This window comes from Anomaloglossus baeobatrachus, chromosome 2, assembly GCF_048569485.1.
Source record: "Anomaloglossus baeobatrachus isolate aAnoBae1 chromosome 2, aAnoBae1.hap1, whole genome shotgun sequence".
Lineage (NCBI taxonomy): Eukaryota > Metazoa > Chordata > Amphibia > Anura > Aromobatidae > Anomaloglossus > Anomaloglossus baeobatrachus.
Genome location: NC_134354.1, coordinates 194327109 through 194399197, shown reverse-complemented (window position 1 = coordinate 194399197; position 72089 = coordinate 194327109). Strand labels below are relative to the sequence as shown.

At 45.3% G+C, this 72089-nt stretch overlaps 1 long non-coding RNA gene across 1 annotated transcript; it reads right to left on the bottom strand.

The window, feature by feature from the left end:
• Window positions 1–27654: 27654 nt before the first annotated feature.
• Window positions 27655–46449, bottom strand: LOC142289405 (uncharacterized). Its single transcript, XR_012749896.1, has 3 exons — window positions 46231–46449; window positions 43715–43755; window positions 27655–27711 (listed from the first exon to the last, which is right to left on the bottom strand). It is a non-coding gene; the product is annotated as an uncharacterized LOC142289405 (long non-coding RNA).
• Window positions 46450–72089: the final 25640 nt, after the last annotated feature.

Here is a 72089-nt window from a genome sequence, read left to right as displayed (position 1 = left end):
AACTCAGCGACCTGCTGTCTGAGCTCTAGCTGGCCAAAACAGATACACACCTACCTGGCCTCAGCTACCTGGACACCACTCATGGGGTGAAACCCATAGTCGCCAAGTTACCTTACAACGTGCAGGAAAGGTGGACCACGGTAGGAACAAACTATAAAAAAGAGAACCAAGTGTCCTTCCCTCCATTCTCCTACTTCTGCGAGTTCATCAACGGCATCGCGGAACGTAAGGCAGACCCCAGCTTCACCTGTGGAGAACCCACCGGCTCCACTTCACCAGCTCCCGGATATGAGAACCCTCATCAAAATGACAGAAAACGTAGGGGCCCAGTATCAGTCAAGAAGACCAACGTTCTACCACCTACACCAACATCAGCACCAGACAAGGGCAATGAAGGCGGGAAGGCAGAAAATCCAAACCGTCAGTGTCCTATTCACAAACTGCCACACCCCCTGAAGAAGTGCATTGGCTTCAGGAAGAAACCCCTCCAAGAACGAAAGGAACTCTTGAAAAGGTTTGGGGTATGTTTCAGGTGTTGTGCCTCTACAGAACACCTTGCCAAGGACTGTAAGGTTACAATCAAGTGCATGGAGTGTGACAGCACAGATCACATACAAGCGCTCCACCCATCTCAGCCTGATCCTGCACCTACACCTTCTCCTACCACAAGTCATGGCGGGGAGAGTACAGGCCAAGCTACAAACCAACTCACAGTATCCTCTTCGTGCACCGAAGTCTGCGGAGAAGATCTCTGGGACAAGTCTTGTGCGAAAATATGCATAGTAAGGGTATATCCCAAAGGTCACCCAGAAAGGGCCGTGAAGGTGTACAGCATCCTGGACGACCAGAGTAACAGGTCACTTGCCAGGTCTGAACTCTTTGACTTGTTCGGCTTAAAAGGAAATGCCTACCCTTATACACTAGGCACTTGCAGCGGCATCTCAGAAGCTTGCGGAAGAAAAGCCAGTGGTCTCGTGGTAACATCTCTTGAAAATACCGTAGAGATACCTCTATCGACACTCGTCGAGTGCAATCAGATACCGGCTAACCAGGAAGAGATTTCGACACCTGAGGCAGCTCTTCACCACCCTCACCTGAGAACTATCGCCAGCAAGATCCCACCTCTTGATCATAGTGCAAAAATCCTGATTCTGATTGGAAGGGACATCCTCCGGCTACACAAAGTACGCCAATACATCAACGGGCCACACGATGCGCCATTCGCTCAGCGCTATGACTTAGGCTGGGTGATCATAGGAAACGTCTGCGTAGGCAAAGTGAAGAGTCCCGACGCGATCTCCTCCTACAAGACGCACATCCTCCCAAACGGTTGCGGCATTCACTTTCAATCATGTCCGTATCACTACGAGGTGAAAGAGAGGCTGAGCGACACCAGGTGGCGACAGCAGCCTCCCGACTGCGCGGACACATATCATCTCTGGGATGACGACTTCGGGTCAACAGCGTTCGAGTCTACAAACAAAGACAACAAATTAGCTCCGATGAGTGAAGACAAAGAATTCATAAAGATTATGGATAAAGAGTTCTCTCAAAATGACTCTAACAGTTGGGTAGCCCCATTACCCTTTCGGTCTCCAAGGCCAAGGTTGCCAAACAACTCCCAGCAAGCAACCGCAAGGTCCTCCTCTCTAAAACGCACTTTGGAAAGACAACCAGAGATGGAGAAATGCTTTGTCGAGATTACGCAAAATATCCTCGACAGAGATCATGCTGAACAGTGGCACCACATTCCCACCGAACAAAACCCAACCGACCGAGGAACGAGACTCACTGCTGCGTCCAAACTCGGCGATAACATGTGGCTGACACTTCCAAGTATCTTATACGAGGAGACCTGCGATAACTACGCCGGCAACATGTATGAGCTGGTGGAACCAGAATCCGACAAAGAAATTAGACCGGTCGTCTCCGCTCGCTACACTTCAGTGACATCAAAACAGAAGTTGAGACCTCATCGCTTCGAGCGCTTCTCAGGTTGGTCATCTGAGGTACGAGCCGTAGCTCGTCTTATTCTCATCGCTCACTGTTTCACCGACTACAAGTCTTAAACGTGCCATGGCTGGCACATGTATGTGATTCGTCCAGTCACCGAACTCGTGCTACTTTTACCAAAGGAGGACGTTACATGAACTAACTTTGTCGTTAGAAACTGCCACGGCGGGGAGCGTACATTTCCTTACCCCTGCTGTACGGAGACACAACTGTCCGTGTCCAATTGAACCTTGAACTTTTCCTTTGGACTAAAACTTTACCGTTGGATTATTAGGTTGGAGGAGTTGGCATGTTTGCGGCTTCCCCAATCTGAAGATGGGTTTGTTGAACTTGGATTCATGTTTAACATTTTTCTACTTTTACATTTTTTACGCAAGGACAATGCGTCATCAACCAAGCATGGACTTGAATTCAGTGTATTACCGTTGCATTTTTTTGTGTTTGTCTCTCTTCTCGCTACAGGTTTCATGACATCGAGGGACAGGATCGACTCCTTACGTCGTAGAAGGACTTGTGAAATCATATGATTTCAGACGGGGAGTGTTGTGTCCCATGAATGGGAACAACCTGTTGTATATAATTCTTGCATTGCATATTTTTCCTCCTATCAGGAAATTCCTTTATTGTTACTAGGTAGATTAGACTGTATGACGTTTGTCCCTATGTACCTCCCTTAGTTGGCTTCTGTATAGAATGCTCCTCCCTTCTCCTTCAGTTTAGTCTAGAGGAACCATTACTGAAGAGACATGTCTGCAACCCTGTACAGATTATTCCTTTTCACCTGCCTTTACTTTGAATTTAATACAAGATTGTAGAAGAAAACTACAGCGTTTCTCCTTGTCTTCCTACAAGTCATCGTTGGGCTGAGTTGAACTATCTGTGGAAGCCGGTAGAGTGAGTAAAATCATACAGTTATCTAAGGGACTGATAATTTGAGCAGTTGGATTCATTGCTACCAGGAAGAGACAGAATAGAGACCCCTCGAGCCACCGCGGTTCCGGACCCGAGCGGCTCGGCCACTGACATGGGGGCGGTACACCTCGAAAAACTTGGAGTCATGAATAGGATACGAGCAGGACCCACTTACCTGGGTGACGTGCGCCTTGAAAGCCGAAAGCCGCGAGTCGAGTCCTTTTCCTACCAATTCCGCCATTGTCCGCCATCTTTTCGCCCCAAAACGCTGTCTCCTTCGAGAAAGTGCGCGAAGCCTAAACCCCGCCCTTCGTCTTGCATGTGAGGCCGGAACCGGAAGTTCTCTGAGGGCCACAGCGTGCGAAAAAGTGCTGAGAAAAGACCGAGGGGGCGTGCCAGAATGTAAAGAGAGCGGAAGTGGAGCAGGGACGCCAGGACTCTGCGACAACTTTCCTGGAAGACACAGTGGCAAGATGGCGGAGCGAGACTGGTCCCCAGAACGTGCTGTCCCTGGGACCGTGACATGGATAGAGGAGGAAACGGAGCAGCTGTGCAGGAGAATGTGGACGCAGTTCCTGTTTATACTGAACCACTGGAGGGAAGAGATGAGGAGCCTGGCAGTGGCGCTGCGAGCCTGTGAGATCGAAATCCCACGTGAAGAAAGGGTAAGCGGTTACCCAGTCCCTACTAATTGCCCAAATCCAGCCACAGCGGCTGAGGGATCCGGACCGTCCCCGCTCGCGGTGAGCACTCCATCATCACCTACCCCATCCTCGGTGGACGCCGAGTTGCTCACACCAACACCGACAGCGGAACTTTTCGGTGCATTTACAGAAAGTCCCAGCTGTGGAGATCCCGATCACGTCCCTCTTTCCAGTCACGACAGCGGTCATCCAGACACCGGCCAAACCAGACCAGGCCACATCACCGAGCCCATCCTCAGAGGTGGAGCACCCGGACCCTGCAACCCCGGCTGCGGAGCAGTCGGTTTGTCTACTAACAACCACAGAAGCGGAGCCAAAGAGTCCACCTATCCCACTATCGCGCGGCCTCCCGGCGGCTGTTGGGGCCGCCAGAGTTCAAATCAAGCCAGATCCAGGTCGGGACCTGAAGCCGGACGCTGATACTTCCTACTGTGAATGACAACAGTACCAGCTACAGGCAGAGATCGTAACCCGAGACCAGCGACGACGGGAGCTTGCCGCCCGTGATCGAGCAGAAAAGGAGCAAATAAGGAGCGCTGCTTCTCAAGTTCAAGGGCCACAATGCCGTGGCATTGTGAAGCGGTTTGACCCCGAGCAGGGATGGGGGTTTATCCGCAAAGCAGGCATCACAGCTGGAGTGTATGTGTTCCGACGAGATGTGGCACAGCACCTTCCTTGGGGCCACCCGGAGCGTAATCTTCAACCTGAGGAGATGGTTACCTATACCCGGCATTGCGGGAAGCGGGGCTGGTATACCCTAGAGGTAACCAAGCATGTGATGTTTGAAGAAGGGTTTGTGTCAGCGTCAGTGGCACGTAGTCGCAAAGAAGCATGGCTACGGGACCCGACAATCTATTACTAAGAAAAATGTTATGATACCAGTAGTTTTGCGATGCCATAGAATTGTTAGGTATCGGTGCTTTTGTTTATTGTTTTCCACAGTTTGTTATTTTTCATATAGAAACTGTTAGTAAATAAGTGTCTAATCAACCAGTTTTAATGAAAAGAGTGAAAGTTACCAGATTTGCAAGAAGATTGTTAAAATGTGTACAACCGATACATGGACTCCATTAAAGTTTTATATATAAGAAAATATGGACCATGGTCATAGGACTGGCGTGACCAACATGAACTTGTGTATTGTACATAGTTGCACCTCCTGTGCCAACCAGAGTTGTCTAAAGACAACACCCGGGACCTTAACCTGGTCACAGACCCACCATAGGTTTCCAGGGGGAACAGGTTGTTTGGGTGGCGGGTTACTGGGTCCGGGACATTGGGACTGGACTGTCGCAGGAAGGGGCTGCAACGGAGTAGGTTGAGCCTCCGTTACCATTGAAACTGGTAACGTCCCACTCTTGGACAGTAAAACGTTAGTAACGTTTAAGTAAAGTGCCTCCCCTGTGTGGGATGGAACCCATTAATAAAAGTGTGTAATGTTTAAAATGTTCCTTTTCTTCTACAGTTAAAAACAAAAAAAATAAACCTCAGATGTCCTGTAGCTCGGGGACGAGCTACGTTTAACCAAGGGGGAAGGTGACGCCCTGGCCTATCAGGTCGTCACAGGGCATTGTGCAATCTGCCCTTCTGCACAGTATCCACATCCTCCTTGGTTAAAGATCCTTGTTCTTTGGTGTTGCTAAGATCAGAGCCAGTCAAAAGCCTAGGAACACTTTACACCATACCCACCAGACACATCATTGGGGGGCCTGTAGGGAATAGGGCCACCCACTTGGGGGGTTGGTAGGGGAAAGTGAAAAAGTGAGAGGAGTTGTGAAGTGGAGAGTGAAGGGTTAGGAGCTGGGCTCCTAGTGGAATCCTAGATGGCAGACGTTGGTCCTGGTAGGAGCTGGAACCCCGGTCGCAGGGGATCGTTTCATCAAGGGGCATGGACTTGCCGAGGAGGGCAGTCGGCAGCCTTGAGCCATCTCCGGGCAGGGGCCAGGGTACAACGGGGTACGTGGACCCTAGCTCGGGAAGTAGCTTCAAGCGTCCTGGTAATTTACCTGACGGGGTGAAGTCTTCAAGATTCATCCCTCGCCTGCTCCAAAATCGGGGTACTAGCACAACGAGGGGATAGGACTTTTCCCAAAGTACAGTCCACCAAATCCCAAGCGTGAACCCTGAGAGCAAGCTCACTCCATTAGCCATATGGGTGAGCGGGACCCGATTAGTTCAAGACTATAGGGTCCAACAAGTGAGAAGGTGCCACGGAAAAGGCCACAGGCTAACAAGCAACACCAAGGGCACGGATCCAAGCGTGCTCCCTCCTTGCTACAGTGGTGCTCAGAACTCTGGTTTACAAGCTGTCGGTGTCAGTATTCTTGGATTGAGTGAGTACGCAGAGACCCTTCTTTTTCCCAATGGCACCTCCCTGCACAACCACCGGGCCCCGGGGCACTACCCCTACCCACGGAGGGGTTAAACACCTTGCTGCCATACCACCGCCACCGGGCTCCCCCACCAACAGCAGTGGTGGTACTCCATCTTACCATGCATCGTGGGTGGCGTCACGAACTTCTAACTCCCCTGTATATACCCCCCTTTTCAAACTCGAGTGACCGCGCGAACCCCGGGGTCCGGAGACTCCTCGAGCCACCGCGGTTCTGGATCCGAGCGGCTCGGCCGCTGACACGGGGGGCAGTACAGCTTCACTGCTCTTTATTTCGGCGAAAGTTAATTTTCTGCTTGCCTGTGATAAGCTGCTAGCAGCTCAGGTTGCTGATCACCATTTCCAGCCTTTATAAGGTTCTGGATTCTGGGGCTGTTTGCTGGAAATATCTCTTTGCTTCCTGGTTTCTGTTGCTATCCAGTTGCATGGTGATCTTCAGTTTACGGTTCAGTGTGGTGTGTGAGTCCTCCAGCTGTATAGTTATTTCCTACTAATTTTATTACTCACCAGTTCACATATTGTCCCTGCTCTATGTTTGAGTGCAGTGTACATGAGTTTTTGTTTGTTACTTTAACCCAATTTTTTTCATTTTTATAAGCATAACAGGAGAAAATGGACCACAAAATTTGTTGTGCAATTTCTCCTAAGCAGACAGCTAGGTCATGGTGGAAATCTACTGTTTAAGTGTATGGCAGGGCTTGGAAGGGAAGGAGCACTATTTCAACAAGTGAACACTTTCTAGAAACTACACCTCTCATGGAATTCATCTATGACTATAGTGAGCAATTTTAACACTCAAATGATATTGAGCTGTGAAAATAAAAAAAAAAAATTTACTAAAATGTTGTTGTTGTTTGGCCACAAAGTTTTAATTTTCAAAAAGGGTAATGAGAGAAAATGGAACATAGTTTTTCACAGTTTTACACAGTTTTTCCTTAGTTCACCAAGACCCCATATGTGGTCAAAAACTACAATTGAGGCAATGTGCAAAGCTCAGACAGGAATGAGGGCCATATTGGAGTTCAGATTTAGTTGGAATGCTTTGGAGGTGTCATGTCACATTGGCGGAACCCCTGACATGCTGGAAAAGCAGAAACCACATACAACCCCTGGCAAAAATTATGAAATCACCTGGCTCTGAGGATGTTCATTCAGTTGTTTACATTTGTTTAAAAAAAAAGCAGATTACAGACATGGCACAAAACTGAAGTAATTTCAAATGGCAACTTTCTGGCTTTAAGAAACACTAAAAAAAAGTCATGAAAACATAATGTGCTAGCTAGTAATGGTTACTTTACAAGACCAAACAGGGGAAATAAATATGGAATCACTCAATTATGAGAAAAAAATTATGGAATCATCCTTTAAATTTTCATTCCCAAAACTAACACCTGCATCAAATAAGATCTGCTTGTTAGTCTGCATCTAAAAAGGAGTGATCACACCTTGGAGAGCTGTTGCACCAAGTGGACTGACATGAATCATGGCTCCAACACGAGATGTCAATTGAAACAAAGGAGAGGATTATCAAAGTCTTTAAAGAGAGTAAATCATCATACAATGTTGCAAAAGATGTTGGTGGTTCACATTCAGCTGTGTCTAAAATCTGGACCTAATACAAACAACATGGGAAGGTTGTTAAAGGCAAACATACTGGTAGACCAAGAAAGACATCAAAGCGTAAAAGACAGGAAACTTAAAGCAATATGTTTCCAAAACAGGAAATGCACAACAAAACAAATGAGAAACGAATGGGAGGAAACTGGAGTCAATATGACCGAACTGTAAGAAACCACCTAAAGGAATAGGATTTACATACAGAAAAGCGAAACAATAAAAAGATGACAGCCTGAAGAGAACATGTAAATTTCCACAGTCATTGATGATATGGGGCTGCATGTCAGGTAAGGGCACTGGGGATATGGCTGTCATTACATCTTCAATAATGTCCAAGTTTGCATTGAAATTTTGGACACTTTTCTTATCCCATCAATTGAAAGGATGTTTGGGGATGATGCAATCATTTATCAAGATGATAATGCATCCTGCCATAGAGCACTGTGAAATTATTCCTTGAAAGAAGACACATAAGGTCAATGTCATGGCCTGCAAATAGTCCGGATCTCAATCCAATTGAAAATCTTTGGTGGAAGTTGAAGAAAATGGTCCATGACAAGGCTCCAGCCTGCAAAGCTGATCTGGCAACAGCAATCAGAGAAAGTTGAACCAGATTGATAAATAGTACTGGTTGTCACTCATTAAGTCCATGCCTCAGAGACTGTTAGCTGTTATAAAAGCCAGAGTTGGTGCAACAAAATACTAGTGATGTATTGGAGTGTTCTTTTGTTTGTTTGTTTTTCATGATTCTATAATTTTTTTCCTCATAATTGAGTGATTCCATAATTTTTCCCCCTGTTTGGTCTTGAAAAGTAACCGTTACTGGCTAGCACATTATGTATTCATGATTTTTTTTAGTGTTTTTTTTAAAGCCAGAAAGTTACCATTTGAAATTACTTTAGTTTTGTGCCATGTCTGTGATCTGCTTTTTTTTAAACAAAAGTAAACAACTTAATGAACATCCTCAGAGCGAGGTGATTCTGTAATTTTTGCCAGGGGTTGTATATTTATATACTGTATATTTTATTGTGGGTACCAACCGTATAGGCATAAAGCAAAATTCACTAAATAACATTGACCAACATTAAAAAAACAGATATTATCTCCATATCAAAAGGATTTATAGAAACCAATGGCAATAGCAGCCAATGAGGATATGTTAGTCCTGGACATAACAGTGGGGTTTAGGTAGCATCAGCCCTTATTTTTTGTAAGAATTACAAGGGAAATGTTAAAAAATGTTAACCATTCAGTCATTATGCTGCCCATAATTTAGCTTGTACCACTAATTAGCTATAAAAACAGTTTTATGAAAAAATATAAGTATCCTTGCACCACATCTATCATTTCAAAACTACATCCTGCTAAGTGGTGTGAATACTGTTACAGTCCCATTTCCTACAACCCAGATTTGATTTCAAACTCTTCCGGAAATTACATAAGACTGCAATGAATTACAAGTACAGACTGCATACGCATCACATACCATAATTCTATCTTACTTTTTTCAGCTTTGGATGAATTTTTACTACCTTTATTACTATAAGTGCTATATGATATAGCCCTGTAGGGAGAAATATGATTGTTTCATGCTGTATTGTGAGTGCAGAACATATGAGGTGCAGCTCCATTAAAGTAAGGACAAAAGGTGTAGATGTAATGACATGACGAGATGAGAGGACCCATTGAAGTTCGGGTTCTGTGGGTTCAGCCGGACTTTAGATAAAGTTCTGTTCTGGACCTGAACTTGACCCGAAACTCATTGGAAGCCGCTGATTGGGCAGTTTGGCTCTCCGCCCACATACAGCCAGCCATAAACAGAATACTTCCAGGGGAGGGGTCGCAGGTTTTTTTAAGGTTTTTTTTTTATTTGTACACACTACATCTGATGACATTGATTTTACCCCAAGTGAAAGGCATTCAAACAATGCAAGCGGCTCACAAGCGGTCAAGCTCTGAGCATAACCAAGCACAGCGATGTCTCTTCAGTGGTCAGCACACGTAAAGCACCCGAACTCTGAACTTGAACACTGATGTTTTTGTAAAATCTGTGTTCTATCTGAACACTGAGCTTTAAAGTTGGGATCTACTCATCTCTAGACATGAGGCTAACAGCTTGTGTTTTTATTCTAAAGAAACAAGCATGCTTTTTGTGCGCTTTTTGGCTCTATGTCCTAAATTTAACAGGTCAGTTAGCTCAATCTGAAAAAAACAGTGGTAATGAAGGTGCCAAGTACCTGAAGACAGAAAACACATGGCCACAGCATGTTTATCATCTAATATATAAAGCTGAGTGTATATGTGTGTGTGTGTCCCCGCTAAAGGAATCCGCACTTTTTCATTTACAATTTTGCACAGACACCTCACTTGACTCAGAGAACATTGTAGACAATGTTTTGAGGGGAAAATTTAACCCCGTGCTTTACTGTTTTTCGCCAAAAAACCTGCTTACATTAAGGTCAATGGAACTGGGAGCTACAGATCATTAATAGGAGCTGTGATTGGTTGCTATACGAACGAAGGACATTCTTAGTATAAGAAGCTTATGTGTGAAGTAATATGATTTCTGTGGAGAGGCGGATAGAGAGAGACAGAGAGAGAAACAGAGATAGACAGAGAGACACATAGAGCGACAGAGACGGACAAACAGAGACAGACAGAGACAGACAGACAGGGGCAGACAGAGACAGGGACAGACAGAGACAGACAAACAGAGAGAGACAGACAGAGGCAGATAAAGACAGAGAGAGACAGACAGATACAGAGAGAGACAGACAAACAGAGACAGACACAGATAAACAGAGAGACAGACAGCGACTGAGATAGACAGACAGCAAGTGAGACAGACAGAGTGGGAGACAGAGAGACCCCTATATCCCGGGCAACGCCGGGTACTACAGCTAGTATGTAATAAAAAAAAAAAACATGCAGTCAACTTTACAGGGTTTTTGACTGTGACCCAAAAACTACATCTGTACAGTCATGGCCAAAAGGTTTGAGAATGACACCAAAATTATATTTTCACATGATCTGTTGCCCTCTGGTTTTTAATTGTGTTTGTCTGATGTTTACATTACATACAGAAATATAATTGCAATCATATTATGAGCACCAAAAGGTTATATTGACAGTTAGAATGAGTTAATGCAGCAAGTCAATATTTGCAGTGTTGACCCTTCTTCTTCAGGACCTCTGCAATTCTCCCTGGCATGCTCTCAATCAGCTTCTGGATCAAATCCTGACTGATAGCTGTCCATTCTTGCATAAGCAATGCTTGCATTTTGCCAGAATTTGTTGGTTTTTGTTTGTCCATCCGTCTCTTGATGATTGCCCACAAGTTCTCAATGGGATTAAGATCTGGGGAGTTTCCAGGCCATGGACCCAAAATCTCTATGTTTTGTTCCATGAGCCATTTAGTGATCACCTTTGCTTTATGGCAAGGTGCTCCATCATGCTGGAAAAGGCATTGTTGGGCGCCAAACTGCTCTTGGACAGTTGGGAGAAGTTGCTCTTGGAGGACATTCTGGGACCATTCTTTATTCATGGCTGTGTTTTTAGGCAAGACTGCGAGTGAGCCGATTCCCTTGGCTGAGAAGCAACCCCACACATGAATCGTTTCAGGATGCTTAACAGTTGGCATGAGACAAGACTGGTGGTAGCGCTCACCTCTTCTTCTCCTAATAAGCTGTTTTCCAGATGTCCCAAACAATCGAAAAGGGGATTCATCTGAGAAAATGACTTTACCCCAGTCCTCAGCAGTCCACTCCCTGTACCTTTTGCAGAATATCAGTCGGTCCCTGATGTTTTTTCTGGAGAGAAGTGGCTTCTTTGCTGCTCTCCTTGAAACCAGGCCTTGCTCAAGCAGTCTCCACCTCACAGTGCGTGCAGAAGCACTCACACCAGCCTGCTGCCATTGCTGAGCTAGGTCGGCACTGCTGGAAGTCCGATCCCGCAGCTGAAACATTTTTAAGATACGGTCCTGGCGTTTGCTGGTTCTTCTTGGGCGCCCTGGAGCCATTTTGGCAACAATGAAAGCTCTCCTTGAAGTTCTTGATGATGCGATAGATTGTTGACTGAGGTGCAATCTTTGTAGCTGCGATACTCTTCCCTGTTAGGCCATTTTTGTGCAGAGCAATGATGGCTGCACGTGTTTCTTTAGAGATAACCATGGTTAACTGAAGAGAAACAATGATACCAAGCACCAGCCTCCTTTTAAAGTGTCCAGTGGTGTCATTCTTACTTAATCATGACTGATTGATCGCCAGCCCTGTCCTCATCAACACCCACACCTGTGTTAATGGAACAACCACTAAAACAATGTTAGCTGCTCCTTTTAAGGCAGGAATGCAATGATGTTGAAATGTGTTTTGGGGGGTTAAAGTTCATTTTCTTAGCCAATATTGACTTTGCAAGTAATTGCTGTTAAGCTGATCACTCTTTATGACATTCTGGAGTATATGCAAATTGCCATTAGAAACATTTAAGCAGTAGACTTTGTAAAAATTAATATTTGTAGCATTCTCAAAACTTTTGACCATGACTGTAATACCATGAGGCTGAGGAACCCTATTGCATTTCATGGACATGTAGAATGCTGCATAGAATCTCAACCTAACTTGATGTGAATATTGGAATTATCTGATACTTTATCAATAGTGGCTAAAAACAATTGCTCAGTGCCACTCTTATTACCTTTTTTTTACTCTAAAAAGAATGTACCAGATTTGTAAATGGGAAAAGAAAAACTGTTTAGCATATCTAGTAGGATACACCAAATATATCATACTTTAATAACATTTTTTGCCTGTCTCATCTAGTTATACATAAAATTTTGGATAGTAATAATACATTTCTCCAACTGTATTATACCCTGATTTGTACAGGATAATACTTATCAGCATCATTTATAAAAACTGTCTCATAGTAGTATTCTTAGGTTCCAAGTTATCTCAAGATCTCGAGAATTGAGCCTCTGAAGAGCTAGTTAGGCACAGCACTCGACAATCTAGAGCAGTATCATTAAGAATGATTGGAGCGGACATATGCAAGATCGACCACCATTCCATTCTCGGAAACACTGGGGGCCCCACTAGTTGGACTTCACTATTCAGCAAGGTATCCCCTATTCCACAGACAGGAAATAATTTTTAACTCCATCTCAACATGGCCAATTTTACATTTTTGCATTTTCATTTTTTGCTCCCCTTTTCCCAGGGGTATAACGTTATTACATTTCGTCCACATAGATGTATGAGTACTCGTACTCTTGAAAGACACCATTCATTCTACTACATAATGTACTAGAGCACTGAAAAAAAATCCAAATACATTAAAAAAACACGCATTTCTGACATTGGTTTTTTGAGAGTTGTTTTTATGGCTTACATTGTGTACTAAAATTGACCTGGTATCATGATTTTCCAGGTCAGTATAACAAAGTACCAAAATTGTAAAGTTTTTTGTTATTTTAGAAGTGGAAACAAAAATGGGAATTTGTAAAACAAAAAATTCAGATTGCATTGTCATTTTCTGTGACCCGTGAGGTTTTCACTTTAAGTCAATAGGGCTGTGTGGGGGCTTGGTTTTTTTTTGCAGGACATTGTTTTGATTAATAACATTTTAAGGTAGATATGGGGCTTTGATTGCTTCTTAATTTTCTGCGGTCTTGTGGCAACAAAAACCTCCCACTTTTGGCGCTTTGAATTTTTTATGCTAACGGTGTTTACAGATCAGGCTAATTCATTTTATTTATTTTTTTATATATATATATATATATATATATATATATATATATATATATATATATATATTTTTTAATGGGGAAAAAGGAAGTGATTTGAACCTTACTGTTTTTTGTTTTTTTTTAAAAAAACATTTTATTTTTATTTTAATTATTTTCCTTATGGGACTAGAACCTGTGATCATCCAATCAATAGAGCTATATACAGAAATACCACAGCATATAATAAAGATTTGTTTTGCTTCCTTCAAGCCATTCATATATATATTCTTTTATATAAAATTTGGCACAACAGTGTATTGCAACAAAGTGATTTCATTCAAAGAAATTTGGCTCCTGAAAAACTGATTTGGCAAACCTGCAGTTATCCAAAGTACCAACCCTCCTTCACTGGGACGGACAGACATCATTGAAAACATAAAGTAAAATAAACAAAAAAAAATGGGGAAAGGAGGCGCGTTATACTTACCGAGTTTCCCGAGTGGCTGCACACTGCTTCTGGGCTGCTCATACTACGTCTGGGGCTGCTTATTATCTTTCATGCGAATGCACTGCATCCCATGCCCACCAGCAGTCCTGGAGTCTCTGATTTCTTGCAGTCAGACCCACCCCCATCCTGTGTGACAGCGTGTCTGCCTGCTTTCAATCAGGGAATCATGAATAGATAAGAAAGTCGGGTTTAACACTGCGCTAAAACCATAAAGCCAAACGATGTGATGAATTCTTTGCTATATTTTCTTTATTTAGGACAAGTCAACGCGTTTCAAAGGCATGTCCGCCTTCTTCATCAGGACAGAGGAAAAAACAGCATGATACCAATTGCTACTTGGGGATACATATATATTGAAAAAGAGGCTCCACGTATACACAGGTGACGTCAGCCAGGGAGTGACTGAACGTCACGTGTATGGAAAACAGAAAGAAGTGGAGAAAAAAGTTGGAAAAGTGGAAGAACAGAAAAGAAGAAAAAAAGGGGAATTGGAAGGGGTTAAAACAGAGAGGGTGTACACATATGTCTGTAAAAAAAATTTTTTTTGTAAAAAAATTTTTGCTTTAATAAAACAAATGTAAAAAAATGTGCTTTATTTATAAAACTTGCGCCTAAAAATACATAATAATATAGTGTCAGGTCGCTGACAAAACAATCTGCAATAAGGTGCAAAAAAATATATATGTATGATTCTGGAGATGATCCAGCAGTGGAAAAAAAGGGGGTTTTGTGAGGTACAAAATATGTGAGAGAAAGATGGGACACACGGGCATAGGGAAAAAAACTCCATCGTGCTATGTGAAGTGCTGAAGGGGTGAAATGAGTTCAAAGCGTGGGAAAAAAGTTATCTGCGCATGCGTGCGCTTGAAGGAGCCGTCAGAGCGGGGTGAAAAGAGTTCATGTCGGCTGGGAAGAAGCCGGAACAAAATGCAGTGAGTGAAAAAGGAGTAGATCAAATATGAAAAGAAAAAGAGATAGTTCCTAGAAAATGAATCGAATATAAAGATCAAATTTTGTATTCATCAAACCAAGAGCAAAAAACAGTGTCTGATGGTATAACATTTAAATAAATACATACAATAGATATAATAAAAATATATAAAGAGTAAAAACCTTTAAGAAACACGCTGAAACCAAATTAATTAATTATCACAACCAACAGATGAAAGGATATATATGAAAAATTGTATATAAAAACACCACATACAATCCCACCTTATGATAAAAGCTGGGGAAGGGGGAAGGAATTTTTGGGATATCTTAATAAAATAGAGAGAAAAATATATAAAAATATAAAATGTCATTATTATATTAGGATAAAAGCTGGGTGTATAAAAACTTCATATTATGCAGACCGCATTGGAAAATGTGGAGAAAAAATTTTATATAATATGTATCCAAAAATTATTTGTTGGGAATTTATTTCACATAAAAACATTAAAAAAATCCAAAAATTTAGGATAATAAGTGAGGATCAATAAAACAGATCGGTCAATTCATTGAGCCCATGCGGTTTTAGAGTACTGAGCTTATGGATCCAAAAGGTCTCTTTTTTGCTTAATAATTCTAATCTATTTGGTATATCTGAGGGAATATGTTCAATAGGGGTGATCGTACAGGACATCATCTTATTGTGAAACATAGCACAATGTCTAGATAAACTGTGCAACATATATCCAATCTTGACGTTATGTCGATGAGAATTTAACCTATTGTGCAATGCCTGGCAAGTCCTCCCCACATACTGCTTGCCACAGATACAATCCAATAGGTAAACGACATGGTCTGTCTGGCAGGTCATATAATCCTTAATAGGAAAAATCTCAGCACCCATATGCGAACAAAACGATGTCTTATTATGACCGATGATCTTGCAGCAGAGACAGTTTTTTGCATTACATTTAAATGACCCTGTTACAGGGGTTGTAGTATTAGAACTCCTAGCATCTTTGAGTCTACTGGGGGCTAAAATATTCTTAATAGTAGGAGCTCTCCTAAAAGTAAAACCCGGTTGGGAGGGTAAAATGCCCATTAAAATGGGGTCAGTTAAAAGTATATCCCAGTGTTTTGAAAAAATTTTTTTGATCCTAAAATTGTCACTGCTGTAAGTGGTAATAAAATTGAGGGCAAAATTATTGGCAATCGAGCTCACGCCGTCTGCTTTGTTATTGGGTTGGAAAACTTTCTTAGAAACAAGCAAATCCTTTTGTTCTAAAGATCTTGTGGTGGTGAAGGCTTTTTTGATTAAATTACGGGGATATTTTTTCTCTAAGAACCGCTCTTTTAAAATGGCAACCTGATCAGAGAAATCCTCATCTGTTGTGCAATTTCTCCTTATCCTTTTATATTGATTTACCGGTATATTGAGCAACCATTTATCATAGTGTTCGCTATTGAAATTTATATAGCTATTAGTATCCACCTGTTTAAAATAAGTCTTAGTGAAAATACGGCTGTTTTGATGATAAAGTGTCAGATCAAGAAAATGAATTGTCTTATCATGGACAATTGATGTAAAATTCAAACCCCAAGTATTTTCATTTAACAAAGCAAGAAAGGAATCAATATTATTTTGTTCATTATCCCATATAAAAAACAGATCGTCTATGAATCTTTTGTAGACAACAATACTGTTTACATGACTACCATCTAGTATATGGAGGTTCTCGAATAGTCCCATAAATAAATTTGCATATGAACAAGCTGCTTTTGATCCCATCGCTGTACCCAGATATTGGTGGTAAAGTTTATCTAGGAAAGTGAAGAAATTGTTATGTAGAATGAAGCTCATAGCCTCCAAAAGGAACCTCTTTTGGACTACAGGAAACCTGCTATCTTTGGTGAGAAAAAACCATAGACTGAAAAGACCCAAATCATGGGCAATATTTGAATATAATGCGGAAACATCAACAGTTACAAAGACATACGATTGTTTCCAAGGAATATCCTTGATTATGTTTATGAGATGGGAGGAATCTCTCAGATAACTCCCTAGATCCATCACATACGGTTGCAGTAATTGATCCACATATGCCGCTAAATTTGCTGTGAGTGAATTGATGCCTGAGATGATAGGGTGTCCAGGGGGGTTTAGCGGATTTTTATGCAATTTAGGCAGATGGTAAAAAAATGCTACATTAAAATTATCAATCTGTAAAAATCTCTTTTCAGATGAATTCAAAATATTATTATCAACGGCTTTTTGTATTAAACCTTTATAGGCTGTGACAGCAGAATCATATTTCCCCCATTCTACTGTCTGATAGTATAAGGGATCAGAGAGTATCCTTAAAGCCTCATTTACATAATCGCCCCTGTTCTGGACGACAATGCCCCCCCCTTTATCGGCCGATCTGATGACAATTTCTCGATTATTTTTTAGGTTTTTGAGTGCCGATCTCTCTTTATGGGAGAGATTGTGCTGCAAATTTCTTTTAGTATTCATGAACACCTTGAGGTCTGTCAAAACTAAATCGCTAAAAGTCTTGATATGATGACCTTTGCTCCCTGTGGGGTAGAATTTGGATTTGGGTTTGACCATAGTGTGGACAAAAGGGAGATCTGTTGGAAGAGTATTCGTGTCACTAATAGGGGGAGTATTGCTATTTAATAAAAAATGCCTCTTTAGAGTCAATTTTCTAATATAATTTTGAACATCTAAAAACACATCAAAGTCCTTGGATTGATATGAAGGGCAATAGGAGAGGCCTTTTTGAAGTACTGACATTTCCCATTTATTTAACTCATAACTGGAGAGGTTAAAGATGTTCTTGGTATTATTAGCTGATTTCAAATCTAAATTAATCTGATTTCTTTTTTGTTGGAGCCGACGACCTGCTCGAACTCCTCTAAAGTGTTTTTTCTTTTTTTCGTGGAACCCCTCGGAATGAGGAAATCTGTTATCAGATTCTCTTTGTTGGTACGAACTGGGGGCAAAAAAGGAACCAGTGGAGTGGCTTTAAGAGTATTATCAATTGTTATGACCTTATGGGTCATGGGATTATCATTTGAAGATGTACCAGCAGGCTGTGAAACAGATATCTCCTGCGTCCCTAACGTTGGAGGGGAATCCTCATGAGTAGATAGATTGAGTAAATCAATGAAATCAAAGTCCTGTGTATTCTCAGTATTTAATGCTGAAATTTTTAACCCTTGGGACTCAGAGAGGTCCCTCTCCTTTCTGATTTTCTCAATCTGAAGCCTAATATTTGCTAAATGTTCCCGTATCTCATTTGGATCCCTGGGGTTGGGTTCCAAAGGGGGAACACTGGTGTCTTTAGTGGACAGGGGTTTGCCAGGTGAAATGGAATTTTGTGCAGTGCCCACTCGTGAAAAAACCTCACTCGCTAACTGATCTATAGTGTCAGGAATTTTCCTATAAGTTTTTTTAGGGAGGGATGAAATTGTAGCAGCTGATGGATTTACTGCAGTTTTCGTCAGATCACGGTCCTTGGAATGATCTGATCTCAAAGGTTTATGAAATTTACTATTGACAAAGTTTCTACTGTTAGTAGAACTATGCCTCCTGGATTTGGGTATTCTAATTAGGCTGGAATTCATTGTAGTATTGGTGTGAGCTTTAGAGACGCAGTCTTGCCTGTCCCTCTGGATCTTTTTGGATTTACGAATGATAGTATCATGCTCCAGCTGGGCTAGGCGAGTATTAATGCCAGAATTAAGGTACTTATATTCTGGATGTGAATTGTAACGAATTAAATCTTTATACAAGGCAGAAATTTTATCAATGCATGCCGTGGCTATGCTATCCCTTTTTTTGTATAAACAAAGGAGCATACCTTGCATGCAGTCCATTAGGAGTTTATCCCATTCAGTGGTGAAAGACAAGTCCTGGGGGAAAGGTGAAGTATATTGGATCCTTAAGCCTCTGGGACAGAGTCTCTCCTCCATATAAATGGAGAGGAACCTCGCATCAAGGCTGAAATGAAGTTCCTCCTTTAGGATATCTTCCAAGCAGTGGAATAATTTTCTCATATTTGCTGAGTCCTCCTCAGAAAAAGGAGATGGTGGGTCCACGTCTATATCAAAATCTTCCTGTTGCCCAACAGTGCATTGGATGAGTCTCTCCATGGAGGATAAGCGGTTGTCGAAGTAATCCATACTGATGATGGTTAGAATAGACCCTTGCAGCTGCACTCCACTTGAAAGGATTTTTGGTCTCAGGCCAAAAAACGGTGTAGAAATCAAAAAGCTGTGGAGAGAAAAGCGCACATAGGGTCTTATCTGGCAAACAATGCAGGCTTAAATGATGAAAAACAGATGCTCACCTATGGAAGTTGTGACAGGCACAACTCCTATGTATGCAGAAATTGGTCAAGCAGCAGCCCCGATGATGCAACAGGGAATCATGAATAGATAAGAAAGTCGGGTTTAACACTGCGCTAAAACCATAAAGCCAAACGATGTGATGAATTCTTTGCTATATTTTCTTTATTTAGGACAAGTCAACGCGTTTCAAAGGCATGTCCGCCTTCTTCATCAGGACAGAGGAAAAAACAGCATGATACCAATTGCTACTTGGGGATACATATATATTGAAAAAGAGGCTCCACGTATACACAGGTGACGTCAGCCAGGGAGTGACTGAACGTCACGTGTATGGAAAACAGAAAGAAGTGGAGAAAAAAGTTGGAAAAGTGGAAGAACAGAAAAGAAGAAAAAAAGGGGAATTGGAAGGGGTTAAAACAGAGAGGGTGTACACATATGTGTGTAAAAAAAATTTTTTTTGTAAAAAAATTTTTGCTTTAATAAAACAAATGTAAAAAAATGTGCTTTATTTATATTATTATATTATTATATTATTTATTTATATTATTTATATTCCCAGCCGACATGAGCTCTTTTCACCCCGCTCTGACGGCTCCTTCAAGCGCACGCATGCGCAGATAACTTTTTTCCCACGCTTTGAACTCATTTCACCCCTTCAGCACTTCACATAGCACGATGGAGTTTTTTTCCCTATGCCCGTGTGTCCCATCTTTCTCTCACATATTTTGTACCTCACAAAACCCCCTTTTTTCCACTGCTGGATCATCTCCAGAATCATACATATATATTTTTTTGCACCTTATTGCAGATTGTTTTGTCAGTGACCTGACACTATATTATTATGAATTTTTAGGCGCAAGTTTTATAAATAAAGCACATTTTTTACATTTGTTTTATTAAAGCAAAAATTTTTTTACAAAAAAATTTTTTTTACAGACATATGTGTACACCCTCTCTGTTTTAACCCCTTCCAATTCCCCTTTTTTTCTTCTTTTCTGTTCTTCCACTTTTCCAACTTTTTTCTCCACTTCTTTCTGTTTTCCATACACGTGACGTTCAGTCACTCCCTGGCTGACGTCACCTGTGTATACGTGGAGCCTCTTTTTCAATATATATGTATCCCCAAGTAGCAATTGGTATCATGCTGTTTTTTCCTCTGTCCTGATGAAGAAGGCGGACATGCCTTTGAAACGCGTTGACTTGTCCTAAATAAAGAAAATATAGCAAAGAATTCATCACATCGTTTGGCTTTATGGTTTTAGCGCAGTGTTAAACCCGACTTTCTTATCTATTCATGATTCCCTGTTGCATCATCGGGGCTGCTGCTTGACCAATTTCTGCATACATAGGAGTTGTGCCTGTCACAACTTCCATAGGTGAGCACCTGTTTTTCATCATTTAAGCCTGCATTGTTTGCCAGATAAGACCCTATGTGCGCTTTTCTCTCCACAGCTTTTTGATTTTTGCTTTCAATCAGAGGTGATGTGTGTGTGTCCCTATTAGTGTAAAAATAAATTAAAAAAAATTGGCTTAGGGTCCCCCTATATTATGATACCAAGCAAAGATAAAACATATGGCTACAGACTGCAACCCCCAGCTATGCGCTTATCTTGGTTGTGTACCAAAATAAAAGGGACCACATGCAGTTTTTTTTATAAAAAATATTTAAATTAATATTTTTAAAAAAAAAACGGCATGCTGTCCCCCTAATTTTCATACCCAGCCAAGATAAAGCTGACAGCTGGGGACAGGTATTCCCAGGCTTGTGAGACCCATTGTTATTGGAATGCCCAGTCTAAAAATAGCAGCCTGCAGCCACCCAAGATTGTCGCATCCATTAGATGCAACAATCCTGGAACTCTACCCAGCTCATCCTGATTGCCCTCATGAGGTGGCAATTGGGGTAAAAAACAGTTAATGACAGCTCACAGCTGCCACTAAGGCCTAGATTAGTAATGGGAGGTATCTACGAGACCCCCCACCCATAACTAATCTGTAAGTGAAAAGAAATAAACACAAACTGAAAAAATCCTTTCTTTGAAATAAAGTGCAAAAAACACCCTCTTTCACCCCTTTATTAACCCCCAACACACCAAGGTCAGACATAATCTACACAAGGTCCCCCGACGATTCCACGTCTGTTACATTAAAGAATAGACTGAGCTGTAGTAATGAGCGGTGATGTCACTCAGTTTATTTGTGTTCACAGCTGGAGGTTCCCATGGTCTTTCACCTGTGACCGCAGGTAACCTGACCTCAAGTGACCTCATTAAACTACGGTAAGTGACCTCAGGTGAGGTCACTGAGTTCACAGATCTGCATCTCCTAGCAGAAAACTGCGTTTCTCTTGCCAAGAGATGCAGATTTGGTGCTGAAATTTTTACACCATATTCCTGCACCCAATCTACACATCCTGGCAAAAAAATCACATCAAAACCACATCATAACGCATGTGGTTTTGATGCAATTTTTTGCCAGGAGGTGTAGATTAGGAATATGGTGTAAAAACTTGTTCAGCCCAGTGCAAGCTGCTTGCAGTGTTTTAAGGGCTTGTGCTGGGTGCAACAAAAGCATTATTGGATGTAGTGTGCAGCCAAAAAAATATGGAAAAACACAGCCACCCTACCCCGGAAGTGTTCTGCTTATGACTGGCTACAAGTGGGCAGAGAACTAAAATGCCCAATTAGTGCCTTCCATTGGGGTTTAGGTCAAGTCTGGGACCAGAACCAAACTTTATCTAAAGTCCTACTCAACCAGCTCAACCAAACTTGCATGGGTCCACTCATCTCTAGTCACTGCATCTCCCAGGGTGAGAAACACCTTACAGTAGAGCTACCAATCAGAAACATGATTCCACCTACAATTATGTCAAAATTACACACTTTCTTAAGTCTTGTGTCATACTGTCACCCCTGGATCAGATCTGCTTCACTTCTCATACAACCACTCTGACAGTCTCACAACAGAAGCATTCACACTGACATAAGTGGCAATCAAATCATTTTATCCTTTGAAGCTGACAATTAGTTACGCTTTAGGTACACCTAATTATGACAAACCATTTTCTTTGCACTATACTGAACTAAGAGGACATGCTATTTCAGTCCTTACACAGCAACATGGCCAACATCAAAGACTAAGAGCGTATTACTCTGCCCACCTAGATCCAGTAGCCATAGGTGCCCTATCATGTGTCATAAATAATACTAACCTACCTAGTAATGCTCCTTATACCTCATGATGTGTAGGGCATTTTCACTCAAGTCCTAACAAAACACATATCCATGTCATGCCAATTACATCTCCAATGTGCTCTGCTTATGCCAAGTGATGTTATCCTATGCAGGTGCACTACTCTCCTTCAGTTAGATGCCAAAAGGGAAGAGGAACAAAGCTTATGGGATGAGTATCTAGATATACCAGAACCACATGATTGCATTGCTCTAATAGCCCAAGAAGCAGCAGGATATCAGTCATTCCAGACATTCCATTGAATAATCCACAATCTGAGCATAGGGCGCTGTTCACACATGTATGTGCATGGTGTCTGGCTACCAACCTATTAGTGACGCCCATACTATTCGATCAGGCAGATTGATCGGACACTACTCAAATGCAGCACACAGGAGAACACAGTGTACCTCTCTGCACAGTGTGTGGGAGGCTGTGATTGGTGTTGCCCAAAAAGTTAATTGTCAACAGATTAAGAAACTGACAGATTCCATGGATAAAAGGTTTATGACTGTTATTGAAAAAAAGAGTGGCTCTGTTGGTCACTGATATGTCCTTGAATTGTCAGAAATGTGTTTTTGTACATTTTTAGTTCTTTGTTTATTATTCTCACTTTACCGGTGAAAATAAACTATTCAGATGGAAACATTTCCGATTTTCGTTTAATGGCATATTTATTCTGCGCACTAAGGCCCTGTGCCCACGGGAGAACGTACCTGCAGACTTTTCTGCAGGTATTTCCGCAGGTTCACGCAGCAACTCCCTGGAGTCCGCAGCTATACATTGATGCGGAATTTTTGCAGTAAACCTGAGGAAACAGTGCAGATTTTGTGCGTAATTCCTGCGGATTTCCCGCCCTGTATCTCCATAGTGGAGGCCCGGGATTTCCGCTTATAATTCCGCATGAATAATTGACATGCAGTTATGTGCGGCTGCAGGAAATCCGCAGCATTTTCCGTAGCTGCAAATACCACAGCATTGATACAGCACTCCCCAAATCCCATAGGAGAACACGGGAAGTATCTGTACTTGCGTAAACCTGCAGATTTATCTGGAAAATCTAGAAAATCTGCGGGTTTTCCGCAGCTAAATCTGCAGGTATGTTCTCCCATGGGCACAGTGCCTAAAGGCTGCTTTACTTGCGTCGATATCTCGTGCGATCGCATGTGCGATCGCACCCACCCCCATTGTTTGTTCGACACGGGCAATTTCTTGCCCGTGTCGCACAAACTCGGTAACCCCCGTCACACGGACTTACCTTCCAAATGACCTCGCTGTGGGCGGTGAACATCCTCTTCCTGACAGGGGAGGGATGTTCGGCGTCACAGCGACGTCACACAGCGGCCGGACAATAGAAGCGGAGGGACGGAGATGAGGGGGATGTAAATATACAGCTCCCCTCCTTCCTTCCTCGTTGCCGGCGGCCGCAGGTAAGCTGCTGTTTATCGTTCCCGGGGTGTCACACGGAGCGACGTGTGCTGCCTCGGGAACTATGAACAACCGGAGCACAGAAGGACGTTCGATTTTTTTGAAAATGAGCAACGTGTCAACGAGCAATGATAAGGTGAGTATTTTTGCTTGTTCACAGTCGCTCATTTGTGTTACACGCTACGATATGTCAAACGGGGCCGGATGTGCGTCACTAACTACGTGACCCCGATGACATATCGTTTGATAAATCGTAGTGTGTAACGTGACTTTTATAGTTGCGCAATAATTCTGCACACAGATATTTTTCTAAGAAAGTCAAAACCTCACTTTAACTTTCTTAAATTTTTAGGTTTCAGGTTTATTAACCCTATGGTTTGACCAACAGCCCTATAGTTGTTTAATAATATAAAGTATGGTACAGAAGAACTATCTAAATAATACTTCTTTCATACTAGATTAGCGGTTGTCTGGCACTTGCCGCTCTTACCCATCAGCTGCGTTTTTTATTATTTGCGCTAGTGTCGGACAGATGTAAACACTTTGGAAGAAGCTGCTAAGCACAACCTCAGGCAATGGCTTCTGCTGGATTCCATAACAAAGCTTCTAATCATGAGAATCAGCTCATCAGCTACATCAGGGGTCCCCAACTCCAGTCCTCAAGGGCCGCTAACAGTGCATATTTTCAGGATTTCCTTAGCATTGCATGGGTGTTGGAATCATCACCTGTGCAGGTGATTAAATTATCACATGTGTAATGCTAAGGAAATCCTGAAAACATGCACTGTTGGTGGCCCTTGAGGACTGGAGTTGGGGATCCCTGAGCTACAATCTATGTATTACATAAGGCTAGAGTAAAAACAGCTGATCAAGAAGGCGACGGATGTTGGACTGACCCCCACCGATCTGGAGTGATGAACTTTCCTGTGGATTGATCATCAATTGCCTAGATATCCCTTTTAGGCTATGTGAGCACTTTGCGTTTTTTCATCCGTTTCCGCAGTGTTTTGAACTGCAGCGTTTTAATGCCAAAATGCATGTGTTTTGATTTTCAAGCAAAGTCTATGGGAAATTGTGATTTCTTGTGCGCACAATGCTCTTTAAAACGCAGCGTTTCAGTTGCAGAAAATTTGGCAAAAAAATCAGCGTTTAAAGAAGCAACATGTCAATTGTTTTTGCCATTTTGGCAGCGTTTTGCTAACATTAGAGTCAATGTGAACTTTCAAAACGCATCCTAAATCAAAATTCCAGCGTTTAACATGCTTCTTTGATGCAGAAAACGTGCTTTTTTGACAAAATAAACGCATGCGTTTTTTACTTTATAATAAGGACATAATATGTCCCTTTACGCACACACATAGTCCGACAATTAAATTAATGAAAATCCATAATTTAATGTTATTTTATGCCTAAATATTAAAACACAGTTATAATTTTATTAAAATTAGTTATTTTGTGTATGATTTTAATCATGATATTTGTTATCTTTTTTTTAAAAGTGTTTGAGTGTTTAAACTTTATTTAGTAGTGTATTTGTATCCAAAACGCATCTAACTTTGCCAATGTATGTAAAGCGCTGTGGAATTAATAGCGCTATATAAATGAATAAAATTATATTAATTATATTAATTATATTAATTATATTAATTATACCACCCCGCTTCTCCTCTCTGCATGTCCCTCCACTGGCTTCCAATCTTCCACCGTATCCAATTCAAACTTCTAACACTAACCTACAAAGCTGTGCATAATCTTTCCCCTCCGTACATCTCCGAACTAATCCCCCACTACACTCCAACACGTCACCTCCGGTCCTCCCAAGATCTCCTCCTCTCCTCCTCTCTCATTCGCTCCTCACACACCCGACTCCAAGACTTCTCCCGAGCATCCCCAGTCTTCTGGAACTCGCTGCCTCAACACGTCAGACTATCCCCTACCCTTGCAAACTTCAAAAGGAACCTGAAAACTCATCTGTTCAGAAATGCCTACAATCTACAATGAACTCGCTGCCGCCCGACCACCGTGCGGAGCTGCCGCCCGACCACCGTGCGGAGCTGCCGCCCGACCACCGTGCGGAGCTGCCGCCTGACCACCGTGCGGAGCTGCCGCCTGACCACCGTGCGGAGCTGCCGCCCGACCACCGTGCGGAGCTGCCGCCCGACCACCGTGCGGAGCTGCCGCCCGACCACCGTGCGGAGCTGCCGCCCGACCACCGTGCGGAGCTGCCGCCCGACCACCGTGCGGAGCTGCCGCCTGACCTACACCCCACCTATTGTCTCCTCCCCATAATCCTATAGAATGTAAGCCCGCAAGGGTAGGGCCCTCTTCCCTCTGTACTAGTCTGTCTACTGTAACTTGTATACGTATTTTGTATGTAACCCCCTTATGTACAGCACCATGGAATTAATGGTGCTCTATAAATAAATAATAATAATAATAATTATAACTTTAAGCAATGAAAAAGCATGTAAATCGCGGTAAAACGCGGCTAAACGCGATAAAATGCAAGCGTATTTATAGCGTTTTTGTGGTCAAAACCAAATTTGACAAAGACAATTTCTGCCAGAGGATGCGTTTAGAACTGCAAGTAACTCAATGCAAAGTGCGCACACAGCCTTAAAGGAATGTTCTCAAGTTTCCTTTTGAAGAGTACAGGCTCCACAGGCTTTCCAGGATGCTTGGAGTGGGTGTTACTCTTTGACTGACACTTCAGTTCAATGGTACAGCATTACCGCTGTCCTGCACGTGCGTGCTCCCGATGCTGATGTATCAGCTGTGTTAGTATCTTTCTTCAGCTTCAGAGCTAGGACAGGAATTGTGATAACCAGGCATGATATTTTACTTGATGAATGGCAGTTTTCATGTATCAGTCACCACACTATTTGATCTGTCTTACTATGTCTATCAACCAGACGAATAGATCTATCTATCTGATCTATTTATCCTCAAACCAGCAAATGAGTGGGAGAGGGTTGAGAACATAGGTTTGTTTACTGTAAATCCTCCCTCTATAACTGAAGGGGGGAAAAGTCTTAAGAAAAGTGACAGGAGGGAGTGGGAGGAACCAGAGGTGACAGAACCATGACCTGCAGCTGATAGAGGGAGCGGGCTCGTGACCTGCACAGGTGAGGAGATTTGACCTGATATCAAGCATGTTTCTGTTTTGATACCAAAATTCCCCTTCCCCCCAGCACCTGGAGAACGAGATCAAGATATTCTTGCTATCAGCCATGAAGACTGACTATAACTGCTCTCACTGTCACAGCAGCGGACAGGTCGAGTTCAGCAGAATACTGTAGATACACTTGTCCTTGGGATTTTACTGATGTCTGATCAGCTAAAAAACAGGCACAGAACAGGAGCTACTGCTCATGGTCCGAAAAGCATGCTCCTGAGATCCTGTCTGGCTCTTCTGCTATGACATCATATTTGACCAGCGTATGATTGGCTACCCTCCTGATGGTCAATCCCCATTAGCTGTATGCTGTGAGAGAAAAGACTGAAATATCAAGAAAACAGTGCTACATTGAAATGTGATGTTAACTGCAAAGTTTTTTTTTTAATGTTTACATAATTTAACTATGACAACTTCATAAGTTGAGAAAACCCCTTTACGTTCTACAAGTGCACCGTTTATTGTGAATACAATAGAATATGGGCAAAGTAGTATGTAAAATCAGACCTCTGTACCACACAAATGGTTGACTACCAAATAAAAAACACACAACATAAAAACACAACATTTGTGTTGCAATCGTGGTTTCTAATATAGAGCCGTTCTAGGAAATGTATCTAGGATAGCATTTATGGAAATCAGCCACTGTGATACCACGATACGAACCCTCAAGTAGAGTTGTACTTATGTTTCTCATTGCGGTTACAGTAGTCACGGTGAAGCCTATGAGAAAAAGAAAAGTACAAAAATAACACAAGCAAAACTAGCTGTAGTTTTTAGAAAATGTAATTTGCAAAAATGTAACCTTCCTAGCTTTACAAAACATTAGACTGCATGAGAATAACTCATGCGGTCTAATGCTTTGGGCTGAATGTAGCTTTCACCAATTATAAGTTGGATAATCTCAATGTCTTATTAACGTCTATTGGGGGAAACTGTTTCCAGTCCTCAAGAATTTATTTGCTTTTTTATGCACTGGTTCTGTTGCTACCACACAATTAAAAAATATTTTTTTTATTTATAATTTGAAATGCATATAAAACACAACATAATACATTCATTAAAGGAATTGTCTAAACTAGAAAACAAACATCCCTATTAACTTGAATATAACTTATTCGAATGTTGTAAATCCTTTGTGACGTAAAAAAAAATCTAGAACTCCAGTTCCAAAAAAGTTGGGACATTCTGTATAATATAAAGAAAGCAACAATTTTGAAATCTCTTATAGAAAGTTAGCCATTCTTCCATTTAATTTAAAACAAATAACTAATTTAGAATTTAATGCCAGCAACATATCTCAAATATGTTGGGATAGGCTTATGAAAAGGCTGGAAAAGTGAGTTGTACGAAGGAAAATTATTGGAAGGTCAAATTACAGCTAAGTCACATGATCATGGATAAAAAGACCATGGTAGAGAGGCAGAGTCTCTTAGAAGAAAAGCTAATCAGAAGTTCAACAATTTGTGAACAATGAAGTCTAAAAATTGTGTAACATGCTGTTCAACATAAAATTGCAAAGACTGTGAATATCCCACTATCTATAGTACATAATATCATAAAAAGGTTGAGGGAATCTGAAGAAATCCATATGCAAAAAGAATATGGTGTAAGGAATGTAAACACTTTCATATACGGCTAACGTAAAAAGGGATGACCTACTGCAAGGAGATACCACACCAGCACCCAACTGATCCCTGTACAGATTAGAAAAATCCTAGCCACACAACTGAAAGCTCCATCTCAGACCTGACTTCCTAAAAGGCTATTGAAGGGTTTCTCGTACCTCTGAAGGACCAGAGGAGAAGTCACAACACACTGCTATCAACAGGAAAGGAAGACGTACAAGAAGAATGCAAAAAGCTGAGGACAGGGACATTTAGACTAGGCCTCAGGCTTAGGATCAATCAGAACATCATTAGACAAACCCTTGGATAAGGGTAGTAATTTGAGTCCTATTGTGTTATTGTGTGTTATTATATGTGTATATTATATTCTATGTGTAGCGCCCAGGGATATGGGGTACTCGGTCCCGGGCAGTAACAAATGGCAATGTCACTCTGGTGCCCGGTCCCGTGCCCTGGGCCCCTTTTGTTAATGGGGGTATTTACAAGGGAGATAAGAGTTTTTGTCATGTGGCGCCACCTGCGGGTTGCGGTTAAGGATGGAGAACCACCGCTGTTGAATGTAGTTACTCCCAGGGCTGATGGTAGTGGCAGCTGTGATGGGAGGCCCTCTGCAGGCAGGGATGTGCCTGGGAGATGTAACGAGGGTAATAACGGAGACCACACCAGGTTGTCTTTAACAGTCTCTACTCACTGTGGACACAGGGGTTGCTGGTTCAGGTCCCTTGAAGGACCAATGCCAATGTAGTGACCCAGGTTGCTCTGTCCCCGGCACTCTCAGTTGATTAGGTCCCCATAGCGTGGAGCGTTTGGGGGCCCCGACTGTCCCTTTGGGGGAACAGTCTCCTTCTCCGTACAGCAGCCAGTGCGGACCCTGTGGGGAGGTAGGTGTCCGAATCTTGATCCTAGTTTACTGCTCATGCCCCCGGATTATTTGGTTCGGTGAAGTCTGTGAAGGTGTCTTCACTGGGCAGGTATTTGCCAAAGTCTAAAACTTGAGCTTGACCTAGGGCCCTCTGTCCCACGCGTGCTCTGGTCCCAGCGGTATCTCCGGTACCCATACTGGCGAACTCTCTGGTGTGCCCCCGGGGTCACCGTTACACGGACCCAGCTCAGGCACGTCTGCACACCTCTCAAGTGTGCTACTCGACTCTCTCCTCACTACCAACTGACTGACCCCTCCCACCAAGCTGGCTATACCCAGGGACTCGTTCCCATGGTGACCATCACCTTATATGGTTAACCCTCTATGCCCAGTGTGGAGTGGAGAACTAGGATTTTGGTTGTGTTTTGGTGGAATCGGCACTGGCACTCCAGGTCCCAGGGGGTAGGTCATGCATCCCCAAGAGGATGCAGTTCCCTGTAGTGCCCTGAGGGTCTCAGGGGCGCTACATATGCTTAATATAAGGACACATATATTGTCTTAAAGGCAGATCCAACAGATGAAGTAACTAACCTTTTGGAGGAGGCACTTGATTTGCACCTGATCTCTAAGAACGAGTATGAGTACATCGTGCCAGGCAGTCCAGTAATACTCACCTTCTATTTACTCCTGAAGGTTCACAAAGGGCTTGAACCTCTTAGAGGGCATCTCATAGTATCCAAGGTGGGTTCCATTAACCAAAATGCAAGTATTTAGATAAGATCCTTAGCCCATTTATATCAGCACTCCCATCTCATATAAAGGACACCTTGGACTTGCTTTTGAAAATGGAAGACTTGACCCAAGAACAAGACATGTACTTCGCATCAGTGGATGTCAAGTCTTTGTACAGCTCCACGCCGCATGAGAGGGGGTGGAAGAAGTGCAGTACTTCTTACTATTAAAGACTATAGAATTACAGGCTCATAACAATTTTGTGATGGACCTGCTCAACTTTGTGCTAATGCACATAACTTTCTCTTTGATAACCAGTACTTTCACCAGCTCAAGGGCACGGTGATGAGGAGTTTTTGTGCCCTGTCATATGCCAGCTTGTTCTTGGGCTGGTGGGAGGAAGTAGTCATCTTTAGTGATGATACCCCTTGGTGGGTCTCCATAATCAGGTTTTGGTGCAGATTTATAGATGATGTGCGCATTATTCAATAGAAAAATGTGTCCACAGCACCCTGATCAGGACCTTATTTCAGGGTATTTAGCTGAGAAGGGTGCACATCTGTGTCCAAAAAGCCCACTTGGATAGATTTCATGAAGCAAAGAGTCAGAATTAGGTAAAAGCAATATATACCATCTTTGTTCTGCCATACACAGTACCTATGTTTCGACCTATTGCATGCTTGACAAAGACGTGCAATAGGTACATACATGGCTTCTATGGCTAAATTAAGAAGGTATATATTGTTTTCTCCTACTTGTGATGCTGTCTGACTCATTAATTTACATGCTCATTATTTAGTCAGGAACAACAAAGCAGTTTCATTGCTTCATTGAATGCATTAACGTGAATCAGTTAAATCTTAAATTTACTAACAAGATACATGACTCCCTACTTCGTTTTTTGGATGTTCTGTTCAACAAAAAAACAAAACGTATAGGAAACCAACCTCCACTAACAGTTTACTAGGATTGGACAGCTTCCACTCTACACCCTTGAAGATAGATATACCTAAAGAGCAATACCTTAGGATAAGTAGAAATTGCTCTGGTGAATGGGACTTCCTTGAGCAATCAAGAGACTTGAGAGTCAGGTTCCAAGAGTGGGGTTATCCCATCAGGTCCTGCAGAGTGCTTTTAATGATGCCTTAGGAAGAACCAGAACCTCACTCTTTCAATCCAGCAGGAAGAACTCTGATACTAGGGGTCCCTTAGAGTAATAGGTACTTTTGATAGTCAGTCAGACCAGGTTTTTCAGATCCTACGAAAACATTAGGGTGTTCCTCTGGCGGATCCAGACCTTCAGAATGTGATACCGCTCTTCCCTTCATCACCTTCAGAAAGGGTGGGTCAATTTGTGAATAACTTGCACACAGTTTCTACAGCAGACCGAGTGACCAGGTACTTTGCTCAATCGAAAACCCTAAAGGCCACTTTACACAAACAGATAAATCTTTGGCAGATCTGTGGTTGCAGTGAAATCATGGACATAATGTTCCATTTGTACACAGCAACAAACCTGGCACTGATTGTCCACAATTTCACAGCAACCACAGATCTGCCGCAGATTTATCTCTGTGTGTAAAGTGGCCTTTAGGGACTTTCCACTGTGGGAGTTGAAAGTATTGTGACTGGATCACACCAAACAAAGAGTAGTGGACTGGTGTATCTGGCTATTTGTAGGTGTCTATCTGTCGCGGGCGGAGGGGACGCGGCGCTCGCTAACGCTCGGGTCCGGCGCTGCTGCGGCTGCTGCTGCTCAGTGGCTCGAGCGGTGGGCTGGATCCGGGGACTCGAGCGGCGCTCCTCGCCCGTGAGTGAAAAGGGTGGTTGGTTTGGGGGATTTAGTCCGTGACGCCACCCATGGGTTGTGGTGAAGATGGGCACCACCGCTGCTGGTGACGGGGATCCCGGAAGCGATGGTGGGGAGCAGCTGGGATGTTGTTTTCCCCCTCCGTGGGTAGGGGTCGTTGATCCCGGGGCCCAGTGGTGTGACGGGGAGGCTGGGTCGGTGAGGTGCAGGGTCGCAGGGACAGCACGGCGCAGTGCCGGATGGCACAGGTGTACTCACTCAGCAAGAGATGCACAAAGTCCTCGGTAAACCAAACGGCTGGATGGACGGGTCCCGCAGCCAGCTGCAGTGTCTCTCCCCAGACAGGTGATGGTGGCTGTCTTTCCCTGCACCTTTGTGTACTGTTTTGACTACGATGGGTCCCCAACGATAGTCCGCTCCTTGGTGTATGGATGCCGGATTCCGTTTTGCCCGCAGGCGCTGGCCCTTGGGTCTCTAGCCTTAGGCGGTAGCTGTATACCCTCACGGTGCGGATGGTTGCCTTCTAACGGGTCTTTGGCTGTTAGGAAACCCCTGGGGTTCCTGTCACACTCGGATTTGACTGTTGACAGCGACTCCAAGCCCAGTCGGGGTCCGATGGCCTTGCCTGTGTGTGCTGGCTTCACTTTGCTCCCCGGTCGGTACCGGCGGGCCACCGCCCGACCCCGGTCCTACGGTTCCGCATCGATCCACCACTCCTGCAGATGGCCACCACCGTCTGCCAACCTTCTTGTCAGTGCCTGGGCCACAAACCCAGACACTCAAGTGCTTACTCCTCATACTTCAAACTCCAAACTTAATCTGTCACTTTTCCCGCCTCCAGGCCTATGAACTCCACGGTGGGCGGGGCCAACCACTTGGCTCTGCCCCACCTGGTGTGGACATCAGACCCTGGAGGGAGGCAACAAGGATTTTGTGTTTGGCTAGTGTTACTGCCCTAGGGGAAGGGGTGTGTGTGTGTTACCTGTGACGACCTGGCTAGTCCAGGGCGCCACATATCTAACTATGTAGGGAAGACCACAAGGGAATTGAGGAGATAGATGGGTGAACACCTGGAGGACATTAAACACAAGAGGGATACTTCCATTGCTAGACATGTTTGGGAGTTCCACCAAGAGAATGTTAAATCTATTTTCTTCTGTGCTGTCGAGATTGTTAGACCAAGTCCCAAGAGAGGAGATTGGCATAAGAAGATTTTAAACAAGAGGTGTCAGTGGATATTCAGGCTTGTGTCACAGATTCCACATGGTCTAAATGAAAGACATATTCTCACCGTTTCTGTAGAGTTGCCATTCTTGTTTGATCTTTCAATAAGAGTTTAGTGTCTTTCTTTGGAGCCCTTTCATAGTGTTAAGGCCACCTTACACGCTGCGATATCGGTACCGATATCGCTAGTGTGGGTACCCGCCCCCATCGGTTGTGCGACACAGGCAAATCGCTGCCCGTGGAGCACAACATCGCCCAAACCCGTCACACTACTTACCTGCCTAGCGACGTCTCTGTAACCAGCGACCCACCTCCTTTCTAAGGGGGCAGTCCGTGCGGTGTCACAGCGACGTCACCAATAGAAGCAGAGGGGTGGAGATGAGCGGGACGTAACATCCCGCTCACCTCCTTCCTTCCTCCTTTTCCGGAGGACGCAGGTAAGGAGAAGTTCTTCGTTCCTGCGGTGTCACATGGAGCGATGTGTGCTGCTGCAGGAACAACAAACTACATCGTTACTGCATCAGCAACGATATTCGAGAATGGACCCCCATGTCACCGATGAGCGATTTTGACTGTTTTTGCGACGATTAAAAATCACTCATAGGTGTCACACGCAAAGACATCGCTAAAGCCGACCAGATGTGCGTCACAAAATCCGTCACCCCAACGAGAACGCTTTAGCGATGTCGTAGCGTGTAAAGCGGCCTTTACTGTCACACTGTACAAAGGGCAAGTGAGACATAGTACAGCGTATTCCCCACTAGGTGGCAGCAGAGTAGTGAAGGAGAGTCAAAGTAACACTGTAACAAAAAGGCAGCGGAAGTACAGCTGAGAAACTTCAGCAGGCAGTTAACAGGCAAACCACCAGGGGACAATAGAGTAGTCAAACAGTCAAGGTCTAGCCAGGAGAGTCAAGTCACAGCAAAGGGAGGTTAAAAATCAAGCTAGAAAACAGAACCGAGTCGGAAGCCGGGAGATCAGGTATGCAGAGGGAAATACAAACAACAGAGACGAATGGGGGAGGGTACAGGTCAGGACATGGTAACAAGAAGTCAAATCAAACAGGACGTCTCACCAGAGCCAGTCAAAGGCTGCAGAGAAAAACTATAACCAGCACAGGAATGCAGGTTCGGAGACCATATATAGTGTCTCCTGAAACCAGAACGAGGCTGATGGGATTTAACCCCTGACATGACAAGGACAGGTCTGTGAAACTCTGGAGAATACTAGTCCTGGATCATGACAGTTACCCTTTTCTTTTATCAAATCGAAAATGGGGTCATCAATCCTCATATTTTTCCATCAGATATTTACTTTCATTTTTTTCCAATATGTATCTTCTTGTTGACTACTTATAGTGGAAAGACTTAAATATAACATGAGTTTATTTTAAGTTGGCATAAGCTTCTGATATAGAAAGGAGAGAAAGGAAAAATCTTTACTCTTTTCAGAGTACTTATTACGTGTGCACTTATGGAGCTTATGTGTGTTCATTAAAATTGATATTTAACAGATGCATGATTAAAAATTAGGAATTATTATTGTGGTATCCCAAAAAGTGGCCATCTCCATGTGATACCAGAAGTATAGAGTGTTTCACACAAATGCTGTAATTTTCTATGTAAATTGCATACTGTAGCATATTGTGAAAACCTGCTGACAGGTGTAGCACCCCTGAGGTATCAGGTGCCACAAAATGTAACCTGTGGAAACTCAAAACTTGGAATATCAATACACCAGCACCCTCAGGCCACATGCACAACCCCAATTCCAGACTGGGAGACTGCCTAGCAACAGGTAAAAGGGATGGGCACTGATTGGATAGTTGCTACCCAATATGTAGGGAGAGACCCAGCAAGGGGAAGGGCCAGTGGTCAGTTGGGAGGCTGGCGGGAAGGAGTGTGAGGAAGAAGTCAAGGAGAGGAGAATTGGAAGTAGAGAGTTGAGAGTGAAAGTACAGACGAAGGGAAAAGACCTGAAGTAAAAACAGAACGCTGTAACAGGAGTGAGGGACTGTGGAGTAAAGAACTAGGACTCCAGGAACTGTGGGTTACCTGTGGAATTGTAATACTCCAGGAACCGCGGGACGCCTGTGGAAGTCTGGAACCAAGGTTCACAGGACTCAGCACAAGGCGGGGTGCAGACCCTAGGACAGTGGGAAACTTTATGGTCAACTGTTAATTCTGCCAGGTGAGGGGATCTCCACGGTCCCTCACCAACTCAAAGAGTTAGAAGCATCAGCAGCAAAGAGGGGACTGGGGATTGAACCCCTTAAATAGTCCAGGCTGCCTGCAATAGGACCAAGACTGAAACTGAGGGTTTCTCCAGAAGTTCTAGGCCACGGGAACCCAATACAAACAAGTGTGCGTGGCGGACAGCTAACCCAGGTCACAGCTGGCATGGAGAACAAGGGGAGCAGGAACACATGTAACCGGCACCAGCAGGTCTAGGTACCAGCCACAAGTAAAAGGCAAGTTGAAACTGCAATACTGGTGTGGACTGTTTCCTTCTCGCTTCCATACCCGTACACTGACTATCCCCTATCATTTCCCCCTCATCATCCGATTCTGGGGCCTAGCCCTACTTGTGGACGGCCCAAAACACCTAAGCTGCACTACTCCACCAGCCCCAGCAGACCCTGCAGCAGCGGCCTCAATAACCAGGCCGCACACCGCAAGTGGCGTAGTCGAGAACTTCTTTATTTTTATCTTCCTTTTTATTTTTCACCCCCTTTTTCATCGGACCGACCCCCAGGGTCATGGAAACGGGCATCGGCCGTGACCACGACTGTTCCCCCTGCGCACCGCACGCCCGGGACCGAGTACCCCACAGCCCTGGGGGATCACACAGGCAGCAGTCAGTGGGTTAACCTTCCTCTGTGCAGTCAGCCAATGACTGCAGCAGTATGAGTCACATGCGGGTGAGAGGAGCTAATTCCGGCTACGCAGTGAAGGACATAGTCAGTTGGGAGATGGCAGTTAAGAGGAAAAAGAGGCAGTTGACGTCCTCCATTTGGAGAGTATTTCTAATGCATTATTAGAAGAAAAGTTGCCTTAGGGTGTGTGCCCTTGATCAGTATATGCAGCGGTTTGGACGTAGCATACGTCAGCTGCGTCCAAACCACTGCGGTGTACAGTACAAGCATAGTGGACAGGATTCCTAGAAATCCCGTGCCCACTATGCTTGTTTTTTCCTCAGCAAACAGTGACCTGCGGAGCGGCTTTCCTGACCACAGCATGTCAATTGTTTGCTGCGGAATTGCCTGCGTTCTCCGTAGGAAGAACAGAAGCGAGAGACCGCGGTGTACTGAACCCTGATCGTGGGTACTGACAGCTGCGGTCTCCTGCGTTCTCCTGCGGAGGAGACGCGCAGCCCCTCTGGTCAGGACTTGCTGCGTTTTACTTTATTTTTAGTTTTAGTTTATTTTAGTGAGCCTGATTGTAATTTACAAATAGCGGCCTACCATTATAGTACATCTAACCCTTACTTACACCATACTTTCAGTAACCATTTTAAGTTGTTACTATTTGCTGTCTTTTAAAATTTCTAATTAAATGACGTGGGATTCGCCATATTTTTGTATGTTAGCCAGGTACAGCAGGCAGCTACGGGCTGCCCCTAACCCCCAGCTGCCTATTTGTACCCGGCTACAAACCAAAAATATAAGGAAGCCCTTTTTTTTTTAATTATTTCATGAATTTCATGAAATAATTTTAAATAAAATGACGTGGGCTTCACCCAAATTTTGAGTCCAGCCAGGTACAACTAGGCAGCTGGGGATGGATGCCAAGCTTTCTGGGCACCCCCGCTGCAAATTGCAGTCCGCAGCCACCCCAGAAAATGGCGCTTTCATAGAAGCGCCATCTTCTGGCGCTGTAGCCAACTCTTCAAACTGCCCTGGTGACGGATGGCTTGCTGGGTAATGATGGGGTTAGGGCTAGCTGTATATTATCAGCTGGCCCTAAGCCCAAAATTCATGGTGTCATGCCAATATTAGACATAGCCACCATGAATTTCTAGTAAAGATAAAGAAAAACAAAACACATAGAAAAATATTTTATTAGAAATAAAACACAACACAATTAGTGACTCCATCTTTATTGAAATAAAGAACCCCCTGGGTAATCCTGGGTCAAGGGTCCCTCGCCCTCCAATCCGGATCCAATATCATCTGATCGGTTTGCTGGAAGGCAAAGCGATCAGATGATGTGTCAGGTTCAAGGGCCTGAATCACATCACACATCAGCTGATTGTATAAAAGTCGTTTATACAATCAGCTGATGCATCGGTGCAAAAGAAAAAAAAACAAAAAACAAACCTACACACGTCTGTGCTGACTCCTGTCCGATGACTGCAGGAGCTGACAGTAATCAACTGATGAAGTCTCCTGACGGCATCAGCTGATAGCCAGCCGGGCGGTAAAAAGCCTGTGTCACCGCGAGACTTATGATCAGCTTATGCGTCAGGTGACCGCATCAGGTGATCCACCACCAGGTCCTGTAGCCATCAGACGTGCCTGGGAGTCGGCACACAGCCGGAGCAGGGGTGGCGGTACCGGAAGAGGAGCTGGGAGCAGACATGGCATCGGGAGTCTGCAGACAGGTGAGTATGACTTTTTTTTTCTACTGTTCATTTTTCATTTTGCAGCTGCTTCCATCTCCCGCCCAGACATGGCGCAGGACGGGAGATTGAAGCAGCGGTGGCGGTACCGGAAGGATTCATGCTTCTGTGTTTACTAACAGAAGGAATCCTCTTCCTGTACATGTCCCTTTACTACCCACCCCTTGCGTTTATAGCTGCATTTTTAGTCAAAGAAACGCACTAAAACGCAGCTATATTTGCAATTTGCGTTTTTCATTGCGCTTTTGAACATCTCATTGAACTGAATGGGTGGAAAACGCAGTGAAAAACGCAAAAATAATTGACATGCTGCGTTTTTTGTGACAAAAATGAAAACTCATAGACTTTGCTGGGGAAGCAAAGTCATGCAGTTTTCTGAGCAAAAAGGCACCCAAAAAACGCCGTGAAAAAAGCAGTGTGAACTTACCCTAACACAATCCAGAAACACTACTTCTCTGGGTCAAAGCTCTTTTTAAATGGACTGAGACATAATGGAAGACAGTTCTCATATCGGGTTAATCAAAATTTTTCATTCTTAAGGCTGCTTTACACGGTACGACCGATTGTGCGATTTCACAATCGATCGTACCCGCCCCCGTCCTTTTTGCGTCACGGGCAAATCGCTGCCCGTGTCGCACAAAGTCAGTAACCCCCGACACACATACTTACCTCTCGTGCGACCTCGCTGTGGGCGGCGAACGTCCACTTCCTGGAGTGGGAGGGACGTTCGGCGTCACAGCGACATCACACGGCCGCTGGCCAATAGAAGCAGAGGGGCGGAGATGAGCGGGACGTAAACATCCCGCCCACCTCCTTCCTTCCACATAGAGCCGGCGGCGGCCGTGGGAGGCAGGTGAGCTGCTCATCGTTCCCGTGGTGTCACACGGAGCGGCGTGTGCTACCACGGAAACGATGGTCAACTAAATTAAACGATATTATGGAACCTAGCAAGCAGTACCCGACTCACGATTTGTGAGCGATACTGCGTCGCTAGGAGGTGTCACACAGGCCGGCATCGCCAGCGATGCCGGATGTGCGTCTCAAAAACCGTGACCCCGACGATCTATCGCACGATAGATTGTCTGGTGTAAAGCAGCCTTTAATTAAAACCATGCACGCTGTGTGATTTTGAACTCAAGAGGAAAGAGACCATCCAGCTTCTCACCAGCGCACAGTTCAAATCCCTGTATTGTTGATGGCATTGGGTTGCATTAGTGTCAATAACTTCCACATCTGGAAAGTCACTATCAATACTGAGCATTACATAGAGGTATTAGAATAACATATGCTCCATCCAGGCACCAAGATATTTCAGAGAAGGCCTTGCATACTACAGAAAAATAATGCTAAATCACTTACTACCTCCATCACAACAGCATGGCTTTGCAGAAGAAAAGTTCAGTGATGAGCTGGCTGCCGCCAGTCAAGACCTTTCAATAGTAGAAGTCATTTGGTGCAAACCTGGCAAAGAAGACCCAGGACTGTTGGGCAGCCAGAATCCTACATCAGACAAGAATGGGACAAAATTCGTCTCCCAAAACTTCAGCAATTGGCCTCAATTCCCAGACATTTACAGACGGTTGTAAAATGAAGAGGGGATGCTACACAATGGTAGACATGGCCCGGGCACAACTTTGTTTTAGATGTTTCTGCCATCTATATTATTCTGTCTGTTTGTCTGTCTGTCTTGCTACAAAATGACGTTATTACAGTGACAACCGTCGCCAAACCGTGCGCGCTAAAGAGCCTGCGACCAACGGCTCAGCTAACTGAACAGCCGAAACTACGGGCCGACAGGACGACGCCCGACACTTTTCCCCGCACCCACACGGAGCCCCGACTCCCCGGTGAGTGCTGCACCCCCGGGAGCCCAAACCGGCAACCCAGCCGACACATACTCACCGCTCGCCTTCACCCCCCCGCACACATTACCCCACTCGGCTCCACCCCCCTGCACTCCGCCACCCACACACATTACCCCACTCGGCTACGCCCACCCGCTCTCTGCTCTCCGCATGTATACACTGAACACACACACACACCTGTATAGTCACCTGTCCCCAGCCATGCAGTTTCCGGCACTGACGTCCTCAGTGGCATGGCCCCGCTCGGCTCCACCCCCCCGCACTCCGCCCCTCGCACACATTACCCCGCCGGATGGGGGCACATATCAGGATGGTGGCTGCACCACGATGGGGGCACATACCAGCATTGGGCCACATCACAGCATCAGCATATTTTTACTTAACTTTACATTGTTCATGGCCTTCTTTCATTACAAGCCATGGACATCAATAAACATTAGACTCATCTATTAAAACTGTTCCTTCTGTTGTTTGTCATTTTAAAACCAATAAACAATTATAAGAATACTAAATTAAACCTAACCCATCCAGTCCATTCATTACCTTATTATTCAATCTACTAACCAACATACACATTTTAGACTACCCGATACGTTAGAATCGGGCCATCTTCTAGTCAATTTATAAATTAGCTAATTTTTAAATTTGAAACTTTTATTTTCTGATCTGTGTTCTATGTTCTGTTGTAAATAAAATTTGGCTATAAGAGATTTCCATATCATTGTATTGTTTTCTTTACATTTTACGTAGTGTCCCAACTTTCCTGGAAATAGACATGATAATCCACAGTAAACCACAATTCTGACCATGAAGAAGCAAACTGTTTGTCTCTTTTGAAAGACCAAAGCGGAATGTAGTAATAATGTCCAAAACATCCATCCTAATCAGAGGAAATTAGCCAACTTGAACGAGTCAGACTAATTGCAGTAACTATTAATTTTCCTGTGTCAGCACCACAAAGAACAATATATCTGGTATTACATAATATCTTCCTTGAGTAATACAACAAGCATTACGTTGCTTTGTAATGCATTTATGGGGGTCTGTAAGTTCCTGTGACTGTGTGGAGTAAAAACCTGGTCATTATGTATTTTAAAACTGTGAATAGAAGCAAACTTTTTTATTTGTTGTGTATCCCTGTGTTTTCACATATAAATCATATGTTTTCAAATAAATTTTATATTTTTATACATGCTATTCATGTATATACAGTATATTTACTTCTGAAATGCATTTGATTCCTTATAGTACATGTTCTTAATTTAAGTTAACCTTTTGAAAAACAGGAACTGTCTGTAAATGTTCTTGTATTCTACAAAAAAATGTATTTATGCATCCCCTGGTAGCCAAGTAGACTATGCTTTCATTTCAATTTTATATAGGTTATGATTTTTCGTGATTTATATACTGAAGTCATATATACAGTGTGTAGGCTCTAATTTGTCAAGACCGGCATTGATCTTGTTGGTCTTTATGAGGACCTGTTCTGGAGTCAGATGCTCCTGATTCATGAAGAGGCCATTCGACAAGTGGTGTTGGCCTCTGTGTGCACCTGGCTACAAATCTTACTCTAGTCCTTGCTGGAGTAAGATTTAGGGGCACTTTGCACACTACGACATCGCAAGCCAATGCTTGCGATGCCGAGCGCGATAGTCCCCGCCCCCGTCGCAGCTGCAATATCTAGTGATAGCTGCTGTAGCGAACATTATCGCTACGGCAGCTTCACATGCACTCACCTGCCCTGCGACGTCGCTCTGGTCGGCAAACCGCCTCATTATTAAGGGGGCGGGTCGTGCGGCGTCACTGCGACGTCACACGGCAGGCGGCCAATAGCAGCGGAGGGGCGGAGATGAGCGGGACGTAAACATCCCGCCCACCTCCTTCCTTCAGCATAGCCGGCATGAGCTGCGGGAAGCAGGTAAGGTGATGTTCCTCGCTCCTACGGGTTCACACACAGTGATGTGTGCTGCCGCAGGAGCGAAAAACAACATCGGACCGTCGCAGCAGCGTAATTATGGAATTCCTTGACACTACACCGATGATACGATTACGACGCTTTTGCGCTCGTTAATCGTATCATCTAGGATTTACACACTACGATGTCGAGAGCGACGCCGGAAGTGCGTCACTTTCGGCATGACCCCACCGACATCGCACCTGCGATGTCGTAGTGTGCAAAGTGCCCCTTATAGTGTAGTGAATGCTACCACTCATCATGAATTTGAAACGTGGAGGTCACCATGGCCCCTTCCAGCCACATATTAACCCTCTGTGAGCTGGGCAAAGATAGCATAAGAACGCCAAAAGTCAAATATTTTACCATAGTCTGGAGTTGCGCCAAAATTATGCAACATTTCAAAGATTTTTACAAAAAGAATACTTGTATAAAAGCTATGTAGTGTTTATAACTACAGTTTACCCAAGAGGGTCCCTGTGCTAGGACAATAGTTCACCATAACTCACAATTCCCACGGCTTTGGGCCCTATTATTGCTTGTTTCCTTGTGCGGCTGCAGAGGTTTCACCAATTGTATGCCAACCACCACCCGCCTAAGTTCACACCTTTATAAAAACTATATACAAACTTAACAATGGTCTTACATTCCTAGTGGGGCTTTCTCTTCTGTCATTTTTGGCACTAAATATATGTTTACCATGCTTAGCCATAAAATCAGGACAGACAATATTTTTTAAGGACATACTGGAAAAGCACAATAATGTTTTTAAATTATAAGTGAAGCATGTCCACAGCCCACAGTTCTGATCAGAAGACATTAGCTGCAATCACTGTAAGCTATAAAATGATGTTAATTGCAGTCAAAATAATCTTAATAGGTTTCTTCAGCTTCAAATTAATCACATACGCTTTAAGTATACTTATGGACAGGGCAAAAAAGTGCCATATTATTACGGAATAGTTTGGAATTTATGGACGACTGACAACCCTGATTCAACTTGACACACTGCTGTTAGAGGAAGATGATGGCTGATTAACACAGCCATTATCTGCTGGCAATAATGCAGGTTCAGAATCTTTTCTGCTTGAAAGACAGGGATCCGACATAAGAGGTAATAGTACATACTGTAACTAACTGGGAAGGGCATAAAAGGTAACAAAATGGGTATTGAATATATATTACAGACTGTGCTTTTCTTATGAAATGAGATCTATTTTCTCCTCTCACTACCGCATTAAGCTTTTTCTCATACAAATTAGATAAAGATGGCCCAATAAATTGATGTCTTCGGCTTTGTGCCCGAACACACCTTGGATTACATCAACAGAAGATCTGCACTTGCTTTAAATTAAATAGTGGTTTGCTGCAAATCATCAGCTATAAAATCCTACATGTATCACCAGTGTTGTGAATGATTACAAACGTTCAATGGTTGAATGGTATGAACGTATATTTCATCAATCAAGCTGACGATCGCTTGTTATGGTTGAAATCAGCCATTTTCATCAACTTTGATCCAATGTGCATGAGTATCAGTACGATGGGACATCACACGCTAGTGGTGGGGACTGAGACAGAAAGATGACTTAGGGAGCTCTTGCCCATACAACCATATCGAGAGAACAATGAAGTCTTCTACAGAAAGTAGAAGAACTTAGGAAATCTAATTGATCTCTTATTTAAGTGCATCCTAAGACACCTGTGCACGTATTTATGAGGATTGTAGTTAAAAGCCCTGGAGACTGGTGGTGGATTGCAGTCTAATGCTAACATATAAGAGAACAGCAAATAAGAGCAATGCGTTAGTGCATTTTGAGCAGGACATGAATGTCTTGTACATTGCACAAGCAGGGAAGTTACAGCAGTGGTTACATGGTGCACAAGCAATGCATGGTTCTCACCTCTGTGGGACACGGCAGGGTGGAAACGTTTTATCCAAATAGTGTATATTAATTTTAATTCTTATTGGTTAGGTGGGCTAAGTAGAAAAATATTAACTCCTTTCAAAGAAGGATTTGTAGAGCTTACCAGGTTTAGAAGATCCTGACCCCATTCTTCTGCTTTAGTTTCTAGGAAAAAAAATAGTTTTGCATCACTATCAACTATTGCATCATCTCTATATTTACACACACACATACGCACATAAAAAAATGTGTATGTTAAGCATTGCTATAGCATTTTATCCACTATTAGATAAACTATGCATATAAACCATATTTTCTTTACAAGTGACCAGCTAAAAAAATCTAATAAAGAATGCAGAAACTTTTTCAGTGTATACATCATTGTTACGTTGTCATAAAATAAAGGGAATATATCTTAAGAAAATTATAATGAGTACTGCATCTCCTCCCAATGAACTGCAGATTTATACAGTGTGCCCACCCATATCCTGTCCACTGCCAGTAACTTGAGAACGGCAGCAGCTATAGGCATAGAAGTGGTGTCTAGGTATAGTAAAGAAGCCATGCGCTACGCAATGAAACCACCTATAGCGCCACCTGCTGGAAAACAAAGGAGTTAGCATTTTTATTTCGAAAATGGAACGAGATAGAGAGAAAAGTGAATTACAAAGTTGCAGGGCATCATCAATTCAATACGAATCGACACCTTGCAGACAGAAATGCTATGATATGAAACCCATGACCCCCCCCAAAGCATTGAATGATGGTCACGCATATGGCGCTCATTTAACTTTAATGCTCAAAGTGGCCACCCTCAGCTGCAATGCACATCTGGACTCTGGACAGCATACTGTATCTTGCTGCACGTTGTGCAATATCGTAGGTGACACGTTTGCACAAACATCTGTGATACGTCGTCGCAGGTCCTGCAATGTTGGTGGAGGGGTTGCATACACCTGCTGTTTGATGTCCAATGGGGTCAGGACAGGTGAGTGTGGAGGCCACTCCACGCAGCCACCATACCCAATGACTTGTAGGAAGGTCTCCATGAGGTATCGCTTCACGTCTGCAGCCTTGTGAGTTTTATACGTTCTAATCATAGCATTTCTGTATGCAAGGTGTCGATTTGAATTGAACTGATGATGCCCTACAACTTTGTAATTCACTTTTTTTCTCTATCTCATTCCGTTTTTGAAATAAAAATGCTACCTCCGTTGTTTTCCACCAGGTGGCGCTATAGGTGGTTTCATTGCATAGCGCATGGCTACTTTACTATACCTAGACACCACTTCTATGCCTATAGCTGCCATCATTCTCAAGTTAATGGCGGTGGACAGGATATGTGTGGACACACTGTATATTTCTATGGGGCTGTCACAGTCTAGTTGGGAGACCAACGTCCAGTCCATGTATTGGGGTCCGAGATCGGATCGAGATCTATGGATGTCTTAAAAAGTCTTTACTCCAGAGCTCCTTGAATCAAGATTCGGATACAAAATGCCAATGTTGATTATTCAACTACCTGTGTCTTGCCACAATTTTAGGAACAAGATGCTTAAGACATGATCTAATTTTTCTCCCTGCAGTTTCTGCTTATAAGTTGTAACCCAATGTGTCTGAGATGGAGTATTTGACCCATCTTCTCACTCACTGAATCCTAAATTCTGGATCCAAGAGCTATACAGTAACTATGGTATATGCAAACATTAAGTATTTGTTGCTGAAATTTCTGCATTTCGTGAAAGGAAAAATGCTGTAGCAAAAACAAGCATTTTGGCTGCTTTTTTATGTAATTTTGGTGCAGATTTTTTCTATTCATTTGTATGGGTGAAATTTACAGCAACCACTCTGAAGATTTGATATACAGCAGATTTCAATCTGCACCAAATCTGTAAGGAGAAAATACTCAACATGAGGGCTCTTTGCCACTCACGATTTCCTGGTGCGAGTGCGATCCGATAAAAAAATCGGATTGCACTCCCACCAGTGTTAATCAATGAGGCAGTTTCCTCTGTCCTGCCTTTTCTCCACACGAATTGGGCCCTCGGTGCAATCACAGTATGCTGTGTTCTGCACCGAGTCTCGGCTCACGTGTGTGTAAAATCTCACTGCACTCGCAAGTTATGCTACTGCAGTGCGGTGTATGCAGAGACAGACAACGGAGGAGATGAGGGAAAGTGTTCCCTCCATCTTCTCCATAGCTGTGATGCGATGTGATGCAATCTCCAAATCGCATCACAGTCGCATGACCCTCGGCTGACACCTCAGCAGAGGGTCATTAGCATATCGCTTCCGATGCTCTCGCATCAGAATGTATGCGCAAGTGGAAAACAACCCTGAGCATGAGACTTCAGGAACTTCATTCACTTTGCTGGAATCAGGAAATCTTTCAGGTTTTGTGACCAAGCTACACTGAAAAAAATGCTTCAAAAAAAGCAACGTGTGCACACAGCCTTGGGATACAAATCAACATTACAAAGAATCACATGGCAAAACTGATCCTTTCTACGCATATGCAATCTATGAAAACATGAAATTCAGTTTTCTTGATGTTTCTTATGTATGTAAAAATGCAAAAATTCCTGAAGTACAATTATATAGCTGACAGCGAAGGGTAACAAGAGATCTGAGATTTCTTACCGATTGGTGACTTGTGTTGAATTCCTTTCTGTAAAATCTTGATAGTTTAAAGCATAAATTTCTGGAGCACTAGACGTGTGTGAACCCCTGTTTGTATGCGGCAGTGTGAGTAGGCACTCTGGAGCACTAAAAGTAAATGAACCTAGTGTATGTGAAGCAGTGTGAGTGTGCACTCTGGAGCATTAAAAGTAAATGAACCTAGTGTATGTGAAGCAGTGTTTGTGTGCACTCTGGAGCACTAAAAGTAAATGAACCTAGTGTATGTGAAGCAGTGTGAGTGTGCACTCTGGAGCACAAGAAGCGTCTGAACCCAGTGTCTATGAGCACATGAACCTTTTTAAATAACAGCTCCTCACTTCTGCTTTATACTCAGTCACTCCTGTTTTCCCTTTGACACAACAAATAATTTGCATTTGTTTTTTAGGTAAGTTCTTATTGATTACTTCCTATAATCACAGCAACAAAGTATCCACAAATAAACTCACCCAAACTTTAGTCATATCCTGTATGTACGGAAATAATCATTTTATTACTTTCTTTTTTTACATTAAGAAAAAATATTTCCTGAAACTACAAAATTACATTCTTGATATAGCCCTTGAGCTTGCAGAGTGAGTTGGGGTTTTTTATACACTTTTTTACAATGTTTGTGAATAGTGAGAAGATCCAAGTCTGTCATAAACTCTACTACATAGAGCTGTCAACTGCTCTACGCTACTCATGAAATCCTATGGCTTCCATTACCATGTATTTGCTGATGACACTAAAATCTACCTTTCTGGCCCAGATGTCACCTCTCTGCTGTCCAGGTTTCCAGAATGTCTATCAACTATAACTTCTGCTCATCATGCTTTCTAAAATTGAATGAGAACAAAACCAAACTAATCATCTTTCTTCCAACACATCCCCCACCAGACCTATCTATCTCAATAAATAACATCACATTTTGCCATACATCACAAGTCTACAAGTCTACTGCCTCAGTATAAACCTTCACTTTGACATGTCCTTCAAACCACACATTCAAGTCCTTAGGCGGGCTTTACACGCTGCGACATCGCTAGCAATTGCTAGCGATGTTGAGCGCGATAGCACCCGCCCCCATCGCACATGCGATATGTGGTGATTGCTGCCGTAGCGATAATGTTCGCTACGGCAGCTTCACACGCACATACCTGGTCGGCGACGTCACCAAACAATATCTCCTTCAAGGGGGAGGTGCGTTCGGCATCACAGCGACGTCACCACGACGTCACTAAGCGGCCGGCCAATAGAAGCGGAGGGGCGGAGAAGAGCGGGACATAACATCTCACCCACCTCCTTCCTTCCGCATTGTCGGTGGAGGCAGGTAGGGAGATGTTTGTCGTTCTTGCGGTGTCACACACAGCGATGTGTGGTGCTGCAGGAATGACAAACAACATCGTACCGGCAGCAGCAGCGATATTATGAAAAGGAGCGACGTGTCACAAATCAACGATTTTGGACGTTTTTGCAATCGGTCATCGTTGCTCCTAGGGTTTACATGCTGTGATGTTGGTAACAGTGCCGGATGTGCGTCACTAACGACATGACACGGATGATGTATTGTTACCGATGTCGCAACGTGTAAAGCCCGCCTTACTGCTTCCTGACAACTCCAACTTAAATATATTTCCAGAGTTCTTCCATTACTCAAACCTGAAACTCCAAAAAAGTTTAGTGCATTCCATATCATCTCCCACTTCAACTACTACAATATCCTCCTTTGTTGGCTCCTGTCTTAGGCTATGTGCGCATGTTGTGTAATTTCATGCTGTCACGGCCGGGCGGTCGGGCAGACCCAGGAGGTGGATCCACTGGACCGAACTCTCTGAGATGGTGGTAGGGAGTCCGGCAGCTGAAGCACTGATGGGCAGTAGAACAGTCCGTGCAAGAGAAGGCAGCGGAGGAGTCCCAGGGACCACGGAGTCACAGAAGGTGGTCTTGGTGACGTAGCTCAGGTTCGGAGGCCGAGGTGATATCAGGCGGGGTCCGGAACCTCTGGAGCAAGATGACGGGTCACCGCAGGGATCCGGGATGGTACGGACTGTCAGATGGCAGACGGACAGCGTGCGGGGATCAGGACACGGCAGACTGGATGGCGAGGCAGGTACGGCTCTACAAAGACAGATAGGTGAGTACAGGCACATAAACACCAAGAGACCTGACTCCTAGCTCAGGGAACACGAAGATCAGGCCCCGCCCCCTTGGACAATGACCCCCTATATACCCTGTACCTGTGCAACCTCATTTCCTGTTAATGGACGCTGGCCCTTTAAGAAAGGGTCAGTGACCGCGCGCGCGCCCTAATGCGCATGCGCGCCGCCCGGGTGCCAGAAGCCAGGGAAGGAGGCTGCGAGGAGGACGCAGGGGAGCCGGCCAGGTCCAGGGAAGCTGTCGGGCGCCGGGATCGGGGGCCCGGAGCCCTGGGACGGACGGAATCCGGTGACTGGGGAGCGGAGAGCGTGGCAGGTGAGCCGGGGAACGGGGGTGAGGACCCGGGGAGCGTGACAGTACCCCCCCCCCCCACGCCCCCCTCCCCGCAACCGGGACATGAAGGCACGGATAAGAGGAGTGCCCACGTTCTCCCTGGGCTCCCAAGACCTATCCTCAGGACCATACCCTTCCCAGTCCACCAGGAAGAACTGTCGACCTCGTACGGTCTTCATGGCCACGATATCCCTTACCGCATAGATGTCATCATCGGCAATAGGAGGAGGGGCCGGACTGGCAGCAGCGGAGAAGGGACCAAGGACAACCGGCTTGAGCAGAGAGACGTGGAAGGAGTTGGGTATCCTCATCGTGGCCGGGAGCTGTAGCTTGTAGGATACCTCATTGATCTTGCTGAGGACCTTAAACGGCCCGATGTAGCGAGGACCCAGCTTGTAGGAAGGTATCTTCAATCGGATGTACTGGGAAGCAAGCCAGACCAGGTCACCAGGAGAGAAACACGGAGGATCCAGACGTCTCTTGTCAGCGTGTTTCTTCATCCGCTGGGAAGCGCGCCCAAGGGACGCTTTGACAGAGTCCCAAATGGTAGCAAAGTCACGAACTGCAGTATCAGCAGCCGGGACATCCGATGAAGGGGATATAGGCAATGGGACGGCGGGCTGGAGTCCATAAACAACATGGAAGGGAGATTCGGAGGATGACTCACTGACGTGGTGGTTATGGGAGAATTCAGCCCAAGGCAGAAGCGAGGACCAGTCGTCGTGATGGGCGTTGACATAGTGACGTAGGTATGAGGTCACGATTTGATTGACCCTCTCCACTTGGCCGTTAGACTGAGGATGGTAAGAAGAAGAAAAGTCCAGAGTCACTCCCAGATGTTTGCATAGAGCCCTCCAGAAGCGGGAGGTGAACTGAGTTCCTCTGTCGGACACTATGTGGGATGGAAAGCCATGCAAGCGGAAGATGTGATGTATATAGGCTTCCGCGAGTTCCTGAGCAGAGGGCAGTCCGGCCATAGGAACGAAGTGGGCCATTTTGGAGAATCGATCAACCACGACCCATATGACTGTGTGCCCGGAGGATAATGGCAAGTCCGTAATAAAGTCCATTGCTATGTGTTGCCACGGGACTGAGGGTATCGGTAAAGGCAGAAGACGGCCATGGGGCAAGTGTTTGGGCGTCTTGTTCCTGGCACAGGAGGAGCAGGCAGAGACAAAAGCAGCGACGTCCGTGCGAAGGGATGGCCACCAGTAATGGCGTACAATCGCACCCCATGTTCTCTTCTGACCAGCATGCCCGGCTGTTTTTGAGGCATGACCCCAGTGTAACACTTTTTGCCTGTCGGTATCGGAGACATAGGTCTTCCCGGGCGGTATCTGGGCTAGGGTAACAGGGGCCACCGGAATGATGTTGCTAGGACAGATGATGGGTTGGGTAGTCTCTTCCTCCTGCTCCATGGGCATGAAAGACCTGGACAAGGCATCAGCGCGTACATTCTTGTCCGCGGGTCGGAAGTGAAGCTGAAAGTCGAACCTGGCAAAGAATAAGGACCACCTGGCTTGCCGTGGGTTCAGTCGCTGAGCGGACCGCAGGTATTCTAGGTTCTTGTGGTCCGTGTAGATGATCACGGGATACACTGCACCTTCCAGGAGGTAGCGCCATTCCTCCAGTGCCAGTTTGACTGCCAAGAGCTCTCGGTCCCCGATGGTATAGTTGCGTTCAGGCGCTGAGAAGCCCTTGGAGAAGAATCCGCAAGTCACCATCTTCCCGGAGGAGGACTTCTGCATGAGCACTGCTCCGGCTCCTGAGGAGGAGGCATCCACCTCCAAGGTGAACTGGCGGTTCAACTCCGGACGGTGAAGTACAGGCGAGGAAGCAAAAGCCCGCTTCAAAGAGCCAAACGCGGCGTCGGCCGCAGGCGACCAGTCCTTTGGATTTGCCTCTTTCTTAGTCAAAGCGGAAAGCGGAGCAGTCAGAGCAGAGAAGTGAGGGACGAATTGGCGGTAGTAGTTGGCGAATCCCAGGAAGCGTTGGATTGCCTTCAGTCCAGAAGGGGGAGGCCAGTTGAGAATGGCGGAGACCTTCTTGGGATCCATCTGCAGTCCAGTCTCAGAGATGATGTGCCCCAGAAAGGGGAGAGAAGACTGCTCAAAGACACACTTCTCATACTTTGCGTACAGACGGTTCTCTCTTAGTCGTCGTAGAACCAGCTGTACGTGCTCTCTGTGGGTTGGGAGGTCCGGAGAGAAGACAAGGATGTCATCTAGATATACTACCACACAGGTGTAGAGGAGGTCTCGGAACACGTCGTTCACCAGTTCTTGGAAGACGGCAGGGGCGTTACACAGGCCGAAGGGCATCACGCAGTACTCATAATGTCCATCGCGCGTATTAAACGCGGTCTTCCATTCGTCACCAGAGCGGATGCGCACCAGATTGTAAGCACCCCGAAGATCCAGCTTGGTGAACAGACGAGCTCCTCTAAGCCGGTCAAACAATTCGGGGATGAGCGGCAGAGGGTACTTGTTCTTAACAGTGATCTGATTCAGACCCCGGTAGTCGATGCAGGGACGTAAATCGCCCTCTTTTTTCTTGACAAAGAAGAAACCTGCTCCAGCAGGAGAGGAGGATCTCCGAATGAATCCCCTAGCCAGGCTCTCTGAGATGTAAGTCGACATAGCCCTTGTTTCGGCTGGAGATAAAGGATATATCCGTCCTCGTGGTGGCGTTGTTCCAGGGAGCAGGTCGATGGCACAATCGTAGGGGCGATGTGGCGGCAGTACCTCGGATTCTTTTTTATCAAAGACATCAGCAAAGGACCAATAAGCCGAGGGCAGCCCCGGTAGGTTCTCAGGAACCGGAGGTCGTCGGATGGGTTGTGTGGATTTTAGGCATCTCTCATGACACGAAGCACCCCAGCGGGTGATTTCGCCAGTGCCCCAGCTGACTGATGGTTCGTGAGTCCGTAACCATGGAAGGCCCAGCAGGATCTGATGGGACATGTGCGGAAGGACGTAGAAGGCGATGTTCTCGGTGTGAAGAGCACCGATGCGCAGTTCAACCGGCCTGGTGGTCCAGGAGATGGTGTCAGAAAGGGGTCTCCCATCCACAGAGGCAATCACCAGGGGCTTGTTGAGTGGGATAACAGGCACCTGGTATTTGTCCACGGTGGCTTGCTGGATGAAATTGCCTGCTGCCCCGGAATCAAGATAGGCCTCAGCCGTGAACCGCGTCTCTCCCGTTGTCACTTGCACGGTCCATGTGACCGGATCAGAGAGAGTCCCAGCACCTAGGGTGGCCTCTCCTACCAACCCTAGGCTTTGGAGTTTCCCGGCCTTTCCGGACAGGAACGGAGGAGGTGTGTGCCCTCACCGCAGTAAAAGCAGAGACCCTGGGCAAGCCGCTCTGCTCTACGTTGTGCAGACTGACGCACTCGGTCAATCTGCATGGGCTCGTGGACGGGACTCCCAGCTGTTGATGACTGAGGTACGGAGGGCTTCTGAGGAGGAGATGAATGCCGTAACGGGCGTCTCTCACGAGATAGCTCTTTGGAGCGCTCCTGAAAACGTATGTCCACACGAGTTGCTAGGGCAATCAGGGCATCTAGGGTGGAGGGCACGTCCCGACCCGCCAACTCATCCTTGATGCGACTCGAGAGTCCCTCCCAGAAGGCGGCTGTTAGGGCCTCATTATTCCACCCGAGTTCTGAAGCCAAAGTGCGAAAACGGATGGCGTATTGGCCCACCGTCAGTGTTCCTTGACGTAGGCGGAGGAGTGATGAAGCAGAGGCAGAAGCGCGTCCCGGCTCGTCAAAGGTGCTGCGGAATGCCTGCAGGAACTGTTGAAGATCCTTGGTCATGGGGTCCTCCTTCTCCCACAAGGGGTTCATCCACGCCAGCGCCTCGCCCTCTAGGTGGGACATTATAAAGGCGACCTTGGCTTGGTCGGAGGCGAACAGATGTGGCAGCTGCGTGAAATGAAGGGAACATTGATTTATGAAGCCCCTGCAGGTCTTGGGATCTCCAGCATAACGAGGAGGTGACGCCAAACTGAGTCGGGAAGCATCTGACGAGGTTGCCACTGGTGCGGGGGCCATGGCTTGCCTGGCGGGGGACCTGGGTGCCGCAGGCGTCATTGATGCTTGTAATGTGTACAGGCGGGTGTCCACGGAGGTCATGAATTGCAGCATGCGGGTCTGGACTTCACGCTGGCGTTGGAGTTCCTCTTGCAGAGCCATTAGTGCTGCAGCGGGATCCATGGCCTGATCTTACTGTCACGGCCGGGCGGTCGGGCAGACCCAGGAGGTGGATCCACTGGACCGAACTCTCTGAGATGGTGGTAGGGAGTCCGGCAGCTGAAGCACTGATGGGCAGTAGAACAGTCCGTGCAAGAGAAGGCAGCGGAGGAGTCCCAGGGACCACGGAGTCACAGAAGGTGGTCTTGGTGACGTAGCTCAGGTTCGGAGGCCGAGGTGATATCAGGCGGGGTCCGGAACCTCTGGAGCAAGATGACGGGTCACCGCAGGGATCCGGGATGGTACGGACTGTCAGATGGCAGACGGACAGCGTGCGGGGATCAGGACACGGCAGACTGGATGGCGAGGCAGGTACGGCTCTACAAAGACAGATAGGTGAGTACAGGCACATAAACACCAAGAGACCTGACTCCTAGCTCAGGGAACACGAAGATCAGGCCCCGCCCCCTTGGACAATGACCCCCTATATACCCTGTACCTGTGCAACCTCATTTCCTGTTAATGGACGCTGGCCCTTTAAGAAAGGGTCAGTGACCGCGCGCGCGCCCTAATGCGCATGCGCGCCGCCCGGGTGCCAGAAGCCAGGGAAGGAGGCTGCGAGGAGGACGCAGGGGAGCCGGCCAGGTCCAGGGAAGCTGTCGGGCGCCGGGATCGGGGGCCCGGAGCCCTGGGACGGACGGAATCCGGTGACTGGGGAGCGGAGAGCGTGGCAGGTGAGCCGGGGAACGGGGGTGAGGACCCGGGGAGCGTGACACATGCGTTTACACTGCGTATTGCACTGCAGCGTAAACGCATGCGTCTTGCGTCCCTAGCACAATCTATGAACATTGTGCATAATCCAGTCGCACGTTGTGTTTGAGAGCGCAGCGATTTGCATGCTGAAATTTTAAATTTTGATCCAAATTGCTGCGCTCAAAAAAGCAGCATGTCACTTCTTTCGTGCACTTTGGATGCAGCTCCCACTCTGTCTATGGGAGAGGCAGCATCCAGAGCGCATGAAATCGGCATCTATTCTGCAGACACACTTCATCCATTACGCAGTGTTTCTGCAGCGTTTTGAAGAGCACATACACTGCCAAATCGCTGCAGAATTTTCAGCATGGACACTACGCAACGTGCGCACATAGCCTAACACTTTATCACCTCTGTGGTCCATAATTAACTCAGCTGCCCAAATAATTCACGTTTCTCCTCGCTACTCCTCTGCTTCATCCCTCTGTAAATCCCTTCATCGAATTCCAATTTCCCAACACATCCAATTTAACCTCCTACTGACAACCAATCCGCATGAAAATGGCAGTTATTAAGGGACCTTATTCTTTACTGCTATTATAAAATGGTGGTAAAAAATAAATGTATAGGCAAAAATCCAAGGGTGATAGCTGTATTTGACCTGTTTCACCACTAAGAAAGTAGCATTTGCCTTAAAACAAAAAACACACATAATTTGTGTCGCTGCGTCTGGAATGACTCAATATATAAAACTGCCACTTTATTTATTTACTATGGCAAACAAAAAAAATAATAATAATAAAAGGTATGAATGAAAATGCCAACCAGTCCTGCAAAAAAAACAAGACCAAATATGGCTAATTTCAGAAGAAAAAATAAAAAAGTTACAGCTCTCATGTTATGGCAATGTAAAACCAAATACATTTTGTGTATAGTTTTAGTGTGGAAAAGTGGTAAAGCAAGAAAAAATAAATACATAAATCTGAAATCACTATAACCATACTGACCTCAAAAATAAATTGGTCTTACCATTTTTACCGCACAGTGAATCGAACAAACAAAAAAAAAAAAATGAAAAACAATAAATGAATTGCTGGTTTTTATTTTGTGTCTGAAAAATCTGAATAAAAAGTGATCAAAAAAATGATATGCACCCCAAAATTATGCCAAAAAATCTTCAAATCCTTGCTCAAAAAGTAAGCCCTCATACAGCTCTGTTTGGTAAAAAAAAAGTATGTCATATGTGATAGTAGCAAAACATAAAAAAAACTGCATACATTTGGTATCTCTGTAATCATACTTACCTGAAACTAAAAACTATTCTTTTATTGCTGTCTATTTGTTCATTCTTCCTCCTAATAATCAGAATAAGGCTTGGTTCACATTTATCCTGCACTCTCCTCTGAGCACGTACGTTGAGTTTTCATGTCAATTCCAAAAACCGCAATTCAGACAAAGCCCCCAACAGCACCATTCACTCTAGACATGTAGAGACACTTTGGACTCCATCTGGTGTCACTTCCAGCATTGTCCCATCATTTTAGACATTTTTTTAGCTCACAAGTCTGGACGATCACAGTTTTGTCCCTAAAGCCAGAGTCACACTTGCAAGGGACTCGCGCGAGTCTCACATCGCATCACCTGGCACGGCCTGCCGCCCTCCACCCAGGAGTGTTTCAGCTGCATAGAAATACATGCAGCTGACTCGCTCCTGTGAAGAGAGTGTGCGGCCGTGCTGGGTGATGCGATGTGAGACTCGCATGTCTCTCACAAGTGAGACTCCAGCCTTAAAAGACGGATATCAACGGAACAGACGTCAAATGGAGTCCAAAGTGTCTCCATGTGCCTCATAGTGAGTGGTTCTGTCCAGGGTTATGTCTGACTCACATTTTTCTGGAATTTACATGGAAAGTGGAAGTACGTGCTTAGCGTAGAACATAAGAATGTGATCTCGGCCAATACTGAAACCGATAAAAAGTCGTTCTGTACCCCAAAATGTTGCCAATAAAAAGCCCTAACTTATCCAGCACAAAACCAGCCCCCACTCAAGTCCGTCATGTGTCACTGGAAATATAGGGGCTTCCACGTTGAATTACAACCTTGAAAAAGAGACTTGGCTCCCACTCCCCCAAATAAAATCAAGTGAAATATGAGCTCCCAAATCCAGATGCCCCCTCAGTATGAGCCCAAGTGTGCCTAAACCACAGTAAGTGGCCCTGTGTGTGGCATTATTGTAGCAGGGAAAGCGCACTTAATTTACAGGGTGCGTGTCTCCAGAAGCACGAGTTGGGCACAATGTATGGGCACTAGGCTAGCATGTTTGCAATTCTCCAGAAAAAAAAAAAACATGATGTGGATGTTGAAAAATAGTCACTGAAGCCATATATGAACTCATTGACATGTGCAATTTCTACAATGGGTTCACTTTTGGGGGTTTGCTGCTGTTATAGCAAATCAGCGGCTCTGTAAATGCCACATGCAAACTTCCAGCAAAAACTGTGCTCCAAAAGCCAAATAGTGCTCTTTTCTGCTCAACCCTGACATGTGACCAAACAGTAGTTTCTAACGACTTAGAGGGCATCAATACATTTGGAAGAAATTGCAGAATAAATTGTTGTGTCCAGTTTCACTTTTAACCCATAACTGACAAATTTGCAGCTAATAAACAAAATTATATTTCTACAATTAAAATGTTATATTTCCACGTTCCAATGTTATAAAAGTTTGTGATGCTCTTAGATTACACCCCTGAAGCAGTGACGTTTCCAATATGGAGTCACTTTAGGTGCTGATCTGGCACCTATGGGGATCGGCTAATGAAGCCCATAATCTATTTAAATGTAATCTGCTGTCACGGTCGTCTCCCTGTTTTTGGAGACTCTTGGCATGCTCTCTTATAACATTTTACCATGTGACATCAGTGTGACACATACTGGAAAACACACGTCTGCGAAATAAAATGAATTTCTACCCTCACCTTCTCCAGCACTGCTGTTTCTGCCGCTACTTTCACTTGCTTCCGACCCCCACTTTTTATGCTCATGGCATATTCACTGCACCAAGGACCGGAAGCAGCAGCAGTGCCGGACATAGCAGCACCATGGACAGGTAAGGATAGAAGTTCATGCTGTCTGTGTGTGTTGTGGACGGGGACTGCTGCCGGGCTGCTCAGATCCGGGTTCGTTACTGCGGCTCCAGTGGTGGCCGGACCCGGGCTCACACGGCCGGCCGTCCTCACAACCGTAGGAAGGGAGTATTTACAGGGAATTGATGTGTGGGTGACACCGTGTTGCTGTGAGGTATTTGTAGCACCGCCGCTGCCTGGTGATGGGGCGCCCAGGGCTTATGGAGCGGGGCAGCAAGGTGGGATCCCCTCCACTGGTAGGGGAGGTGTAGTCCCGGCACCCAAATACACGGGAGTAATGGCTGCTGGAGGTGGCGTGCAGGGTTGGACCGGGGGTCAATTGTGTACTCACAGTTCAAAGAATCACACACAAGTCCAGTGGTAAACCAAGTTGCCAGTGACTGGTCGCCTTTGGCGGGTGTATTCGGGTCCCACACCCGGGTGTAGCAAACAGGGGTCCTTTCCTCTTGTACTCAGTGTCTGTGTCTTCTCTGGGACAACTCCGCATGGAACGGGGAAGTGCACTCCCGGTACTGTGTATGTTTGGGAGCTGTGGCCCGCGAAATCTGACCCTTGGGATTTCTCTGGGTTCTGATGGACAGCCTATCCCCCGCATTGGGCTTCAACGGACACCCTATCCCCCACGTTGGGCTTCCGTTTCACTCTCTAGGCTTCTGTGGAACAAGGCCTGAAACCTTGTCCCCTGCTGGTCAATTAATAAGGGGGCTTGCAACCGTCCTCGTCCTAGGGTCCAGGTACCCCGACTGTGCACGGCCTCTGGACCGGATTCCCGCTGTCAGCACTGGTGGGCTACAACCCTGCGCCGGTCCACTTAAGGTCTCCCATGACCGGTTCTCCGTCGCCTATGGTCCTGCTTGCCGTCTGCCACCTAGTCCTGTAGTCCAGGGGCCCCAACCCCTGACTCACTGCGCCTCCACACTCCTCCACTGTCAACTGTCAGAACTCAACTACTTGGTTCCCTCCCCTGACACCTCAAGACCCCTAGGTGGGCTCTCCCATCTGCCTGGTCCCGCCCACTGGTGTGTCCCTATTGTCATGAGGGGGTGGCTAGGCTTTAATGGCTGTGTGTTGTACCTTGGTGTGTGTTGTGTGTTTTAATGCCAAGGAGGATGGATTACTTCTGTGACTACCTGGTTTTGCCAGAGCATCACACTCCTCCTTGGTTGAATACAGCCCGTCCTCTGGCTGTCCGGCCACTGACATTTATTTAACTGCTTCTGCAATTAGAAAATGTAACATATGAAAAATATTCAAACATTTTAAAACTTTTCATCCCATAAGTGAGGCACATCTCTTAAACGTTGCAAAAACATAATCTCCTTCTTCCCTTTCACCCGCCACTCAAAACACCTGAACCCACCCTCGCTGCCACCGCTAGCACAGGTGTCACACCACCCCGAGTTGCTGTGGGTGTCCAAAGTGTCCGGGTAAAAGTTCCTTACCCACCAGTCCACCCCAAGAGTTCCATGGTCCGGAACCCTTGGCCTGGAGGTTAGCCATCGGTTTTATTGATGACTAGGCCTCGGCCAACTCTACCGCAGGCCCTTCCTCCAACCAACCTCTCCAGAGGCGTTACAGTCCTGGTGGTGGGGCAACAAGAAGGTAGATGAGGGTATGTACAAGGCCCAAGAAAGTTTTTGGGTGGCCTCTTCCAGTCCAGAGGCCATGGTCCATAATTAGCTTTAAAACAGGGGAAGCAGGTTAACTGGAAAAGGGTAGCCGGAATCCGCTACTTTACTCTTTGTCTTCATGTAGGTGACGGTGGGAGGCGAGACATGGTGTTTCGTTGACCCCGTCCCACTTCTTAACATCCAGGACAAACCACCCTCGCTCTCCACAATGCCAGATGTAGCTCACTATATCCCCGGGTTCCAGATTACGGTCTGGGTGGCCTGTTGGCAAGTGAGGGGCCACATCCCACCGGGATACAAAGATTTTGGACTCCAGTCCCGGCTCATAAATGAAACCCCACCCTTTCTGGGGGTCAAAATACTGGACCTGTCCTCTGTATGTCGGCCCCGGACCCGGAAGGTGGCTTGGCGCAGGCAATCTTTTTCTCTGTACGTGCGGGCAAGCACCTCAGCCTTGCGATTCTCTCTAGCAGCTATCTCCTGGCGCAACTGCTGTTGCTGCCACTCCCAGTACGGGGCACGGGTTCCCTGCTCCGCCTCCTGCCCAGGAGCCAGGCCCACTCGGATGCCCTTGGCGCCGTAGACGACCGGCCTCTCACACTGCCGTGGGCCCCATCGAGCAGTGGCCTGCTCCGCCTCTCTGCAGGTGCACCCTGGCTGCTCCACAGCCGGGACGGGGTATTTGGGAGCGGCTGGCACCGCAGCTGGAGTAGGCTTCCGATCGGGCACCACCTCCGTTGCGGCCGGGCGGACTGCCGGAGCCGACGTCATCACTGGTGCGGCCAGACTCGGGGTCGGGGAAGACACCATCGGGGTTGCGGCCTGGCTGTTGGCTGGACGGGATGTCATCTGGGTCGCGGTTTGTCTCGGGGCCAGGATGGGTGCCGAGGCAGTGGTACAAACTAGGCCCAAGGTCCCTGCTGTTGGGTCCTCCTCCGCAGACGAGATGGGTTCCACTGCCACAGGTTGAGGTAGCGAGCCGATCGGGGCACTGGCTGCGGACACGGGCGATGAGGGAGGCGACGTTGCAGGCCGGACCCCTCAGCCAGGACGGCCGTTCCTGGGGAACATAGGGGCGTGGGTCACTGCTTACCCACTCCTCCGAGGCCATCTCCATTTCGTACGCCCGGACAGCTGCAGCCAGGTCCTTCATCTCAGTCGTCCACCTCGTCAGGATGAAGTAGGCCTGGGCCTGGATTCTTCGGCACATCTTCTCTGTCTGCTCTTCAATCCAGTTGGCCGGCCCGGGAACGGGACCCTCCACACGCTGGTTGCCGGACCGCTGAGACATCTTGCTGCATTGGTGTCCAGGAACGGATTTCTGCAGAGTCCTGGTGTGCTTGCTCTTTATCTTCTCGGATCACGTGCCGCTCCTTCCTGCCCTCCCCCTTAGTTTTCGACAGCAGTCTCGCAGGACCCACTGTCCTTTGCAACTTCCTGCTTTGGGAGTCACCGGGTTCCGCCCACATTCTTAGGGGGCGGGGCTTCAGCTTTGCGCCTTTTTCGGGGAAGAAGATGACGATGTTGTTTATGGTGCCAAATATGGTGGGCAAGATGGTGGCAGTCCAAAATTTTGTAACAGTTCACGGTCTACAGTTCAGAAGGAGTCGCACTTCATCCAGGTTTGTAGATGGGGTAGGAATCCTGTTTGTGATGCCATGTTCGGGTTGTTGCGGACGGGGGCCGCTGCTGCTGCAGGGGCTGCTCAGATCCGGGTTCATTACTGCGGCTCGAATGGTGGCCGGACCCGGGCTCGCACGGCCGTCCGTCCTCACAACCGTAGGAAGGGAGTATTTACAGGGGATTGATGTGTAGGTGAGGTATTTGTAGCACCACCGCTGCCTGGTGACGGGGCGCCCGGGGCTGATGGAGCGGGCAGCAAGGTGGGATCCCCTCCATGGGTAGGGGAGGTGTAGTCCCGGAGACTAAGTTCACGGGTGTAATGGCTGCTGGAGGTGGTGTGCCAGGTTGGACCGGGGGTCAATGGTGTACTCACAGTTCAAAGAATCACACACAAGTCCAGTGGTAAACCAAGTTGCCAGTGACCGGTCGCCTTTGGCGGGTGTATTCGGGTCCCACACCCGGCTGTAGCAAACAGAGGTCTCTTCCTCCTGCACTCAGTGTCTGTGTCTTCTCTGGGACGGGGAAGTCCACTCCCGGTACTGTGTATGTTTGGGAGCTGTGGCCCGCGAAATCTGACCCTTGGAATTTCTGTGGGTTCTGATGGACAGACTATTCCCTGCGTTGGGCTTCGACGGACACCCTATCCCCCGAGTTGAGGCTTCTGTTTCGCTCTCTAGGCTTCTGTGGAACAAGGCCTAAGACCTTGTCCCCGGCTGGTCAATTAATAAGGGGGCTTGCAACCGTCCTCGTCCTAGGGTCCAGGTACCCCGACTGTGCACGGCCTCTGGACCAGATTCTCGCTGTCAGCACTGGCAGGCTACAACCCTGCCCCGGTCCACTTAAGGTCTCCCACGACCGGATCTCCGTCTCGTATGGTCTTGCTTGCCGTCTGCCACCTAGTCCTGTAGTCCAGGGGCCCCAACCCCTGACTCACTGCACTTCCACACTCCTCCACTGTCAACTGTCAGAACTCAACTACTTGGTTCCCTCCCCTAACACCTCAGGACCCCTAGGTGGGCGCTCCCATCCACCTGGTCCCACCCACTGTTGTGTCCCTATTGTCATGAGGGAGTAGCTAGGCTTTAATGGCTGTGTGTTGTACCTGGGTGTGGGTTGTGTGTTGGAATGCCAAGGAGGATGGACTACTTCTGTGACTACCTGGTTTTGCCAGGGCGTCACATGTGCTATGCGGATGTCACGCGTACTGACAGCACATACTGAACACACACATGGGCACATGCACACATGCACACATTCCCATTATTTGAAGCTCCAGAAGGTGAACACACTGGCTGGTAGAGCAGCCGCAGCTAAGTGATCCCTGCACTCACAGCACGCGCTGGGTTAATTCAGATCAGGGCTGCAGGATCAAAGGATCGCTGGACGTGAGGGGTCAAACTATATGGCTGTGTGCGTAGGTGTGCGTTTTGCATGCCTTTACGCTGTGTATTGCACTGCAGCGTAAATGCATGCGTCCTGTGTCCCCAGCACAATTTATTAAGATTGTGCATAATCTATCTGCACGTTGCGTTTGAGAGCGCAGCGTTTTGCATGCAGAAATTTTGATCCAAATCGCTGCGTTCTAAAAAGCAACATGTCACTTCTTTTGTGCGTTCTGGATGCTTTTCCCACTCTGAAAGCATCAAGAACGCATGAATTCTACATTCATAGTGCATCCAAAATGCAGATTTTTGGCTGCGTTTTGAAACGCAGATGCAGTGACAAAATGCTGTAGAATATTTGTCACGGCAGAACGCAACGTGCACACATAGCCTATATCTCTCACCCTGATTCTCCTAGGCTGCACTGCTGCTTTGGTCGCTGACTCCCAGAGGGGGGCTGAGCATACAATGAAATAGATAAAAAAAAACAGTGGTGTCCAGGCGCTACACAGAGTCAGGCAGATCAGGGTGATAGTTTAACCATTTAATTACACTAATTGCTCAATGCGTTTCTGGGACGTATTGTCCCCTTCATCAGGTGCAAATTAGACAGTGGTAGATCCACCTTAAATAGACAGTCATGATTAAAACAATTAAGATAACACAAACAATCAATTAATGACAACTACCCACCTAGGCAAAGTGATCAAAGGTAATGAAACACTGATGGTGATACCGTATTAGAACAAATTCCAACTAATACAACGGATAGCTATAAAAGGCTAATTAATAGAGAACCATACTGGATATTTAAAATGTCCACACTAACCCCGGAAGGTTTAAATATTAATATTGAACATACAGTGGATCTACCACTGTCTAATTAGCACCTGATGAAGGGGACAATACGTCCCGGAAACACGTTGTGCAATTAGTGTAATTAAATGGTTAAACTATCATCCTGATCAGCCTGACTCTGTGCAGCCCCCGTACACCGCTATTTTTTATCTATTCCAGAAGTTGCATCGTCTCCATTTAGGTTCTTTCACTGTTTGTTTCTCCTAACCTCTTGTCTCCTTAGTGCAGTGGTGGGTCTAGTGAACCTCACCTGCCTCTCACTAGTCTGGGCATCTATAGGGTTTTGGGTGGGAACCAGGGTCCTGCTTGGTGACAGTTGTGGAGACTGTATAGGAACTGGCTAGCAGAGTAGGGACAGCTGCAGATGAGGTTAGGAGGTGCCCATGTACCCTCTCACTAGTGCCAGGCCCCATCGTTGTTATTATCCCTGAAGTTCTCCCCTTGTCTGTGGTGTTATTTAGGTGATTTTTTTTAGTTTGACAGATCTCAGTTGGTCTGAATGCCCTCGCCATGCTCATTACTTGACATCTGCGTTCTAAAAGCCAAGTAGCACTCCTTCCCATCCATCTCCGCCATGTGCTCAAACTGTAGTGTGCAACTACATATGGGGTACTGCCAACTACAATAAAAACTTTATAGCAAATTGTCCTGTCCATTTTCTCCGATTACCCCTCATGTGAATTATAAATTTGGTGGTAAAACAGTATTTTGGTGGGAAAAATGTGTTTTTTTCATATTTAAATGTTATAAAGTTTCATAAAACATCTGTAGGTTAAAATTCTCAATACATGTCTAGGTGAATTCCTTAAAGGGTCTATTTTCCAAAATGGGGGTCACTTTTCGGGGTTTCTGTTGTTTTGGCATGTTAGGCATTCAGCAAATGAGATGTGGCATTTGTCATCTATTTGTCATGCATGTGACTAGTGACATTTACTAGTACCTGGTAAACCCCCAAAAGATGTTACAACACACAGGAAACATAGGGGTCATGTTACATCGGAGGTCCCTATCGCTAGGGAGAGGGGTGAGGGGACATCTCCTGAACTCACCTGACGCTTACTCCTGAGCTCTCTAGCATCCCTATACATGTTCTTGCAACCTGTTGCCGAACCCGACACCTTAGGCCCTCAGCTAGCCCTCCACTCACCCTGGCTAATGTGTAGGTCAACGAGATCACTAGAGTCATCACTAAAATACAGAAACACAAGGTAAGGAATACAAACAGGGGAAATAGACATGCAAGGGAAAAGACACTCCAGGTGCCTTCAGTGCAGCAAACACCACTGCTGCACACATCACAACAGACTTCTTCCAGAGCAGGCTCCTTCCAAAGTGGACCACATAGAAATGAGGATTCAGTTTCTATCACAGGCATCATGGGATCAGATCACATGATTGAATTAGGGAAGGGGAGTGATTCCAAAGAGCCAGACCTGAAATTGGCAGATACAGCCCGCAGCCAGGCAGGAAAGGGTGCTTAACCCTTACAACACCACAAGAAAGGAGATTTTATTAAATAACAGTAGTGAACCTGCCAACAGCAAGTCGCTGTGACCTTCCGACACCAGATTCTAGACAAATTTACTCTCCAAGAATCAAATAGAGTTCCTTCCCTTCTGAGCCCTGCCATGTGCCCAAATGGCAGTTTTTTATTACATATGGAATATAATCCCACTTGGGAGAAATTGCACAAATTATGTGGTCTGTTTTCTCCTATCCATTGTGAAAATTACAAATTTGGGACTAAACAAAATATTAATGGAAAAAAACGTAATTCTAGTTTTCACATCCACATTTTAATAAGTTCTGTGAAGTATCTACGTGTTGAACATACTCAACACCCCCATTCATCAATTCCTTAATGGGTCTAGTTTCCAAAATGGGGTCACTTGTGGGGGCTTCGGATGTTTTGCTACCTCAGCGGCTCTTTAAATGAGACATGGTGGCTGCAATTTATTCCAGCATAATTTAAATTCTAAATGTTGCCCGGCCGCTTGTCCTAAAGGAATTTTTTTACTACATGTGGGGTAACGCCACACTGAGAAGATAGTGGGTAAGAAACTATCGTCCATTCTTTTGTGTTACCTCTTGCAAAAGTGAAAAATGTGTGCCTAAAGCAAAATTTTCATGAAAAAATGAAAGTTCTGGAATCCATTTTTTCTTTCTTTCGTTTTGTAAAAGCAAAAATACTGATGCTAAAAAAAAATATTTTAGAGGGAAAATTACTAATTTTTTGTTGTTCATTCCCCTTTGCATTAATTCCTGTGTATCACCTGGAATTATTCAGGGGTGGTGGCTCGACGGTCTCCGGACCCGGGGGTCTCGCGGACATGCCGAATAAATGGGAGGACGTAGATGTACGGGCTAGGCCGTAGTAAGCTCATGACGCCACCCACGGTGTGTGGTGAGGTGGGACACCACCGCTGCTGTTACGGGGCACCCGGGGGAGATGTTGTGCAGCAAGTTATTAACCCCTCCATGGGCAGTAATGGTGGCCCCGGGACCCGATGGCTCTGGTACAGGGGGAATGACGACCGCAGGGGGTGCGGGTGTACTCACAGTTAGTAAAACACACAAGTCTCTGGTAAAAGAAGGTGATGGTGGCCGGTGCCGCGGCTGGTTGCGTTCTGGTCCCCCACCCGGCTGGTGGTCTCTATCCTTTTCCTGCACTGTTGTGTAAGGTGGACTTTCCCAGTATAAAACTCAGGAGTAAGCTCCCGGCTGGATGTGGCCTAAGGAGCCGTGCCCGCAGACGCTGGCCCGTGGGATCTATGGGCCCTGGCGGTGACCTCCTATCCCTAATCAGTGGACTGTTGTCTTCTATGAGGGACTTTGGGTGGGACAGAACCTCTAGTCCTGGCCTCAATCGGTTAATTAACAAGTTCCACTTGTTTTTGGTTCCTGGCTTCAGGGTCCGAGTACCCCCCTTTGTGCTACGGTTTCCAGGTCGGTTCCCCATGTCGGTACCAGCGGGCTCCAACCCTGGCCCAGTCCACCTCGGTTCCACCGAGCCGTCTTTCCATCTCCTGCTGACGGAGACCACCATCTGCCTCCTAGCCAGTGCCACCAGGGCTCCTACCCTGGTACCTGTCAGTCAGCTTCAGGCCTGACACACAGGCCTGACCCCCACTCCACACTGAACTACAAAATTATCTCGACTCTTTTGCTTGTTTTCCCGCCCCGGGCTGTCTAAATCCCTGGGTGGGTGTGTCCCAACCGCCTGGTCACGCCCACTGGTGTGTCTATCTGTCCCTAAGGGGGGTGACTAGAGTTTTCTGGTTGGCTGTGTGTTTCCTAATGAGGGAAGGTGTTATGCAGGGGCCTATTTGTGACTACCTGGTTTTGCCAGGGCATCACACAACATTTTCAAAATATCTCCATTTATTCAGTATGAATTCTAAGCGACTCAAACAGAAATATACTCACTAACACACCTTTGCATTGCTATCAATTAGGTTACTAATAGATGTCTGACCGATGTTCTGCCATGCTGATTGCACATGGGCACGCAACTCATGATCTTCTGCTGGCATATTTAGGCTACGCAGGCTGCTCACAGTATCATGAGTAACATGCAGCCTGGCATGTCATGTTGAAAGACAGCTTATTGGAACACGTTAAAGGGAATCTGTCAGTAAAGAATGACTGTAAACCAAGTACAGGAGCTCGGCTCTTTCTTGCTGGGTCCAAATATTTAAATACACCTAACCACCTGCTGGTTTTACCTCTATCCCCACTCTCCCCTCTTCTTTAATTGACAGCTCTGGCTTCATAGAGCTAAAGAAGGGCGGAGATAAATGGAAAACAAGCTGATGGGAGGGCATATATAAATGATTGGCCATGCCATGAAGCGCTTAGAACCTGTATTTGGTGTAAACAGTCATTCTGTGCTGACTTTTAAATAAATGGTTGTACTATTGATTCAACAACCAAATCAAGGCAACACCAAGCTGTTAGTGTACCAGGAATGAAGACTAGAGGGTCTGGCTACTGTATATTATGTTGCAACATGCCATAAACCGGGGAGTAGGACCTGTGTGAAGTTGCTTCATGATGGCCTCTTTATGGTGTTTCCCATGTGATCTCCAGTCCTGACTAATCTCCTTCTATTATTTCATCAAAGACTTATGTGGGACATATAACTGAAGAAATATTAAACTTTCTCTGGGGATCAATAAAGTGTATTGTATCGTAAGTACATGTACAGTGCCTTGCGAAAGTATTCGCCCCCCTTGAATTTTTCAACCTTTTCCCATATTTCAGGCTTCAAACATAAAAATAAAAATTTTAAACTTTATGGTGAAGAATCAACAACAAGTGGGAACAATTGTGAAGGTGAACGAAATTTATTACTTATTTTACATTTTTGTAAAAAATAAAAAACTGAAAAATGATGCTGCCACCACCATGTTTGACAGTGGGGATGGTGTATTCAGGGTGATGAGCTGTGTTGCTTTTATGCCAAATATATTGTTTGGCATTGTGCCCAAAAAGTTCGATTTTGGTTTCATCTGACCAGTGCACCTTCTTGCACATGTTTGGTGTGTCTCCCAGGTGGCTTGTGGCAAATTTTAAACAACACTTTTTATAGATATCTTTGAGAAAAGGTACTGTCACACATAACGAGATTGCTAGCGAGATCGCAGCTGAGTCACCGTTTTGGTGACGCAGTTGCGATCCCGTTAGCGATCTCGTTATGTGTGACACTTACCAGCGATCAGGCCCCTGCTGTGAGATCTCTAGTCGTTGCAGAATGGTCCAGGCCATTTTCTTCAAAGGCGATGTCCTGCTGGGCAGGACACATCGCTGTGTTTGACACTGTGTAACAGGATCACAGTGACTGCTGAGATCGTTATACAGGTCGCTACTGCGATCTGTATTGTTCTGCATCGCTGGTAAGATCTGACTGTGTGACATCTCACCTGCGACCTCCCAGCGACTTATCTGCGATCCCTATCAGGTCGCATCGCTTTTGGGATCGCAGGTAAGTCGCTGTGTGTGAAGCACCCCAAATGACTTTCTTCTTGCCACCCTTCCATAAAGGCCAGATTTGTGCAGTGTACGACTGATTGTTGTCCTATGAACAGACTCTCCCTCCTCAGCTGAAGATCTCTGCAGTTCATCCAGAGTGATCATGGGCCTTTTGGCTGCAACTCTGATCAGTCTTCTCCTTGTTTGAGATGAAAGTTTGGATGGACGGCCGGGTCTTGGTAGATTTGAAGTGGTATGATACTCGTTCTATTTCAATATGATCGCTTGCACAGTGCTCCTTGGGATGTTGAAAGTTTTGGAAAACTTTCTGTAACCAAATCCGGCTTTCAACTTGTCCACAGCAGTATCACGGACCTGCCTGTTGTGTTCCTTGGTCTTCATGATGCTACCTGCGCTTTAAGGCCGGAATCACTCTTGTGAGAGTCTCGCATCGCATCACCTGGCATGGCCTGATGCTCTCCGGACAGGAGCTTCTCAGCTGCATACAAATACATGCTGCCATCCCACTCCTGTCTGGAGAGTGTGCGGCCATGCCGTGTGATGCAATGCGAGACTCACGCGAGTCTCTTGCAAGTGTGATTCCAGCCTAAACAGACCACTGAGACTATCACAGAGCAGGTGCATTTATATGGAGACTTGATTACACACAGGTGGATTATATTTATCATCATCAGTCATTTAGGACAACAATGGATAATTCAGAGATCCTCAATGAACTTCTGGAGTAAGTTTGCTGCACTGAAAGTAAAGGGGCCGAATAAAAGTGCATGCCCCAATTTTCAGTTTTTTATTTTTTACAAAAATTTTAAATGAGCAATAAATATCGTTCACCTTCACAATTGTGTCCCACTTGTTGTTGATTCTTCACCATAACATTACAATTTTTTATCTTTATGTTTGAAGCCTGAAATGTGTGAAAAGTTTGAAAAATTCAAGGGGGCCGAAAACTTTCGCAAGGCACTGTATTTCTGTGGATGGTGTCCGTACTCAATATTGAATGATTTGAGCGGTTTTGAAAAATTGCTTTTCATTTTTTCATTGTTTTCATACCTTTAACATATCTTTTGAACCTGTGATTTCCATAATTCCACAACTTTTCCTTTTCAGATGTCACAATTTCGTTGTTGAAGTGTATAATAGCTATGTTTTTTTTAGAAAGAGATCCTTTTAGCCCATATTAAAATTAACAATATTAATTTTAATCACAAGATCGTGGAATAAAAATTAGTTCCACAATTGGATGTGTTTAAAAAAAATGTTCCTGTGCTGACATAATCTTATATATGTGCCCCTGCTATGTACTGTGTAATGGTTGTTTCTGATAATACAGGGACATGGTCTGATCATACTACAGCTTCTGGACAGGGGTCGACGCAAAAAAGTATACAGACATTACAGCACGGGATGGCAAATAGTTCATTCTCTAAGGTAAAACATTTAAAAAAAAATAGGCAGGGAAACGTTTTACTTCACCAAAGGAATCAGATACGATCCCATGCTGTGCTATCTGTGTACTCTCTTTTTTTATCCTCCCAGCCCATGAGATGTTGTATAATCAGACCATGTCCCTGTACGGTCAGACACAGCCATTACACAGTATATAGTAGGGGCACATATATAAAATTCTCAGTACATGGTCATTTTTTTAATCGCATCCAATTGTGGAAATTATTATTATTATTCCACGATCTATTGCTTAAAATAAACTTTAAAATTAACTTTGTTGGAAAACCCCTTTAAACATAAATACACAGAAAGGTGACAATAAAGACGAGGAACTAAAACATGCTAAAGATAAGATAGACATTACTAACAATACCATTTCTTATAATACTGGACAAGAGTATCTGTCCAGAGATATGTAAAAACATGGAAATGTTTTAATCTTTTTGGTGAAACCAGCTTTGGGGCACACGGATACACAGCACGAGGATAACTTATGTCCTCTGTAAGTTTACTCATGTTTCCATTACGATTAGTACCATTTGGGATTTATTTTTTTAATTCCCTTTACTAGGAGCCCTACTAAGTCTGTATCTAATGTATGATTGCTATATAGGTAGATTTAAAAAACCTTTAAAACCACATAGAACAAACTTTGCTCCTGCACTGGCATTAAATACATTAACCCCTTCATGACTAGCCAATTTTGCGCTTTCCGTTTTTTTTAAGCTTTTCTTCTTCCGAGAGACGTAACTTTTTTATTTTTCAGTCAATCTGATCATGTGAGGGCATGTTTTTTGCAGAACGAGCTGTACTTTTAGCTGAAACCATGAGATTTGCCATATAGTGTACTGGAAAACGGCATAAAATTCCAAATGTGGAAAAAATTGCAAAATAAGTGCGATTGCACTATTGTTTTTGAGATATTTTATTCACGGTATTCACTATATGGTAAAAGTGATGTGTCAGTGTGATGCCTGCGGTCGGTGCGAGTTTGCAGACACCAAACATGAATTGGTTTACTTTTATCTAATGGGTTAAAAAAAATCGGAAGTTTGTCCAAAACAAGTGGTGTACGTTTTGTGCCATTTTCTGCGACCCATAGTGCTCTCATTTTTTGGGATCTACGGCTCAGTGATGGCTTATTTTTTGCGTTTCGAAATGACATTTTTTTAACCATACAATTTTTGCTCCAGTACTATGTTTTGATCGCCTCTTATTGCATTTTGCAAAAAATTTGCGGCGACCAAAAAACGTAATTTTGGCGTTTGGAATTTTTTTGCTGCTACGCCGTTTACCGATCATATTAATTGATTTTATATTTTGATAGATCGGGCATTTCTGAATGCGGCGATCGCAAATTTGCGTATATATTTTTTGTTTTTAACCCTTTTTCAATGGGGTGATTTGAACTTTCAGGTTTTTTTATTTTTTTTTAATTCTTCAAAACTTTTTTAAACTTTTTTTTTTCTATTTTACTAGTTCCCCTAGGGGGCTATAAGGATCAGCTGTCTGATAGCTCATTCATTTCTTCCGATCAGAGCAGCACCGCTCAGACCAGGCGTTACAAGAGAAATGATCATCTCTTGTAACAGGCAGTACTAGGCTGTTTTTTACAGGACCTGAGTCATGTGAGCTACAGGAGTAATCACATGACCCTGTGCTACCATGACAACCATTGGATCCACGTGATCACGTCACGTGACTTTGGTGGTGGCCTGTGAGTATGCGATTACCACGATCGTCTTTAAAATGGCGCTGTCACATATTGACAGCACCATTTAAGGGATTAAAAGGTACGGGTGGATAGCGATTGCACTCATACCTGCGAGGCACACATGTCAGCTGTACAAATCAGCTGACATGTGCGCGGATCCCTGCCTGCAGCTTCCAGCAGCAGGTGGAGATTAACACTATGACCGCAGGGATGTAATATTACTGCCCTCGGTTGTTAAGGGGTTGTTCACACCTATCTTTTTTTTTTTTAACCAATCCGTTTTTATTGAAGTTTTTCAAAAATAAAAAATACATATCAAACATTCAAACATACAGAAAAAAGAAAAGTGAATATTTGCCCCTACAGGTTCCTTAGGTGGGCCACTGCCCTTGGTGTATATGAAGCCCTCATAATACATTTGCTGTCCAGTATAGACTCTTACACTGGGTTTGCTAGGTTATCTGCGTTCATCTCTTGGTCTCCTGCGACCCTTGTAACCATTGCTTATTTACAGGTTGCTATTTTGTTTCACTTTCTGTCTTTCAAGGGCTAATCCCACCGATCTATATGATGTACTTTACTAGAAAGTGGCTAGGTTAGAACAAGTGTAGATAGCAGAATAGGGGGAATGGAGGGGTGGAGGGGACATATGCAAGGGGACTAGGAAGGGAGGTAAGAGGGGATTATAAGTGAGCTGTCACTGGAACAGACTCCGGAATACAGGGGACTCCTTGAACGTAATCCACAGCTGCCAGAGACTAATAAACTTCTCCTTTGTGCCCGATACCACTGATGAAAGTTCCTCTATTTGACATAGATGTGCTAGCTCCGCCAGCCATTCCCCCGTTCCAGGGGTTACTGTGGACTTCCAGTGTCATGGGATGACTGGTTTGGCGCAATCAAAAAGAACCGCAATAGGCACTTCTTTTGGCACCCCAATGAGCTGGGTAGAATAGAAAGAAGAGCAATCTTAATGGAGGGAGTTATGTTTTCTCCTGTCATTTGGTTGTAGATCGTGAAAACCTGAGTCCAAAAATTGGATAGTTTGTTACAACCCCACCAAATATGTGACAACGTGCCCTTGCCTGAGCCACAGTGCCAGCACTCCTCCAGGACCGATGGAAAGGCTCTATGTAGGTTAGCCGGACATTGGTACCATCTCGCCAATAGCTTATAGCTCTTTTCCTGGGCATTGCATTCTACTGAGATCTTGTCTTAGAACATATACGTTTTCTGTTTTTCATCTTCAGTGAGGCTGAAGCCTACTTCTAACTCCCATCTTCCAATATGGCTAGGATCTTCAGACTGAAGGTTCCTGCCCATCATACCACAAATGAGGGAGATCTGGTGTGTCGAAGGCGAACTCTGCAAAAATAGATGTTCAAACGGGGTGGACGTGGCCGGGGAGGGGGGCCGCCCCCCTCCCATCCAGGATTTTACAAAGGAGCGAAGTTGTATGTATTCGAGCCACCTCAATCGCCGCCCCGGGAACGTGGCTTGTAGGTCTTCAAAAGAGGGCAGGTCATTCCCTTGTAAGATTTGTCCCAATCTAATTTCCGATCCCCTTTGCCATCCAAGAAATCTCTCCGCCGCATGCCCTGGGGGGAAGCCA